At 50.6% G+C, this 53,609-nt stretch overlaps 1 protein-coding gene across 1 annotated transcript; it reads left to right on the top strand.

The window, feature by feature from the left end:
- Positions 1–11,433: 11,433 nt before the first annotated feature.
- On the top strand, positions 11,434–52,834 carry SH3RF2 (SH3 domain containing ring finger 2). The gene is made up of 8 exons (XM_049830043.1): positions 11,434–11,937; positions 29,419–29,688; positions 34,527–34,850; positions 43,188–43,282; positions 45,362–45,532; positions 48,054–48,280; positions 51,191–51,558; positions 52,541–52,834. Exons 1-8 carry the CDS (start codon positions 11,566–11,568, stop codon positions 52,832–52,834), a joined length of 2,121 nt encoding a protein of 706 aa, XP_049686000.1. The 5' UTR covers positions 11,434–11,565.
- The last annotated feature ends 775 nt before the right edge of the window (positions 52,835–53,609 follow it).

Here is a 53,609-nt window from a genome sequence, read left to right on the forward strand (position 1 = left end):
GAGCAGGCTCTGTGTGTGCTGAAGAGGCCAGAAAGTAAAAGCAGGAGCAAAAAGATTCTGCATGGAGCCACAAACAGAGCTGCTCCCTGCTAACCTAAGGGAAAACTCACCGGCATTTAGACACCTCTTGGATGCATGAAGAGAAAGAAGGGAAGGAGTCACTTACTAGTTGCAAGACTTAATGGTGGGGAAGATAGCAGCATTACCACAGTAAATGTGGTGGTGCGCATGAGGAACCATCAGGCACGCCACATTAACCATAATTGACTGTTAGCAAAAGAAGGAAACTTTCCTCTTTTTGCTGTTCTTCTGGGTTTCCCTACAGCAGGGGACAACCTGTCCCTCATGAGAGAGGAACATGGTCAGAGCACCTCCTGGCACAGGCAGGGTTTGCACCAGCCGTCTCTTCTGGGGCAAGTTACTGAACCCCTGAAGTACAGGAGTCTGCACCGCACGGGGCTCCTGGCTCGCCATGGCATGCGTACTGCCACGATACTGCATCACGCCCTTCACCAGCTAACCGGGTAGTCGGTAACATCCTGATGTTTTGGCCCTTGCCTCTTGATCTGAAGGGCTGTTGTAGCTGCTAGTTCCTTGCATGATTAGAAATATTCTAGTTTCCAGCCTAAATCTAGTCGCAGCCAACTGGTACTCATTTGTGCATGTGCCAATACTGTCCTTTAGTTTAATACCGCTTCTCTGCTGGTGGTTTTTACCTCCTCTTGTATTTATAGAGAACAATCATATCCCCTCTCAGCCTTTAGCCTGCTGAGTTTAGCAAGCCCATTAGCAAATGGGTCAGGCGCCGAGACAAGTCACTGTGAGAGCAGAAAACCAAACGTAAGGGGTGTCAGAGTCACAGCCCCAGCACAGGAACAGGGGGCTTGCCCAAACCAGAGCTGGTTTTTGGCTCAGTGGCAGTCGTTCACCTGTTTGCTCTTCAGTCTGATTTCCAGGCTCCCTTCTGCTGTGCTCCATTTTCCCCCAAGCCGCAGAATCGCCATCAGGAGGTTTCAGGTGCGTTTCTGTGCCCCGGGAAGAGGTCAGCCCTCCTACACCAGCAGCGGCTGGGGGGGGGGGGGGGGGGGTGGGTGTCCGTGCTGCCCCTGCCTCACAGGGACCCACTCCGCTTCCGCCGCCCCGGCAGAGGCTGGTGTGCTGCTCATCACACCCTCGCTGCCCACGGGGAGCCTCGTGCCGCTGCTGGCGGGAGGGTCGGTCACAGCACTATGCCCACAAACCGGGGACGATTCCCAACACGCTATGCGACCCTCAAAAAGAGCAGGGCCTGGGGCTCCCAGAAGGGCATTTGCCAGCAGTACGGTCACCACTCCCCCCTGGCCTGACAGCCCGCGCTTGGATTTCATCATTTGTTACAAAATGAGAATTTTCCATATAGTGTTGAACAGGCTGAGCGCAGCTTCCTGATAACAGCATCTGCTCTATAGGACTTGCTGCCTTTAACCTGCCAGCCACGAGGATTTGCCACCCAGCAGGCAGAATGGCTACAATAGCCAGTGGTCCCCAGGCAGCAGACTATATCAGTTCAGCGTGGCCACCTCTGCACTGGGCAGGCGACAGTGACGCAGTGCAAATACATTGCAGAAGAACTCAGGCAGAGATGTGGGGCATGGACATGAGGTCTGGAAGACTACAACCTTATGACTCTGCTTCCCCACAGTATCAGGAGATACTGGCATCTGCAGCTAGAAGTATACCTTCGTAAATAAAAGTATTCTGTAAATTACTGCTCTGTATTTCCCTATTCAGCAGCATCAAAAAAGTCTTAGCTGAGAGGTTTTTTTATAACGGGGGCCTTACAAACCAGCCTACCTGAGAAAAGACAGGCAAAGGAATGCTTCTAACAGCCTCCCATTTACCTCTGCAAGCACCTCATAACATTTGTAATCTTTTATCTGACATTAAACATTGCATCTTTTTTTTTTTAAATAAACGATTTAAAAAGTCTGAAGAATTTTCTAAATATGACTTGCCCCAGCCAGATCTGAGTGAACATGCAGGTCGCATGGTGCTCAGTAACGTTCATTATTTGGTTTAGGATTACCAGGGTGGAACTGACCTCAAGAGGTATCTAATCCAGCCTCCTGCTCAAAGCAGTCTGTTCAGTATGCTCTGTTCCTACAGATATGCATAGCAGTGAATTTGTTTAATATCATTAGCAGAAAACAGGCACAAGGGAGCAACACACATGAACTGAAATGGGTGGTACCAGCACTGAAATTAATTACCGTAACAACATGATTTCCAAATCACGGAAAACATTGCAAGATTTTCTCAGCCTTGGACGCAAGTGTAAGCTCTAGCGTTCAGATCAGGAGGCACCAAGCTTTCTCTCTATCTGGTGATGGTAAGCAGTCTGACCTGCACTGAGCATCACTGAAGTCCACAGCCATCTTCATCCTCTGACGGAGATTCACATAAAAATCCTTGAAGCACTGGGCAGGCAACTTGCTCCTGCTGTGAAATACAGAGGCAAGCACAGATCCTGCTGAAATTCCAAGGAGCTAAAGCAGCGGTTTCCCTCTTCAGCCAGAGCACACCCCTGGCTCCTGCAGCCAAGGGACCGGCACTGCTCCTGCGGAGGGCTGGGGGCTGCCGCCCCAGCACTCGCGCTCCCGCTCCCCTCTGGGCTGGGGTTGCTCAGTGCTAGTCTGCTCCCCCAAAGGTGTCCCTTCACTCGCTAATGAGCATATGCATCAATTGGCAATCAGATGCTGACCATTCACCACCAGCCCTCGGTGAACACCCCCTACCACGGGGTTTCTTAAGCATCTCTCGTCCTGCATCCAAACTTCTTACAAAGAGGGCTGAAATCTGTTGTCAGTACACCCCATATAGGCTAAGGGATTGGGACACAGTAGAAATAAAGCCATTGGTATCATGGTGAAAACCGGTAGACTTATGCATATAGCAAGCAGCTAAAGAAAGCCAGATTTCATATGAATTTATCTCGTGGTTGGACTGTTAACTGGTGTCTGTTAAGATGCAAACATCCTCCTTGTTTGGAGCACATTTAATATCTCCTGTGGGGACTCACGAGCATCTAATCAGATTTGAAATTAGGTGCGAAGTCATGTTGCATCATCTCCTTTCACGAAGGGGCTAACAGGGTTTCCTTCTCTTGTGCTCAGCCTCCTGTTTTCATAAAAGTCACAGGATATTTAAAATTCTGGATACTCTTACTCTCTGCTGAACTGGATTCACAAGTTACGAGGGCGCACAGAGACAGAGAACTACACATACACACATTCACATATGCTGCAAGTTCCTAAGACTCCATTTTTTCTAGGAAACCAAGCTAAGAAGGTCTCCTTCTGCTGGCCGCCGTCTCGCCTCATGCGCAAGGCAGGGCCCGCCGTGCATTCCTGGAGGCTGAAGTCAGTGGGAGTGGAGGACGCCCAGCACCTCCAGGAGCGGCAGGCAGGCTCCCTGATGAAAGCCAGCTTACTTAGCACCCACCTTAGCCCTAGAGACTCTTACCTGGGCAGGTAAGAGTCCTAAGTAAGCATAAAAATCTTGAAGTCACAAAGAAACAAAAACCAGGAAAAAGCGCTTCAAAGAGGGAAATTCCCAAGGGTTGAGTTTTACCTACGAGGCAAACCTCCCTCCGCTCCTCCTGAGAGCAACAGCGCAGCCTGAAACTGGAGTTCAGGAGAACACGTGTGTGCCGGGTAGAGAACAGAACAGCAACAACAGCCACGACATGAAGACGGCACTGCCCGGCGAGCACCTCCAGGAACACACAGTGGTTCCAGCTATAAACAGGAGCCATGGAAGGGCAACGGACAGTACTTGGATAAACATCACATCACATCAGAGGCAAGTGCATAAGGAACACTGATCTATACCATGGCTGAGCTACAGCTCCCAGATGCTTGCAGACATGCAAACCGGTCTGCCAGCGCGAAGTAACTCTGCCACGAGGACTCCGACTCTACTGTGCCCTTCCACTACGCTCTTCTTCACAGGACTCACAAGCAGCCTGTATCCCGCTCTCCAGACCTCCTTCCATGAGGAGCACTGCTCTGCAAGCAGGACCTGTTGGAGAACCAGCCCCCAAATCACTGTACAATCAAACAAAGAAGCAACAAATAGCTGAACCAATTGCTCCCTAAGAGTAAAGCAGAGATACATTTGCAGCAATCTGCTAAATACTTACCCCCTCCATGCTCACCCTCCTGTACCACAACCATCCCCTCCATACCTGGAGCTTTCTGAGCAGCAGTATTTAGAACCTAGTTGGCTTCACCAGCTGAGCTACGGGCCCTGCTCTGGGCTGCAGCACTTGCTGTCAGCCAGAAGCACCTGGGAACACTAAAAGGTGATGCATTGTTGCAAGTAATGTTGTTATTAGCATCTGTGTTTAATTAGGTAACTGAAGCCTGATATTTTCTGTGGTTAGACCTCTGTGAAGAACAGCTGAGAAGTGCTCAAAGCAATTTTCAAAGGCCTGTTAGGTGGTGCTCAGGCCTATTGCTACTTGGAAACCCTTATTTCTTCTTGTCTTAAAGAATGAAAATTGCATCCCTGCAGGTTCAGCCCTTATTGGGCAAATCCCAGTGAAGCAGGATTTAGTGCCTGGTGTTCTGTGGTTCTTCACTGCACTGTAGGGAAGAAAGGATGAACATGCCAGAAAACAGAGAGAGAGAAAGCCACAGCAGGACCATGGAGCAGAGGCTGGCAGCAGCAACCTCTTCAGCCCAGCCTGGCTTTGGTGCCGGGGCACTGTCTGCTGGAGGGGCCACGGTCTCATGGGCAGCTCCAGGTCCAAACTGGGGTTAGCTGAGCAGGGGCAGCCCCATGCCCTTCCCTCCCCAGGAGGAAAATCCAGCACCAGGCCATGCAGCAGCCTGATGCATGGCTCGTCTCCTCCTGTTGAAGCCCGTCACCCACGCAGACGGCATTCGGGGTGTCTGCCCTCAGGAGGGTTGGCAGCGTCACCCCGTCACCTGCCAGCAGCACCCACTCAGGACCCGATGCCCAAGCTCAGACCTCGCGGGTGCTAACTCAGAGGTGTCAAAGCCTGTCCTGGATCTGGCCCAAAATCTCGCAAGCCCAGTGTCAGCTTTAATCACCTCCACTCCCCTCTTGGGCTGCCACCGCAGCCCTCGGTGCAGAGATCAGGCAGCAGCAGGAGGAGGAGGAGGAGGAGGAGGAGGAGGAGGAGGTGGTCCGGGTGACCTCCCTGGGCGCAGGGAGGACGGTGTCTGCCCGCTCGCTGCTGCTTTGCCCGGGGCCACTGCCAGCTACTTCTAATGACACTTCAACAAACACATAACAATCTGTCTTAAGGAAAATCAGTGAATAAATTTCATTTAAAAATACTTCTCTATTTCTGGATAAGGCACCACTCTGCTCCAGCTACTTCAGAATCGGCTGAAGCCTTCACATTACCCAATAGCAAGACTGCACAAGGCTGTTACGGGCAAAATACAGCATTCAACTCTCCGTAAGATTAATAAACAGCTCTCTAAACCACTCTTCTTACATAAGTGTAGATGGCTTCTTAGTGTTTGGCTTTTATCTGCCAGCTGATGCATACCTCACGAAAGGCAAAAAGGTGAAAGAAAGACTTAACATCCAGCTGCCGGTGGCTTTGTCCCTGCTGTGTGCCCCTCCGGAGGCTGAGGAGCAGGGTGTTGGGAGCAGGGAGGTGGTGGCCGCTGGCTGCCTGCCCGACCGGGATGTAACGGAGGGGACCAGGCGTTGCTTTGAGAGATGGAAAATTTTAGGGAGGCTTTTGCTCTGCTGGCTGCAGGTCCCCGTGCTGTGCACATCCCTGCAGAGTCACGCTGGCCTAATTATGTCTTCAAGCAAATGCAATGTATTTACTAAATGTGCAGGCTTCTCTAAATTAGCATTAGCCCATGTGTACAAAACCCACCGCTGCAGCTGTGCGCAGCCGCTCACCGCGGCCGACGGCTCGCTGTCCGCAGGGGAGCTGAGTGGCAAAGTGAGTGACCCCGAGCGGGGGGGGCACCGCTCCCCGTCCTGGCCGTCGGGGTCCGGAGGCACAGGCAGGTCCTGCCATTCGTCCCCCTTCAGCGGCAACACTGGGCGTTGTGTTTGTGGGTGGGTAGGAGGACAAGCTGTTATCTTCAGATCTATAATTTGTAGCAGCTTGTAAGTGGCACCCCCTCTCCCTGCCCTCCAGGAGCTATAAACAGCCTGAAAGGTCCCTCTTCCCCAGAGGAGGAGGTGTGTGGCATCCACTCGCGAGATGCAGAGTAGCAGAGGCTTTTTATAACCCCCCGGGAAGCGCTGCCATGCCCATGCCCTCTCCCAGCACACGCGCTCCCCATCTGCAGCAGTGCTGTCACGTTCATTTAACCGCAGCCCGGTGCCCCTGCGGCACTCGCCGGGGGGCACAGGGTCCCCGACGCCCACAGGGTCGGCCACCCCGGCACTGGTTGTGTGGTGGGATGAAGGACAGGGCAAGGAGGACGGCTCCAGAGCACACCAGGTGAGGGGTAATGGAGAGAAGCTGCTCTCACTTGCTCACGCTATTCCCCGTTGTTATTTCAAGCGGAGAGCCCAGAGGGACCCAGAAACGAGAGCCGCCCCACCACCGCTGCCAAAGGGCACTTCTCGGGAGCCCATCGCCAGACCCACCTGGGACGTCGGTCCTGCCGGAGAGCCATCTCGCACAGCCTGTGTGCGGGCAGCCAGCCTGGAGGACACGGCGTCCTGGAGGGTGCGATACTCCCTAGAAAGAGCGGAGACACAGGTGCTGTAACATCTCCGTAGTTCAAGCCAGAAGACTGAAGGTCGCAGAGCTCCATGAGAGTCGTCCTTCTGGTGGGCCAAAGAAAACCTGTTTGGTGTGACAGAGCAGATGCTTAAAAATGATATTGGCTGCATGGACCAACTGTTTGTTTGCTTTGCAACAGCAGGGTTTTCACAAGCAGTTTTCCCATGTTTCATTGCCCCTCAATATAGAAACTGTACAGTATGTGTGAAATGAGTGGAGTTTTCCATTTCTCGTAACAATGCCTTAATCTTCTCGTAACTCTGCCCAGGCAGCCATAGGAAGAGCGAGGAAATTAGTTTTCATATTGTAAGGATCCATCCCAGTATGTCAGGCCATGACTGAGGCAGAGCTGATGGCAGAGGTTATTTGATGTAGGCTCCCTTCCCCACTCTGCCGCTGATTGCTTTTATGACCTTGAAGAGTCACCCCACCTCTGTTTTTCCCCCTCTTTAAATGGGAGTAATTATATCCAACTTCATGGAGCTCTTTGTGATCTAAAGGTATTAAATGCAAACCTTGTTTATAAGTTGGTGTCTCATAACCACCAGAACTGGCAATAGCCAACAATGTTAAAATATGTGAAATTCAAAGCTGGTAAAAAGCAATACTTTTTTCACCAGTGTCTTTACGCGTTGGAAACTCACAGCCCCAAGCTGGTGGTCAAAGCAGGAGGAGGAGCTGTGCACACTCAGGTAAACACAGAAATCTGTCCGATTTTCTCTCAGATAAACCAAGCACAGAGAAGTTTGGAGCGAGGCGGTGGAAGAGATGAGGCTCTCACAAGGCACTTGCCATGACAGCCTGGAGAAAACAAACCTCATGCTTCTCACCACAGCACACCTCGCCAAGCCTCAGGAGTCAGCAGCAAGAAACTTGGCCATAAAACCCCCGTGCTCTCAGGAGCGACAGGGTTCGTTTCCGATCATGTGTTGTGTGCTGATAACAGCAAGCCTTCTCCTCGGAGGAGTGCGTGGATGAGTTCCTGCAAGGCTGGGCACACTCAGCCTGTCCCCAGCGTTGACATTGTCCGGGTGGACAGAAGCGCTCGCTGGACAGCTTGGCTCCTACAGGACAATGGGGACAAAGTGTATTTGCCGTTTGGTTTGGGATCCATTTGAGCTCTTTTCTGAGTCAACTTTGAAGATGGGGGAAGCCAAAGGATGCAGCTCCCTGGGGAGACGCGTGTGTGCAGCCACTCTGTGCCAAAGCAAGGATGGGCACATCAGAGTAGAGTTACTATTTCTGCTCTAAATGTTGTTTCCTTGTTTCCAGCTTCATGATAAACCACTCTGAAAGACTCTAGCCATACATATTTCAGCAGTTTCTTCCCTTCGGAACAAGGCATCCCTCCACTGGTAAGCCGAAGAAGGCTCCTGCAGACAAGTGGGACCGGGGCGGCAGCCGGCGACGCGTGGCTGTGCCCGGGCAGGGGAGTTCTGCAGTGACAGTGCTGCCTGCTGCCTGAGGAGCAGAGTCCTCCAGACCCGGCACCCCACTGCATCCAGCCTGGAGTTAATTACAACATCGGCATCAAACAGAGACTTTTTAAATGAAAGGGAAGGACTAGCAGCTTTCTAGCTCTGCCTTTATTTTTTAACCCCAATTACGAGACGCATTGCAAGGGAGAGGCGGTGGCAGATAATAAAGTTCAATGGGATGGTCTGAGTGTTAAGTGGAGAACCAGGAAAGCCTCACATCCCAATCTGAAATTGGACATTGATATGCTGTGTGGCCTCATCTCCTGGTTTTCTCCATGTAAAGTGGGGGTGATGCTTAGCCCAAGGGGCGTTCCACAGATGAATTAGCATTTGGAAAGTGCTTTGAAGATTTAAGGTGTTATATAAATGCTAAGTGTTAGCATCATCAGCTTTTATATTGCAGCAGAACCCAGAGACTGCAATCAAGATCAGAGCTTTGCTGTACCAGGCAATTTAGAAACTCCTGGCTGGAAAAAGCCCCTGTCCCTACCTTGGCAATCCATAGCCTGCATGCCCCAGGCAGGCACCGGGTGGGCTGGGATCGCTGTCAGCTTTGAGGGGAAAGGTTGCCCAGAGCTTTAGCACCTGGTGGCATTCTCAGGAGATGAACAGCACGGCGTGCTTCCCATGGCCACACGTTTCACTGAAGAGGGGTAAGACCAAGCCCAGAGAGTAACCACTGCCTTGGACCAGCCACCTTGCAGGCACGGTGCTCTCTGGACCCCCCGGGTCCCCCCAGACCCCTCGAGTGTGCTCAGCACCACTGGATCCCCCAGCCTGGGCCCTTCCTTGGGTGCCCCACGAGGCAGCCGAGCTGTCGGGCTGCAGCCACCGATTTCCCTTGGGAATTCACCGGGAACTGTGCACTGCAAAATGCAGGCGCTTCTCCCCAGCAGAGTTGCAGTCCCGCCTGTTGTTTTGATAGCACAACTAAAGCCGACTGGCCCTTAAAGTTTAGGAAAAACTGAAGAAGTACTCACAAAACAGATTTGATCGAAGATTAGCATTAAGTGGTGTGCACAAAACCAGCTGGTCAGCTTCATTTCCACCACTTGCCCACTGCAAGATATTTCATAATTCTGTTCCCTTTCTAATCAGGTGAAAATACAATATGAGTGTTAATCACAGAGCACAAATTGGGAAGAATATGTAAAAAAGAAAAACAACCTTCAAAACCTTTGTTTTCAATATAGTTTATGTCACGCATTGCATTTAAAAATGCCAGTAGATTAGATGATGTTTGCAACATCATTCATTAAAAAGTGTGCACTCAGTCAGCCAAGCACAAATCAGCATACGACAGACTACAAAGAAATACCAAAGTAAAAGGAAACTTGAGATGAAACAGAGTGAGGTCATTGGGTTCTTGCATTATCCTGAAGATGTTTGTCAACATTTTAATTCAGCCAAATGGCCACCATTTAAAAAAAACAAACCAAAAGAACCCCAAAAAAAACCCCACCAACTTTGTTTTGACAAAATCATGATCTGCAGGGAAGAACTTTTGAAAAAACATGTTCACCATTTCCACTCCGTACTTCTGAACAAGACCTCCTGAGAAAAGGGAAGGGATGTATGTGCAGTCTGAGGCATTATCTGTGAGAGAACCAAGTACAAATAGTTCCTTCAGATTTACAGTCTTCTCCTCTAATATTTGTACTATTTGTAGGTTGTAAACACACGACTGAGATATGGTGGGGGTTGTAAGGAAAAATACCTCAGGTCTTCGCTACATCTACTGCTCTGGTTAGGCAACGCATCAGTATGTGCGAGCAAGGCAGACCTCGAGATAGGAATTCAGCTGATAAAGTGAATGCAAATTACAGATACCATGAAATGCGCCCTGGACTTCCAGCGCCACATCCAGTGCCTCGCTGGGGGAGAAGGTGTCCGTGTCAAACCCCATGCTGCTGTTGTTGGGCTTGGGTCGCGCTGCAGCACGTGGGCACGCTTCCTGCAGGGGAGCGGTGGCAGGAGCTGGACGTGCTCAGCACCCAGTTGGGGCCATCTCACCCCAGCACAGAACCCATTGCCCCACCAGCCCAGGAGCGGGAACAGCCAGGAGCTGCTGGAGCCCATGGTGATGGCACTGAAAGTCGCACCGGGACTCAGCCCTGGCCCTGGTAATGGACGCACACTTTTCAGTTTTTCCCTCTTCTCCCATGGAGCGGTTGCTGTTGAGGTGAGCATCCGTAGGAACAGCTGGAGCAGCTGGAGTGGTCGCTCCCTGTTTTGAGCGTCAGGTGCAGAAAGCCGAGGCCAGCCCAGGTCTGGCACACGCTGCCCGCCCCAGCAGCCGCCGCGCCAGCTCCCCGCGCGAAGGTTCCCCTTCGGCCCCTCCGGCACGCGGCGGACGCAGGGCGTCCCGTCTGCTCTGCGGGGCCGCGCGGCGGCCACAAGCCCGAACTTGAATCCCGACGTGGTGTGCGCTTCAGTCTCAACTGGCGTGCAGCGCCGGGGGAGCTGAACAGGTTGAGTGACTTCAGGCTGTGGGAGGAATAATCGTCTTGGGTTGCTTCAGAGAGCTGAGGCAGCCAAACCGGGCGAGGATGGCACTGCGGAGTGCCTCGCGTCTCTGCCAGGTACCTCCGGAGTGTTTGTGTTTGAAGGACTTCTTTTTATAGAACTGCTGTCAAAATGGGTAGAGAGCGAGCTTAATTGGGACCGATCTGAAAAACGAGGCGGCGTGTAGGTGTGCGAGGGATGTGTGCAGCGAGTGGCTGCTTTCAGCCGGAGCCGAGCGTAAACAGGTCCAGTCTCATGTTTATCGGGGACTCTTATCTCCTGAGCTGGTAAATTTTTTACTGTCATGTCAGTTATGATCCGCAGACCGGCGAGCATTAAAGACAACCTTGCGTACAGCGTGAGTAAGGCTGAGCGTGCCTGTCCTGCTGCAGCCAGCGCTGCCCCAGCTGGCGGCAGGCAGGGAGCCAGCTCGCCCCGTTCAAGCTACGGGATCTGTCTGCCCAGCGAGCAGGACCTGGGGCTCCTGCCTCTGGCGTCAGCCCCAACGCCGTCCCCTCACGCGTACTGAGTCACAAGTGACTCACTTCAAACTTGGACGTGAGCGCAAAGTATACATTTGCAAATTGGCTGGTGAGGCACTGCTTTGCAATGTAGGTGGGATGTATTACATACTCCAGCAGTCAAGTTCTGCTCTTTTTCCCTCCTCCCTCTCCCTCCGTGCAGGATAGCTGTCTGAGCCCAGGATTTTGGTGCCATTCTTGCGGGTGCAGGAAGGCATCTCAGCCTGCTCCGGTGGATGTGGCATGTGGATGGCTCCGGCCCCGCTCGTGACAGAGCTCTGCACTGAAGATGGATGATTTAGCTCTCCTTGACCTGTTGGAGTGTCCTGTGTGCTTTGAAAAGCTCGATGCCACAGCGAAGGTGCTACCTTGCCAGCACACTTTCTGCAAGCCCTGTCTGCAGAGGATCCTGAAATCCCAGAAGGAGCTCAGGTGCCCTGAGTGCAGGACCCTCGTCCTCTGCAGCATCGAGCAGCTGCCCTCCAACCTGCTCCTCATTCGCCTCCTGGATGGAGTCAGGTGTGGACAAAACGTTACCAGGTTTGGCTCGATCCAGAGGTCAGGGGTCCTGTCATCCCCTGCCTCCATCAGGAGAGTCCCCAGGGGGCTGCAACTTCATCAGCACCGGCTGGCGACAAATCCCCGGATCCACATGGAAGGGGTAAGGAGGGTCCTCATTCTTTACTCTGTCCGTCAGCGTAGAAAGCTTCCTGCTTGTGTGCAAAGAGCTATGAAACTTTCCTGTTAGAAGTATTGCAGAAATGTTTGAAGTAAGAGAGATCGTTTTGTTTGCAAATCTGGCTGCTATTTCCTTGTGATATTTGACTATTCCGAGTTCATCACAACAGTAGTTGCATTGACTCTCAGGCTGAGACAAAAACAGCTTGCCCTTCTCCTTACAAAAACTTCACAGGAGCTGTTTTCCCTAGGAGTTTTCAGGTGCTTCCTGACTTTTGGGGGGCATTTCAGGCGCTTTGACTTTCAGGCAATATACTGATTTTTGACTGATAGCAATTAAATCAGTAATTGCAAAGCTGTAACTGTTAGAGGTGGAGAAGGGTATTTCCTGTCGCTGCACCTCAGTTTCCCCGGCCACTGAAAAGGAAAGACAGCACTTAATGATGCTTATGTCCCTGCCAAAATACTTTGAGGTTCACTAATGAAAAATATTAAACTCGACTGACTTACTAACTTTATCTAGGGATGATTTACTAGGCTAATTTTAAAATTCTAAGTTGTTTCTGTCATTCTCTTTAATAGTACAAAAGCTTTTCTTAAATAATGAGGACATGATATTAGACCTGCTAAAGGAGCTGGGCTCAGATTGAATTTGGGGTAGAGACTGACTTGTGGCTTCACCTTTCCTGTGTTACATTCCTGGATTTCCACTTCTCCCACCTGCACTATTCTTCTGTACAATGTCTCTACAAACCTCTTCATGACATTCAACAGCTTGACTCAAACAGCTGTTAAATCTCAGGGCATTTTTGAGAATCGCAGAGCCATAAGCTTCCAGGCAGACATCAGACAGGGTTTCTCACCTGCGTGCTATAGAGGTACATACGTGCATATTGCTGTGGAGCTGTAGAGGACCCCCTATGTCCTGTGGGTACAAGCTGGTGTCCGTATCCCAGGGAATCTCTGTGGCGTCGGTAAGTCATCTTGGATGGATCACACACCAAAACCAGACATCTCTCAGGAGCTACTCTCTCAGAGTTTTCCCACTGGAAAGTGTGGCAGCATGGCCCTGAGACATATGAACTGGGTCCCTCTCCCGGGAGCCCTGCCTGGCCCGCAGCTTATCAGGCAGGCAGACGTGCACGGAGGCAGTGCCTGGGCCAGGTGGGCAATGCAAGAAAGCCAGCCTGGAATAGGCCATCTCCTTCTCCCACATGCATCTCTGCGGCCAGAAATTATGCTTTAGCTTAGATGGAACGTAGCTCAGTCCCCAAAAGTGCTGAGCGATGCTGTTCTGGCGGTGCTGGGAGAGTAAGGGCGGGTGGGCAACGCGGTCTCCCGTCTGCAGCACTCGTTAGGCGAGCGGTGGCCAGGTGGGAGAGCAGAGCGGGGTGGGGGCGAGCACAGTCCTCAGGCTGCGGACGGCTCCACCGCAGCGACCCGTGGGGCTCGGCAGCCTCCGCCGCGGGTCACCCTGCTCCATCTGCGGGGCTGCCAGCTCCTGCGAGCAGCGGAGCCACGGCCAGCGAGGCCCCTCACTCGGAACCAGCTCTCCAGGGGAGCTGCGGGGACTCACCGGTGCCATTCGTGTGAGGTACGAACCATCAGAGAGCGACGGTTTTCAGCCACTGTCACTATAGGCAGAATTTCAGCTGAAAATGAGAAGGTTCGTAGTTTCTCCAACTGGATTCCCATAGCCCCAGATAAAAAAGCACAAATACACTCGTCTGTTTTTCTTCTCTCTCACCCGTTTCACATTTCTTTTACTAGTTCTCAGGACAGGCAGAAACTTGTTGTTGATATTATATAGTAGCAACATCCACCAGTTTGCAGCTCCCCTAAGTGTTTTAAGACCAGACTCCTGGGAATTGGCAGACCTAGTCAGCACTGGATGAGAGGGCTGTGGCTGCGGACCGGCTCCCTGCAGTGCTGGGACGCAGCACTGAGATAGCCCTCTGACTTCCTATGCCTCTTGATGAAGGGATGTAAAAACACGTTACACTGAAATGCTCTTAGACTTAATTAGTTAATTAATTATAAAACACTTCGGAATCCTCGGCTGCAAGGTGAAGAATGAAGCATATTAGTCACGTTTTGGGTTTGGTGGTTTTAAATACATACAGATGGGACCACACGTTACTTCAGCTGCTCCAGTGGGACATTAACACATGCAGACTCTCCCCTGAACTGGCACCTGGTAATAGCAGCGCTTCACCTGGCAGTACCAAGGACTCATCTGGAAGTGCCTGTGCGGTGCAGAGAGACAAGGCAGTAATAAGGATGACTTGTCATCTCCTACACCATGGAGTGCTTGAGTTTCAGGGTATTCAGCCAAAGTAATCTGGGTGAGCAGAGGCCTCCAAACGATTTGAACCACAGAGCAGATGCTTTTTGTCAAGCATCACTGTGAGAACAGCGATTGTGCAATCCTGCTCCACCACTGTTAATCCCACCACAGTTGCTTTCCTGGGTACTCATAAATGCAGTTTTCATTTGCAACTGCAGTGGAAGGTCGTGTGCTTCCAAAGACTGCCCCAATCTGCATAGTCTGCTAATTACCGCTAATACTATACACCACTTCATGCTACAAAGCAAATGAAATTAATGTGCACATTGCTGCACTGCAGCCACATACGCCATCAAAAGCAGGATACAGGACATGTTTTGTTTTTATCAAAGAAGCTGTTCTATAAATAAACTTCCTTTACTCCATGGTGCTGAGAAAAATCACAAATTTGACCAAAGTTTCTCTTCTCAGCAGAGATGGTTTCTTTGCCAGCTTTTTGCTGTTCATCCTCATGAGCATCCATGAAGACAAAAAAGTAAAATAAATCCCCTCATCACCAAGCAAGCCAAGAACTTGTATCACTCCAAGAGGGAAGCGTGAGCAGGCCCCAGCAGAGCTGCTGAATTAGCAGTAATGCAATACTCAGTTTGCAGTCAGGAATTTCAGAGAGCCAGCCCTTAAAAAACAGGGAATATTCTAGTTACAGCCCATCCCAAACTCTTTCTTGCTCGCATTTAAATCACTTTGAATCCATTTCCTACATGCTAACACGCGGTAGGCACATTCTGGGTTTGAGCACACGGGCACGTACGTGCGTATCCGTACCCAGACTGTGCCTCTGGAGGGACCAGACGGGCCCTGAGCAGCCGCCGTGGGAGCAGCCACTCGGGCAGTGCTGCGCCGAGGCCACTGGCACTGCCCGGTAGCTGCTCCCAGGACGTCTGGCCAGGTTTTAAGATCTTTAACATCTATGCAGAGAGGACAAGACTTTGGATTTTCAGGATCTCCACATAATAAACTGTCTGGAATTTAAGAATAAAAGGATTTGCTAGGAGGTGAATGCGTAAATAATCTATGCTGAAGCCTTTGAACTCTTAGGAACCGCCCCTGGCATGTGCCAGATGTGGTTACGTCTTGTGCTGAAGCATCCTTCGTATCTGGCTTCAGCCCCAACGTAAGCTAAACACAGCTTTGCCGCTGGTGAGAGAACAGAAAGATCCTGTGTGCTGAGGTATACACAAAACTCCCGTACTTCTCTGATGAGTAGCAGACCTAAACTATACCCTACACAGGGTAAAAATCCATCCAGGCCACTAAACAGCTACTTGGATGATGAACTTTGTCATGCAACAAATACAGGGCAGTGAGCCAGAGGAGGAAAATTCTGAGTATGACAGCTTGCCTTTGGAAAACACAGACCACACAAATTTAACTGTGACTTTGGCTATTTTCTCTTTGCATGAACTGAGTGCTGTAACAGCCCCCTCCAGCATTTCATGGGAGATAGACAGATAACACCTCTATTGGGATAAAAATACACTGCACTCCAACGTCGCCACCTTCACACGGACGTCTATATATAGTACCTGTGTCTTGGTATTTTCTTCTCCTCCAGAAACATCTCCAACTCCTTTCTGAATTTGACAGACAGGACTTGGATTGCTGCATCTTTTTGAAACCTTATTCAAAGCAACCTTTATGTCTGCACCCAGCGGAGGCAAACACGTTTCCTGGCCCACTCACTGTGCAAACCACCCTCCCCACCCCTCCAAAAAAAACCCCAACAGTTCCTGTGCAGGCACAGTAATGACCTCATCATGCGTGTCATATCACCTTGGGCTGGACAAATGCTAAACAAACGTTACAAACCCGGGCAGTCTGCACAGGCACATTGGCTCTGCCTTAGGAGGTGGCAGCGGCTGCTTTTCCGCCGGAGAGGGGGAGCATCTTCTCACCCAGCAGCTGCTGTGGGTGGTGGCTGTTTGTGCCACAGGGTCCCTCGGCTGGAAATGGAGCCACTTTATTTGGCTAAAAATTCTGTGTGGCCTTATGGCCTTCTGGGAGAAAGGGCTTGCCCCAATTCTCCTCCCCAGCCACTTCCCATCAGGGTTTGTCTCATTCTAGAAAAACACTGGGTGTGACCCAAGGAACTGTTTCCGCAGAGCTGGCTTGCACTTTGTACAGGATACCATCGCATGCCTTTTTTCTCCTTTGCATATAGTTTTAGCACTTTTATCTACTGCAAAGAGAGAGTGAAGTCACCTCAATATAGATTGCCTGACAATACACACCCTGAAAGCTGTGTGTGCAACAACAACAGATTCAAGCGCACAGAAGTAGGAATTTTTGCAGTAGCTCTAAGCTCACCAGGAGACTGAGCCATTCATTCGTTTCTGTTGGAGAGGGGCATAAGTCAGAACCACAACCTCAGAGGCAGGGGCTGAGGGTTATGTCAGGTTCCCTACGGAAAGCTTAAAATGAAAATACCATTTTGATGGGGTGAAGGATGAAACACCCGGTTGGACTGTAAATGTGAGGTGGCACTGGTGTACTCAGGTCAGGACAGGATGGAGTGACGGGTGGCTTTGCAGAGGGCTGGGGCAGGTGCATGATTGACTTACGTTCAAGTCTGGTTTTGTTGCTGGCAGACTTTCCTCTCCACTTTCGACGGGTGAGCAAGGCTCCTTGCTAGGGAACCCTGCAAACGGCTCAAAGGGCATGGCAGTTCCTGGCTGACCTGTTACAGGAGCCTGGAAAACACACAGCGACACTTATCTTTCTTTTGCCGCAGAGGGGCCCCCAGCTGTCTGCCTGCAGGCTGCACCGATGCTGGCTCCTGTCACCTGCGACTCCCCCAGCCGTGCACCACTGCCCAGTGTGCCCCTGCAAACCACGCTGCTGAGCACCGGCAGCTCTGCTGTGGCTCGAGATGGGGCATGGGGCTGCTCCTGGGCGACACTGCAGGGCGGGGGAAAGCCAAAGGACCTCCACGGTCAACATCAGGAGCCAGTTTCCCTGGTTTTACAAAATTAGGTACCAAGCTACAAACACATAAAAGTGTTTTAATTTGTTACCAAGGCAATGAGTCAGGCTCAGATGGCAAGTCAGGAATAGAACAGCAGCGTTTCTCAGCGTGTGTGCTCACCTAAGTATCGTGGTCAGCGAGGAGGCTGAAAGTCTGAGAGTCCTCTTCTTCTCGCAGAGTTTCCCCACTGGTAGCTGGCCACCGTCCCCAGGTCCACTGAGGTGGTCATTGGCCTGAGTTTGTAATTTTCCCCTCCAGAGGGAAGGCAGAGGAGAAGGCACATTTGCGTGCAGCTCTGCTGACACGCCAGGGCTGGAGCTAAAAAGCAACCTGAGAGAGGTATGGCCAGACCTTGGTAGGGAGAAGACACATTCTCTGCTGCCATCTAAACCTTGTCATGCTCTCCTTTACTTCACCATAGGAAAATTGCGATGCTTGCGCTTAAATGCTGGACTTAGTTCTATTGTTATTAATTTTCAGGTGTTCAAATTTCATTTAGCATCAAGACCCCACTGTGCAAGGCACTAGGCACATGACTAAAGAACCATGACCTTTTTTTTTAAGCAAGCCCTTTTCCTAGGAGCTTGTAAGTAGATATTTGAGCTTGCCCTGATTTGGGGAACCTCCATTTTGTTTTGATGCTGGGAGGGGGAACACAGTTTAGGGTGCTGTTTTGAAAAGACAGACACGTGTCCTTTGGCAATCCGAACCCTTTAAGAGGGTTTCCTTTGGGCCACGAACAACTAACTGATGGGCCCAGAATTTCTCACTGGCTTTGCAGGGAGGAAAAAGCAAGCCTTGCCTGTCGGGAAACCATGTTGGCCTGTGTCTTGCCTAACTGGGCTACAGAGTTGGTCGGTTTCCCCTCGGAAATGGACATACAGAAAGGGGAGAGCGGCTCCTTTCTCCAGCCCTGGGTCTGGGCAAGATGAGGACGCCCAAGGCCAGCGTCCTCCCCGGTCTTGGCCTACAGCTGAGGCGAGGCCCAGCCGGTGGCCATCACTTCATGACAGTCATTAATTTACCATCGAAACGGCAGCTAAGCGGAGGCGGCAAGCTAATGGAGAGATGTACCTTCGCTAATTAAGCACTTCCCTGAAATAACATGAAAACTAAACCCTGGGCTGTTGGGCAATGGGAAGGCGCAGGGCCGTCCCTCGCCCCCCTCCCCGCCGCCAGCGCTCCCGGCCCCAGTGCCGGCGGGCAGTGGCGGGCACCGCTGCCCGGGCCTGGCAGCACTGGGTGGCGAGCGGCGTCGGCGCGCTCGCTTTCCCAGCGAAGGGAGGGCACTAAATCAGCAGGGAGAGGGCTCGGGAGCAGCAGGAGGAGGGAGCGGGACGCAGGTTTCCTCCCTGCACGGTAAACAGCCGCTTCTGAGAACCGCGGTGCTGAGGCAGAGCATCATGACCGGGCACGCTGAGGGCTGACACAGTTTGTTTTCCGTGCGGCTTAAAACCATGACACACAACTTAACCACTGCCCGAGATTGCTGACTGCAGCAGAGACAAAAACATCTGATAGCAGCAACCGTGAGGGGAAGAGGCGTGAAAAGGTTTCGTGCAGACACCGCAGCTCTGACACGCTGGTCCCCGGCGTCACCCTGCTGTCCCCTGCGCCAGCCGCTGCCAGCCGCCCCTCTTTCCTCTCCCAGAACAGCTTTTCAGACCCGTCCCTGCTCTGCCTGTGCCCACACAACTCCGTCTGCACCAAGGAGAGGGCGTCTACAAAGCAAAGCCATGCTGGGGTCCAGCTCCTGCTTTGCATGCGCCTTGGCACTCCTGCTGCCCATCTCGATCTCTCTTGTGGTTTCACACAGGAGAAGTAAAGCCTGATCCAGCACCGTCCTCCTCCAGAGCCATGGGGATGTTACCGGCACACAGCCAGGCGCTCCCCTCGGGGCTGGGCACCTGCGGCCGTGCCTCAGCCATCGCTGGTGCAGCATCCGCTCAGCCTCTCCCGGACAGAAGCTGCTCTGTATTTTCTTTAATCGTTTCCCCCATTTCTCCATTTCGCCTCTGCAGTACAAAGCCAGAATTTCAATAGGCAAAGTTCAGAAGTGACATAAGCCTCAATGCAGTGGCATAGCAAAGGGGTGTTAGTTAGCAGATGGTGTCAGTGCTCCAGTTCACAGCTGCCGTCTCTCCGCCAGCAGCCGCAGATGCGCAAACACAGCAGCACAGAAACCAGCCCCAGCAGTCTCAGCGACAGGCTCTAATACCTGCTTCTGCAGAGTCCTTTGGTTGCCTTTCATCTCTTCAGTCTGTAGATCACACCTACTTACACCTGCAACTTAAGACGATGTTCTCCATAGCCAGCTAAATCCGTACAATTTACATCTCCACTTTCCCCCTGCGGAGGCCTGCTGGCTCACGGTGCAGGGCGGCCGGCAGCTCTAGCCATGACCAGCTCTGGCCTTGTGTCCCAGTGAGCCCAAGAGGGAATCGGGCAGATCTGGTGAGCTCCAGTACCGATGGGAGCAGGAGGAGACTGACTTTGTTCTCCCTGGTGCACACAGTCTGCTTGTGCTTAGAAGATGGGAGCAATCCTCCTCAGGGGAGAAATAATGCAGAAACCACCCAACTGCCTGAATCCTCAGAATATAATTATATGAAGAGATTGAATTGACAAGTTCACTTTTGATGGTTTTGTTCTCTGTGAAAAGGCTGAAGTTATCTCCTCTGCCGAAAAGCAGAAAAACAGAATTGTAATGGCAATTAATTTACATTCAAATAGCTCTTTTCATCCAACTGGATCCTAAAGAGCGCTGTAACTGCGCTAGCTGAGCACACAAAGGAGATGATGTGGGGCTCATTCATCCCATCGAAATGCGGGCAGTCAGTGGCAGGATGCTGAAGGCGGCTTGCAGAAAGTTAGCAATCAAAAGGATGGCAGTTGTTATTGATTATCTCTCTTTATGAAAAGCCAGCACATCCTTTGGCGTCAGCACGTAGATAATAACCAGCTTTCCATTCACGGTGTGTAAATCACTGCTCATCAGGACCGTGGCCTCAGTTGCGCTCTCTGATCTGTCCTGGAGTCGCTGTCCGCCTCCCTGCAAGTCATTCACACTCACCCTGGTACTATCCCCACAGGTTAAGCAGGGGTAGTATTTCCACCACCACCCCACCCTTCGTCTACATGGTCTCTTTAGATTGCCCGTTCTCCAGGGCAGGAATCGCCGCTGCGTTTGTACAGTGCCCAGCATAGCAGCAGCCTCCAGTGACATGGACCATGCCTGAGAGAGGGGACTGCTGGCCGTCTCGCCCTTGCCACCCTCCCCACCTGCGCGGCGGGGTCGGGACACAAGCTTTCCATTTCCGACACACATCGAATATTCTGGATACTTCCATGTGTGCTGTGGAACAGCCTGTCCCTGTGCTGTGGGTGTCCCTGCACTGAAGATGCAGGCATCTCTGGGCAGAGATGGACAGGTCACCCTGGGCCACAGTCGAGAGCAAAGATACTCTAACATTTCTTCAGGCACCCTGGTACGCCTCTAGAGTGCTCACCTCTAGATCTTGGGCAATGAAATGTTCCCTCACCTATTGCATACCACCTCTTCACACTGTGCAGTTCTTCAAAGAAAAGTAGATAGGGTTGGTAGGAAGAGCTTCCTCCGTCCTCTGGTATTGACCCTTCCTTGCTCCACAGTGGCCGCGTTCTGGGTGGGAGCTTCTTTCGAGCACCTCGGTATAGTTTAATATTTAGGCTGTATTTGGACTGCTACTAGCCAGGTGTAGAGCTGGTGCAATGGAGTTTAGAGGCTTGCAGGATCCAATTCAACATGTTTCCCTGAAGAGCAAGTCCTGGCGAATCCTGGCTCCGGCACCCCTGACACGGCCCCATGCAGCACACCCGTGTGCCAGTCCCCTCCGACCGATGCCAGTCCTGCTCCAAACAGCTCCAAAATAAAAAGTAATCAAAAAATGCTTGCAAGCTGAACCCACAGTACCTAGTGGGAGAAAAACCAAACTGGAAGACATCCAGGGCTGCATTTCTCTTCTTCCTGGCACTATCCTAGAAACAAATTGTTCCTCCCAAGGAGGCTGTTATGCGTTACAGAAATCGTGTATCTATAGGAATATCGCTGCCTCTGCACAGCACGGGTATTTAGCTCTTCTGCACAAATAACACAGTGCCAGGGTGGGAGGGGAAGGCAGAGCTTGCGCAGAGCATGAGGCTGTGCCGCCTCCCACGAGGGCCCTGCGGACCGTGCACCAAGGATGACCATGTCTCCCCTCCGCGCCACCTCCATCCCCTCAGACTTTCCAGGTGACACAGCTGGGGCTGGCCTGGCTTGTCACAGCTCATTTGCAGTGCCCCGGGCCTGTTTCTGGTCAGCAGGCTTCCTCCAGGTTGGGACAGACCTGGCAGTGCCACCATCGCTCCAGCTCGGGGGGGCCGGGGCTCCCCAGACATCCCCCACCAGAGCCGGTTCTCCTGTGCAAGGTCCTAGGGAATGACTGCCTCCCTGCACGTGGGGAGACACCTGTGAAACCCAGAGCAGGATCAGACCCTCGGTATTTACTGCAAAGACATTCAGCCGGTGCAGGAGCAGACTGCATACTTGGGGTGGCTGATTGCCTTCGAGGGATGAGGTGCAGCAAAGAGCTACTCCGGGGCATTCCCTGCGCGGAGTTAGGAAAATCAGAGCTGGGAAACCACCTGGGTGCATGTCCAAACCCGTCTGAGGCCATTCCCAATCCATCTGCCAGCTGCCGCCTCAGCCCCACGGGTCTGCCTCCGCCGCCGGAGTCAGCAGGCGCCTGCTGAGATTTGGGGGGGCCAGAGCCAACGCTGCTGTCGGGCAGCAGTGCAGGACCAGGGGTGTCTGCAGCAGGCAGCGCTCCCGGGGCTCACTCCTGCCAAAGCAGCTCCTGCTGCCCTCCCTTTGGCACGCAGTAAATCAGAAGGAAGCTTCCCTGGACATCAGCAGCAATAAGCTGTTCCAAAGATTAATTTGTCACTCATCCCGTGTGTTCATCTACGCAGTTGTGGACGTTGGTGAAGTCAGATCATCTGGGAAACAGGAGGATCCCATCTGACGTCGTTAGCTGTGTCTCACTGCAGTCGTTTGTGGTGAGCCTTGCTTGGAAATGGGTGAAGGAGTAGATGAATTGCAGATGCAGGGACGTTTACAGCCTTGTCCTCATGCTCACCCCAGGGTATCGCAGGCAGCGGCTTGGTCTCCTCGTGCAGATATGGTGTCACCGCGGGGCCGTGCTGCTCCTCAGGGTGGTTTATAATGGAGGCACCTGGGACAAGGTTTATGGGTGTTCACAGCCTCCATCAGAAATCTCTCCTCTTCACTGCGCTCCCTGGCTTTGCTTTCTTCCTTTCTTGACAATTTTTAATGTCTCTCCCTCGTGACCCCCAACCCAGCCGGCCTCACACACTTCTTTTTCTTCTTTTTTTTTTTTTAATACCAGTGCTATGAGTGTGTGGTCTTACATTAATCCACTGCCAATAATGAGGAAGTTATAACTAGCTCATTTAAGATAATTATAGTGTGCATTTCTCCCAGCTATGAAGAGATGCTTTGAATTGCTTCCTCACACACACACGTACATATTTTTAATTTGCTTCTTTGTTTTGTATGGAGGGAGACTCAGAAGTATTGGATGGCTGCCCTAGCACAGCTGATGCCAAATGCCAAAAATAGTAAAAAAAAAAAAAAAAAAAAAATCTTTTCTCCCTTATCGGCCTCAAATCCACTAAGAATGGGGACAAGGCATCTGCCATGACCAGCCCTGCTGGCAGAGTAGCTGAGGAGAGGAAAGTATCTTGCCTAGAGACTGCACACCATACCGCACTGATGCGAGAGGGAGTTTCTAGTCCCACACACCGGAGTTTACCAGCTGCTTTTTCTCACCTGGGCTCTCCCAACAGCTCTGCAGGCAGTCCTGTGGCAAGGGGGGCACCTTGGGTCTCTAGCCACTCAAAAAGCCTGAAATACCTCCGGGGGGGCATGGTAATAGCAGGGTCATGTGTCACTCAGGCATGACAAGGAGAAGAAAATAAAGAGGGGGGGAAATCAGAAAAAATGAGGCAGGGTTGAAAAAAGTTACAACCACCCAGAAAACAGAGAGAGAAATGCTTCTCTGGGAGAGGCAAGGCTCTCTGCAGCAGTCAAAGGCACGGCAGGCAGAAAAAAAGTGTTTCCTCAGCACTGAAACTCCCATGGGTTTGGGTTCACGAGCACTGACTGCCCTTGGCCTGAAGATCATGGCAAAATATCCCATTGGTCTCTGTCTGCCTGATAGCCTAAGAAGTATCAGTGGGCAATTTGATGTACTATGGCGTTCCCTCCTTCTACTCAGCTTCCCACTGATTTTAGAGGCTTTCACATAGCAGAACATTGAAAGACTCTCATCTCTCTCTTGTATTTATTTAATTTAGCATTACTACTGTAGCTGCAGTATTGCATGGCATCAGGGGAAAAAAGCCTTTTCCGTTCACCAGTGATGTTTCTTCTTTGTACTTGCTGCCTCTCTGCTACTGGGCAGCAAATTTTCTACACAAATTTTCAACAACCTTTAGCTGAGTTTTTCACAGAGCTTCTCATCGTGTTTCCCCAACTGAATTTGAAGACAGATGCTGAACCCCGCAGCTAGGGACCGTGGCAATATTTGGCTGAACATTTTGCTGCCACTACCACCCCACTAAAATAAAATGCTGCCTTGGATTAACAAAAAGCAACTGGACATGCTAACAGGAGGAAAATCCATCAAAACAAACCAGGTCCCTTCTCGCCCCGTGCCCAGGACTGCATCCTCGCCTGGGAAAGCCTCTCCCTCTGCCCTTGGCCCAGAGCAAGCTACCTCCAGGCACACCTTGTCTCTATCGCCAGGTTTAATTAGCACCCCAGTTTCTGCCATTGCAATTAACCTACTTTAAATAAAGCAAAACAGATGCCTTGCAGAGGATCTTATACATCCAAGAGAGGAAAGAAACCAGCCAAAGCCTGAGAAAGAAATCAGATTTGAGATACACCCGCAGCTGCCTGTATTTTAGCACCAGGAGGAACGATAAGCGATGAGATCAGCTGCCCATAGAGGGTTTCTGCTGGCTTCCCCCAGCCTCAGCAGGGTGGTTTGCTGCGCAGTGGTTTAGCTGCTTTTCTTTGTCTTTCCTACATCTTATGAATACATTAAAAAACAGTGACCCTGATGTACATCTTTCTGAAAACTTCAGCTTGAAGATTTATTTTGTGAAAGGCCTTCAAAGCAGGAAAGCGGCCTGTACAGTAAAAACCACATTGGTTGCTCCGTGTGGGTAGATAAAGGCTTGGTTTATGTCCTAAATAAAGTAGGGAAATCAATAGGATATTTTTGGCGGAGTATCTGAAGAGACAAACAAAATTTTAAAACAAAGACAGACTTTGGAAAAAACTGAATTGAGCCTTAAAAAATTACTTGAATTGAATGATTTTTTTTTTTGATGAAGGTATTGAAAAACTTAATTTCAAGTTAATTTCAGTTGGCTGCAAAAGAAAATGCTTTGTATTGCTATGGCTTTTTTCAATCCTTCTCCTTTTGTTTAAATTACATAGATTTTTGCTGTTAACAGAGTATTAAAATATTAGAAAAAATATTTTGGCAGTTACAGAAACATATGATTTTGAAAACATCAGTCATCAAGTGCTGAAACAGTCCAGCGTGATTACAGTTTTTCCTTATTATACAACAGAAACAGGTATACAGTCCAACGTCTCTTCATACCACCCATCCCTTTGAAGCATTTAATTCTGAAGCGGTTTTAACTGAGGCTTGTGGAAAACAAGAACTGCTTTCCTTGCCCTGTCCCTCCGCAGGGCAGGCGGGAGGCGTGGGGGTCCTGTGCTCCATGCTGACCCCATAGCCTGCACCCAGGCTGGAAGCTCCCAGCTTCTCCCACTCCCCAGCCCGAGTACGGGGAGCCACAGAGCCGTTCCCTGAAGTACAGGGAACTTTAGCAGTGAATAAGTGGTACAGATCAAAGGACAACCAACATTATAATAAATCCTTGACAAAACATCCATGAAGGAATACACCAATGTTACCTTTTGAGTGTTCAAAATTGCTAGCAAGCCCCAAAAGACCAAAATTCTGAATAGTTTTAGGTGCTAAAGAAGCACGTAAGCATTAATATTAACTATTATTCATTCAGATCCACAAAACTTTTGCAACAAATTTCAACAAGTGAATACAAGTGCTCTGCTCTCTGAAGTGAGGGGTGAGATTATGTCAATGGTCACTGCAAGCTCCAGGAAACAGCAATGGGAAAGAAAACCAGGCTTAGAGGGAAACTTGAAAACAGAATGGGCTGTGAGATTTGAAAGGGCATGGAAGTGGGAGGAAAGCATTAAAGAGGAGGTGAAGAAATGAAGGCTGTGACCATGGTTAGAGGAAGAAACAGCCCATCCATCCGAGCACGGAGGGGTGAGTTTCAGCCAGCCCTAATGGCACAAACACACCTATCCTACCTAGTTTTCAGTTATTTATTCTGGCCTGCCCTCCTGTCTCATCCTTTTTCTTCCTGAGGAAAGAGTATTTCAGACTCTCAGCACCCCATTGCTTGTTCACTTTTCCCAGTTAGTAATAGGAGCACATTTCATTTCAGAGTTTCTCTTATTTTTAATATATTTCCATAACTCGTTCTTGATGCCTTTTATGTTTTGCTTTATTTTGCTGGGCAACCATTCTCTCATCATCCCTGTACGTTTGTGCACCTCCTTTACAAGCAGTTTTCGCAGCTTGCACGAGTCCTGTTTGTTTTCTGGTTGCTCCTGAGGCAATCAAAGGTGTCTTTCTGTGCTCCTTGTCCTCATTTAACACCAGAGTCTGTCACCGAGTCCTTCGGAAGAACTAGCCCTCCCAGAATCCTCTGTTCCCACAGTCTGTTTTTCTGCATGAGGAAGTGCATACGTCCAGGCATGCGTTTGCAGTGCAAGTTTCTGTGGTCCTGGCACTGACACGGTCCCTAGTTCCCACACGAGCTCAAAAGACTGAGGGAGAGCAAAGCTGGCCTGAGTCTCACTTTCATAATTTTCTTTTTTTTCCAGCAATGTACTTTCAGTGTTACTAAGCCAAGTGCATGTGTTTGCTCTTAGCACAAATTAACAGACAAAATGAGTTAATTAGAAGTAAACATTAAACTAATTGCTTCCTGTTTCATATGCTTTGAAGTAAACACAGTACATAAAATTTTTCTTTTCTTGGTCATTTTTCCTACCAAGCATCAGTGTTTGGCAGTGCTGGAAGATGTTTTCTTCCCAAAACCTAACGCATATTGATGGAAAATTTGATGTATTCCACACTTCAGGAAACTAAGGTTGAGTTTCTCTCTTCCACCTTCCTGACCTGCCAAAAATGGCTGATGGGGGGTGAACTCTGCAGAAATCCTGCCTGAGTCCTGGGCACTGACACAGGTGGATTTGGGGAAATGGGTTTATCTCCTTCCACAGAGAAAGGCAGGAAAGGCCTGAATGGCTCACTGGTACAAAAGTACCATCTCCCAAGAGGTTGGCAGGGGTTTGGTGACAATGACTTAGAAAAACTGCAATGCAGGATCCTACGCACAAGGCCACAGCACTTGGCAGCCGACAGACAAAAATCCACATTTTGTCCACGGGAGATGCAGAGCCAGCAGCCCTAAATCCCATTGCCCCACCAGCACGCTTCCCTTTGCACCTCCACAGCTGAGCTCTCTTGGGATGGGACCCTGCTCCCCATGGTGGTCCCCACATCTTGGCCGGCAGACCAGAGCTGAAGACATGCTGGGTTTGAAGCACTCAGCCACGGATGGAGTTCCTCTGCCATCTGCAAAGGTTTTTTCTTGCAGTTCCCACACATGACATGACAAATCCTAAAAAGCGTAGAAGGACAATCTAGATCTGCAAAGACTGGCACTGAAGCAGCTGAAAAGCCTCTTGCCCCTGGCTATCCCAAACTTTAAACTGATCAAGGCTCTAGAGCTGGGGACAATCCTGGCTTCCCCTTTTCTCAAGACGTATCTCATGCAGCTGTGCTACCAGCTAGGAGGCTGGAAACAGAGCTCAGCATTTGGTTTGTCCCCTTAAAATTTAGGGCTGCATTGTGTCTGGGAGACATCACTGTGGGTGAGGACAGGCAGCCCTATGTCAGAGCACAGGCTCCCACACCGCACAGGCACAGAGCTGTGGCTGCCTCCATTGGAGGTGCCCAGGAGTCACTCGTTGGGGTTTTTATCTCATCTGCCAAAACAGGAGGGGCAGGCAGGACCCTTAAACTACTTTCCCATCCCAAATTCAAAGACTCCCCTCTTGGTCCAAGGAATCCTTTGAAGGAGACACTGCCACGCCTTGGAAAGCAGACAGAAACCAGAAAATGGATCTGTTCCTTATTCCCAGATTCCTACCAATTGCAGTGAAGCTCCTACAGCCAGAAATAGCAGAACAGTTAATCAAAAGGGATTAAAGAAAATGAACCACAATGCAAGATATTATTGAAGCTGAGAATCTGGTATGATTCAAGGAAAGCGCAATATCTGCAGCTCTAGCAGTTCAGGTAATAGTTTAGAATATATATGGCTGTCTTACTTCATGCCAAAAACAATCACTGTTTGCCTCAAGCAAAGAAGAAATCTCTCCCAGAGGCGCGCTGTCGCAGCAGAGCTGAGCACTTTGTGTTGGTCGCTGTTTCCAGCTGGATGTGAGACTGGGTGGACCACTCATTCCATATGGGATAGAAATGCTGTGTACTGGCAAGAGCCAGGGCTAGAAGGACATCATTAAGTGATCAAGGCTTTGCAAACACACATGAGGATATTTGTTCTTACAAGTTTTATTTCTAACTTGTCTGCAGAGATAATGGGAAGAGGAGTCTGCTGGCAGCCTGTCCTGTGAAGGTAGCACACCTTCTCACAGCATTCAAACACCCAGAATAGAATAGAATAGAACAGAATAGTTCAGTTGGAAGGCACCTACAATGATCATCTGGTTCAACTGCTTGACCACTTCAGGGCCGACCAGAAGCTAAAGGCGCAGCATTCATTTCCAGCTGAAGGGCCAGCAGAAGGACAGAGCTTAACACTCAGTGTTTTGCGTTTCATATACAACTGTGATGTTGCAAATGGCAATAAACATAAACAAACATAGGCTGCTTATTTGTTCTAGGATGCTCTTGTGTGGGATGCTGTTCTCTAGTCCAACAAATGTGCTGAAGGTATCTCCATCTTGTCTTTAACACAAGTAGGTAAAGATCAAGCCTTTCAGTATTGTTGATTTCCAATGTACAGGACCCCTCAAATGCACACCTAGAACAGCTACACAGCGCAGAAAACGTCAGCGTATCTGCACTCCTCCCAAGAAAAACACTCCTCAGCCTGCCCTCAAGTTGTACTGCCTGGGTTCACAGCGCCGAGGCCAGGGACAGCTCTGGGTTTATTCAGCCATCTAAATGATCTGTTGCATTGTGTATTAAATTGAGTTTTCTAGTATAGATAAGGGTCAGTAAGGTGGTTATTTTAAGTGAACTTTGTAGTTTCATTTTGATGAGAGTCAGGATGGTAAAGTTCCCTCATCTCCTCTGGTTTTGGTATATCTTGTCTTTCTCGTATTATACTGCAACAACAATAACATTAAGCCTCTCTTCCTGTAACCCAGATTAAAGACTGAAATAAAATCATGGTCACACAGTGTTAAAGCAGGGAGATAACCACAGGAGAGCAGTAACCTGCACTCACCTTGCTCTCGTTGCATTCTCCTAGACATGCGCAGTTGGCCACTGCAGGTGACAGCCACCAGGTCAGCTGGACAACGGCTGTGACCTCTGGTCATTCTGAAATAGAAATACCTGGGTTTATTAAAATAGACATTGTATTAGAGGAGACCTTATAGCAGGCAGTAAGATCCCACGGGAAGACTAGTTTAAGGCATTAATTGTTTCTTAATATTCTTAAACAAGTTCAGCCTGCTTTTCATCTTGATACAAATTTAGCATAAGTATTTTGGAGCTTGTCTTCATTAGAAAAAGACATCAAGAAAGGATGTGGGTAGTTAATTCCAATAAATGCATGCTTAAGCCTTAGACCTCTAAGTTTTTCCCAGTAATTATGAATGCTTTTGGGGAATTCTGTCTATGTTAAGCATCGCTGTCATGGGCGAACTGCAAGGGCTGTTTCTCATCCCACAGGTCCCACGAGCCAAGGCCCTGTACACCTACCGAGGGCACAACCCTGGGGAGCTGAGGTTCAATAAGGGGGACATCATCGTGCTGCTCCGCCAGCTGGATGAGAACTGGTATCTGGGGGAGGTCAACGGGATCAGCGGTGTTTTCCCAGCCAGCTCCGTGCAAGTCATCAAGCACCTGCCCCTGCCACCGCCCCTCGGCCGAGCACTCTACAGCTTTGACCTGAGGAGCAGGGAGAAGACTGAAAACAAGGACTGCCTGGCGTTTCATAAGGTAACACCACCCCGCAGCAGCAGGGGCTGGGCGGCACGGGCTGGGCTGTTTTCTTCTTTAGACTGTATGGTGTTCTGCTACTCCCTGACTCCATAGGAGCTCCCTTTTGGAAATCAGTAAGGTTCCCGAGCCCCTTCCGTCACTGCTGCCAGCAGTTAGACCCCCGCGACTGCCCCGCGGGCACACAGGGGCATGTGCAGGACGAGGGGCATCCAGAGAGGGATGCGAGTGCCCGCCACGAGCGGCGACCACAGTCCCTCGGCTCAGCTTCTCACCCATGCTGCTGTCGTGGATGAGGAGCAGCTGATGGTGGTAGTCTGCTCTCAGGGCCGAAACACTCCAAGGAGATCTCTAAAAGACACCTACTGACATAGTAAAGAAAATTGCTTCCAGGTCTGGGGATAGGTCGTTTATGCAGCTTGAACATACCCCAGCCTTACTGGAGCCATGCATTGGCAGAGCAATACCTGAACTTTTACTGTATTTGCCTTTATTCCCCAAAGGCTACAGAGTTTGCATTTACTCTGTTAGAGGACACAGTCTTCTGAGTAACTGCACCTCCCAGCAAAGTCAACTGTCCCTGTAGTGTCAAAATGAGGTGAGGCATGGCAGAGCAGAACAGAAAGCGCTGCCCGGAGGCATCAGTGTCCTCGCAGAGAAGTCATCTCTTTCTCCGTCCAGCTGGCAGCACAGCTGCGATGCTCTCCTCGCTCTCACGGATGGGAAGAGGAGGCAGGAGAGGGAGGCTGTGGTCCAGGGCCAAGTGTCCTCAAGGAGTCAGAGCTGGATGTGGAGTGGCTAGCAGGATGCAAGAGAAATCAAAAGGCCAAGAGCCAGCTATGGTTTCTGACTAAGGGGAGGAACTAAAAGAGAAAAATCAGTTCGGAGCAGCATCACACATCACCAGCAGCTCTATAAAATATGGGCCCTCAGCTTGCTAGCGCAGATGCAGAGAAGCCAGGCAGCCAGAAATCCTCCCTTTGTCATTAGGATTCACTTACTAGCAGGAGGCGTATTCCTCAGTTTTCTGCCATCTGCGTTCGTTTGTTTTTTCTCTTTCACTCTATTTGCCTTTGTTTCACAGCTTACTCATTCTGTTTATTTGTGTTAGGAGGCTGCGCTCATCTCCGCTCCCACAGCAAAGTTCACACGCGGGGAGTTAGTGCACGTCTAAAACAAGCAGATGCTTCTGCAAAGAGGCAAGAGCATCCTCCTGTCCCCCAGCTTTGTGACAGCGGTCGGTTGTTACCGTACAACATGACAAAGATCGGATCAGTCACTTCAGTAACTCCCTTCTGCAGTAACCTCGAGGCAGTGCTGGTGCCAGTGCCGTGTCCTCCTCCAGCTGGGCATAGCATGGGGTGACTGGACAGCCAAGGCGGGCAACTGGAGAGTGCCATCTCTCTGCAAGCCACCGTAAAGAGATGATTTATTCCCCCAGGAGCACTAGCAGGCAGGGGAACCTCAACACAGGGAGGCTGGAGCCTCGGGTGGATGACACAGGAGTTGCATTTGCCCAGCACAGCCTGGCTTTAGACCAAAGCTCTGCTGCAGGCAGCTTGATCTAGTTTTTTTTCAAAAATACGAGCTGGCTGTAAAAACCAAACCAAACCAAACCAAACCAAACCAAAACAAACAAAACAAACAAAAAACCCCATAGCTGCCCACTCTCACAGGAGTGCTGCACGCTGCAGCTGTCTTCGCAAGCAGCTTCTCTTCTCACTGGCTTTCCCATCTGGATGGGATACCCCCTTTTTACTTCACATTTGGCTTTGCCCCACCTCCACGTGCCCTTGCCCTCCCTTGGGACAAGGTGACGGTAATTTGGCAACAAGCCCACCTGGAAATTTGTGCAGAGAATCAAGTGCAATACCACATAGCAATCTCTTCTGATTGTTCAAGGCAGTAGCCAGCAGATAACTTTCAGACGCACAAATGAAAGCTGAGTCACTTACTGCAGGATTAATACAAAATTTCCACCAGTTCAGGTGGAAACTTTGTGCACACATTCTACACAGGTGTACAAGTTTTGGCCAGTGGGAACCAGCTTTCTCTGACCCCTTCAACCTCAGAGTATTAAAATTTTAGCCCCAAACTTTCCTCATTGGTTAAGAAGAGAGAAAAGCATAAATTTGTTTCTGTAAAATTCTCCTTACTTCCCACACACACGTGGCAGATATCCCTAAAAAGACGAAATCAAAACATCTTAAGTTAACAAGATTTAATTCTGCTGGGTTGCTCAGAAATGTAGGTCTTTCCAAAGAGATGTAGCTATCAGTCAATACAAACTAGCTTTTTTCCTCCAGAGTATTTCAAATACCTGCACTCAAGCAATGTCAGGTTATTTCAGCTCCTGAAATAGCGATCTGAGCTTCTCAGCAGTGTGACGCCAATTGCCTCAACATTTACATAGGGGTTTTTCACTCGGTTCATAGCTAAAATACCATTTTCATTATTAGTTGTGTGCGTGGCAATTATAGAGGCATTTCCACGCAATGGAAACCATTCAGCAAGTCAAAGGCTTTTCATGTCCTCGCTGTCAGACTCATGTCCACGGTCCCGATTCAGCCACATTCGCACCTTTAAATTAAAAACAAGCTTGAGCATTGCGCTGAGTAAGGCCAGACAAGCTGGCGTTTCAGAATACATACATACCAGAAGCTGTCCCAGAGGACTTGGCGGGGACGCACCACCATAGCTGTTGAACGAGGCTCCTCTCCGCAACGGCAGGGCGAGCCCATCCTCACCCCTACGACCCACCTCTCCCCCAAAAGAGGGCTGGTGACACCGCGCTCCTGCCCTTCAGGCTGACGGCATCACCGTCCTCGGCAGGGCTGATGAGAACAGAGGGAAAGTTAGGCGACAAAGCAGGGACCTTCCCCACCTTGCGTGCGGCGGGGGGTCCAGCCCGTTCTCCGCCGTGCCCACCCAACGCCCTGCCGGGCAGCGGCAGAGCGGCCAGAGCCCTCCTCCTGGCCCGGCACGGCTCACCGCTGCCTCTCAGCCCTGCAGACAGCGAGCAAACAGCTCTCCCTCTCCCTTGCCGGACTGAAGCCTCCACAATGAGGAAACAAAATTGGGGGCAAAAATGCAAAATTCAGGCAAAATATCAAAACTGCACTTTTAACGGGTTCTGTTGTAATCAGCTCTCATGTAGCTCTCTTTGCTGAGGGATCTGCCCCGTGAGGCCCCCCAGGTGCTTTCCTGGGGCTGCAGGGGTGCTGGCTGGTCACGATGGCCCCCAGCCACCCCCAGCCTCCGCCAGCGCCAGCTCAGCGCATCGCAGGCAGCATTCCCGGCGCTCCGGCTCCGGAGCCCTTTAAGCCACCCGCTCCCTGACAGTATTTTGTTACCACTGGTCTAGACAGTAATTGTATTCCTGCAGTTTAGCTTGAGATGCAGGGTGTAAATGGCACCAACAAGAATTCCTAGAAATAAAATTAATACTTGTAATCATCATAATTACAGCAAGCACTTCTTTGTGGCTGTTTTATAAAAGGACACTAGTAAAATACCTTATTTGAAGCTCTAATATATTTTGTAAAATGTTTTTTCATTTAATGAAATCATTTTAGCTTCAGTAATTACTTATTTAAGTCTGACGTTAACAGAAATAAGTTAGGGCCACATAAAGCCACCAAGGAAATAGAAATTAATTATGGAGAAGGCAAAGGTAGGTCTGTTTTGGGAGATGCAAGGCTTTTCTTGGCTTTGACACTTAGGTTGGTGCCCCATTTTATCGCATCTCTTAGTGTTTAGAGAAGGCAGAAAAATGTTTACAGTTTAGGATAAAGTTTAATTACATATAGAAATGACAATATTGCCATCTTATGTGTACATATGCACACACTATGTTTTTTAAACCTTGCTTTAAGAGTGAGGAAGAGGGAAATGTGAAAACAATCCCTGCTTTAAAATGATAATACTTGAGAGACACCTGTACCTCTCCTGCATTAGAGTCATCCTTGTTCATCCCAGGAGTCAAGCACATTGCCTCACATGAGTGGGTGAGAATCTCAAAGTTTTGCAATTTGTTAATGTCAGCAGCAAATCATGATTAATTCCTCTGGCAATCATCACGGTAAAAAACATTGTCACCACATGCCCTTTGCTATTAATACTGTGGGATCAGCAGTTTCCAAGAAATACTGTTTGCCCATATGCAAACTTAGGGCCTGACTCTTCCCTCATTAAACCCAATGGTTAACAAGTCAGGTTCTTTTCAATGGAAGCAGGTTCAAGCCACGAATGTTTAGGCCTACAGAGATGTAATTGGGTGGATCTAATTCTGCTGGGAAAGCCACCATCAGTGAGGGCTTCTCCGAGCTCCTGCCTTAAAGTCGGCTGCAGGGCTTTGACGTCCTGCTGCGAGACGCACCCAAGCGTGCCAGCACGAAGTGGAAAAGGAAGATGTGCCCAAACGTCCCTTCTAATTTAGAATTAAATTTATTATAGCGCTGCCAGAGAGTCAGGCAGCTCTCCTTACACCTCTGCAAGCCAAAGGCTTTGACAAGAGACAAAGCTTTCTGTAAAGTATTGGGGAGGAGCACTCAGCCTCAGTAACGTGTTGTCTAAGCAACAAGTTTTTCAAACCAATTTTAATTTTGCTGTCAGCTTTGCATCAGTAATTTTGCATCCGGGATTTGTCACTGAAAACATATCAGGGAAATGACTGAGCCACAAGTTTTTAAAGATCACCTGTAACGTCATCTGAAATCTGCCCACAGTTCTGCTGCCAGATAAGAAAAGAGAGGAAAAAGGCAAAACTGAGCAGTCGCCGGGCTGTGCCAGGCGTAACTTCTGAAATGTGCCATCACATCTCCCTTTGTCTCTTCCAGCCAAACACCACTGCAAGGCAACTCCTGCAGACCAGCAAAAGCCACTGGTCCCCTCAGTTTAAGTGCGCATCCCTACGAACAGCATCTCCCAAAGCAAAAGGTGCAGATTCGCCAGCTTTCCCCAAGGTGCCTGACTCCAGGCGGAAGAGCCTGCGGCAGTTCTCCATCACCACCGCCCTGAACACCCTCAATCGGATGGTCCACGCGCCCGCCGAGCGGCAAGCGCTGGAGATCAGCTCCCCCGTGCTCATCAGCTCCAGCAACCCCACCGTGGCCACCCAGAGCAGCGAGAAAGCGGAGTTTCCCTATGCCACCCCTCTCCAGGTAAGGAAGCAGCGGCGTGGATGCTGCAGGGGCAGCGTAAGTCCAAAATGCAAATCCTGGGTAGAAACACTCAATGCGCAGGCAGCAATTTGAAAAGCTAAAGCACAAACGTGCAAAGACAAAGCACCCATGCTAGTAGTGTCAGTAAGATACGTCATCCACATCAGGCTGCTGGGATTTTCTTCCACTTCTTTTGAATTGGAAACATCTATCTTCAGAGTTCAGGGGCCCAAGGGAATTCATAAAAGGAGAAATTAAGTTATCAGAGTAACTAAACATGGATAAAGCACATCCCCATTCTGATTTCTGCCCTACTGCAGTAAGGTCCAGGTGTAGCGTGGGAGCAAACAGAGTGCTTTACTTGCAAAATAAAATATTTTTCATTTTAGAAAGTAGTAAGGAACATGAATTCCCAAGGGAGCTAACTGAGCCTCAGCTCATTCACAGACATGTGTGTGTGCCTGGATTCACACTGCAAGCAAACATCTGGTTTGCCATGCAACAATGTAGATCAAAAATAGGCAGTTCTCAGCATTTGCAAAATTAAAGCTAAAACCAGCCATTGGCCATGCTCACCCACATTATTTTGACAATGAACCTTTCTGAACAACTCCCACAGAATTCAGTTGCACTGGCATGGCAGGACCTGCAGAATTGGGCCCTGAATTATGAGCAAATTAAAGCTCAGTGACATTAATGAGGAAGCCACACTGCACTGAGCAGGTCTGTACTGCCAGTGATTGCTTTAATGGCCTTTTCATCTAACCCCCATGCTTATAAAGAAAGTAGAAACCTGTGCTTTTTATTAATTGGTGTTTCGATTTTTTTGGTAAGTCTTAAGCATACAAGGAGTCCTCAGCATCTCCAATGTTTATCCTCAATGATAAGCATTGGGCTTAATCGAAAAACTTGATGCAGCCCAAAATTTCAGCACAGGAGATCACATGTTTGGGTACCTCTAAACACAACCTTTGCTCTGCCTGCTGGGGCACACACAGGTGTCGTGGAAGCACGGAGCTCCATCACCGTACCCTAAGCCACAAAGTTTTCTCCAAAGGCAAACGACTTACAGAACAGGCTTCCTCACAAAACACCAATTCAGCCATGTTATAACATCTACAGAAATAATGAAGAAGCCTCCTGCTGCTTCTAATCAGGGCTGTCAGCCCTTCTGAAAAGCAATCGGGGTCTTTGCCCTACCCTAAATCAGTCCTCTGCCTGCATCTGTCCACGTCCAGATGAACGGTTTCCAGCAGGGGAGGGCAATTACCAGCAGTCCTTGCCGGTCTGCAATATAAACCTGGGAATGTACTGAGAGAAGCTGAATTTGGGGCTGAGATAATAAATGTAGACTGACCTTTTGGACCATATCTGCTCTTTATTTTAGGAGGCAAAAGAGTCTCATTCCTTCTTCACACTCTGACTAAAAATCTCAATACAGAATCTTCACAGATCATCTGAAATGGGAGAAAAAAGGTTTTGTTTAGATTTATATGACATCTTTCATATTCAAGGTTGCTCTAACATTTTATAAAGCAATAAGCCAGCCCCTGGTAGTTCAGTGTCTGTGCAATAAAACCCAGCAGGCATTTTGTACTTAGCAATAGCCTGCAAAGAGCCTTGGATGTTAGATCCTGTTTTATGTGAGAGGAAATGAAGCCTTACAATAGAACTATAATTCAATTGAAATGGTATCATGTCTCGCGAACCCAATATAATTTTACCAAAAACGTCTCAGTGTGAACTATTGTCAACAGCAGAAGCAATAGAGTGAATGCGTGTTACCTTGGGAGGGTTGGAATTTCCTTTCTTCTAAACAACAGTTTTGCTCCCGGAGGTTTGCAGGAGGATCTGTGTTGTTCACAGGCCACACAGGTTGCAGCTTTTCCTTTTTCCATCTCTGGGTTTGGGTTGCAGTGACTGACCTGCAAAGTTGAGATTTTCTTTTCCAAGCCCAGATAGGTACTGCCAGGCTGGACCATGTTGGCCGTACCTCACTGAGGTCACTTGTCCTTTTTCCTAGTATTAATCATATGGAAAAGCTGCAGCAGTGAATTTGTTGATAAGGCAGCCCTCATGATCAGAACAAAGTTGCAGGATTGAGGCATAATGGGAGACGAGAGCTGATGCTGTTCCCAAGGGTTGGTCCACCCTGCTCAGCAGCTTCTGGTGGAATTTCAGCTTCGCTAGTAAGTGCCGAGACTTTCGAAAAACAGCAGTGCATCTCCAAAAGCGTGGTTGTTCCATGGCAATTAGTTTTATGTACACAACATTATCTGGAAGGAAAAGATCTGTGTTTCTTGGGTTTAAACTACTCCAGATAAAACAGAAGTTTGGAAGTAATGAACAGCTGCATGCCTACTGCCAGCCCCGAAAACTCAGCCCCAGAGTATGAGTATCAAGCTATAGGGTCTTCCGTTATTAGCAATATAGTAAAGAGTGGGCTGAATCACATCTTTAATCGCTTCCCTGCGTTTTCGTGCTCCCTAGTAAGTCTGCAGAGGTTGAGTAGCCTGGATCTTTGTGGGTGGTCACAAATATGGTGCAGCAGATGGAGCTGAGTCTACAGCTCAGCTCAGCCGTTCCAATTCCGGGCTGAAATCCTCACCGGGGCTCACCAGGTGCGGAGCCTGCGCTCGCACACGGCTGCGCTGCGTAAGGAGCAGCGACGGCTGCTCTCGAACCGCCCGGGAGCCAGCCCCAAACGGCACAGCCTCTCTGGAGGAGTTTCTGAGACCTGGTGGGCAAAGACAATTTTTGCGAACGAAGTAGGCGAGGACTTAACTGGTTAAGTGGGAATTGTCCCAGGAGACCAAGCCCAGGGTTGCATAACCTTAGCTGGTAGGCAAGGGTAAGGTATATGGGGTGGGCTGGGCAAGGGGGAGGGAGGTGGAAGGTGCCCCCCTGCCCAGCCCCTGGCTGATGCCCTCCTCTGCCAAGCAGAGGGATGGCACGGGAAGGGAGCAGGCCTCCGCTTAACATGGCGAGCGGCAGGCGAAGCCACGGCTGTGCGGGGTGAATCACTTGCAGGAGGAACGTGCACCGCAGCATCCACCCTCCCTGGGAGGCAGGGAAAGTCCACCTCCCCATCCAGGGCTCCACGCGAAGCCCAGAGAAGTCCCGAGAGCAGCCACGGCCCCTGGGCTCCACACCCGAACATTGGAGCTCTTCTCCCTCCGTGAAAGGCACTGCCCCATCAGCAGCACCCCAGCCCTCCGCTCGCCTCCGCACGCTGGGCGCGCACTCGCTCACCGGCAGCGCGCCCTCAGCGGAGCGCTCGGAGGTGCTTTTGTCCTTGCAGACAACGACCCAGTTTCGTTCCCTGCCTGAGATAAGGATGTAAGGCCCCGTGAGACCTGCTGGAAGGAAAGGAGCTGTGCTGCAACCGGGTTTGACGCTAGCAAGGCTTTGGATCGCAGGAGGGGGATCCTAGCGTCAGCCATCCCTCGGGGATGGAGCAGCAGAGCAACCGGAGTGATCAGACTGGAAACCAAGTCATCCTGTTAACACCCCAGCCTTTAAATCCATCTCCTCTGCAAGGACAGGCTTCCAGACAGATATCGAATATACATTTGGATCTGGTAATTTAAAAAAAAAAATAATCCACACATTTTGAATGGATGTGCTCGTTGCTTTCTTTCAGCTGGGGGCCAAAAGAAGTGGGAATGTTCCAGTGACACTTGCCCTAAGCTATGAGAACGCATATGTTTGAGGGAGACAAAGGAGATCATTAGTACCCCCCTGAAGCGCCCTGTGCGTGACATGTCCCCCCGCAGCATCATGTCTCCAGCGATGCTGGTGCTTGGTGGGGGGCGAGGGAGCAGGAGGGGCTGCACCGTGGGTCAACACAGCAACAAAGCACAGCTGAAGAGGCTGTGCTGGGTGTTTGTAGGGCTTTCCGAAACACGGCGTGCCTGCCTGCCTGGCGTTTCCACCAACAAGGAACAAGTCGGACTCATTTCGGCCCATAAAAGGGAATAACCGGCAGCGGCCGGCATTGCCGCCAGCCCTCCTCCTGCTCTTCCTTCCCCTCCGTGGTGCCAAGCCGGGCTCCAGTGGGAGCCAGAACCAGTTTGCAGGGCTTGTGGCTCACCGTGTCTGTGCATGTGCCTGTTGTGCAAGCGGGCCGGCTGCCGGGGCGAGAGGAGCGCGGCATCGCAGAGCTGCGCCCGCCCTCCCCGCCTCCAGCAGAAAGCACCAGCAGCTGCAGGAACCTCTTCCCAGTCCCAGCTGAGCTGATTCCTCTGGGCCTGGTGGTACCGGGGTCAGGAAACATCTGGCTAAGAGCTGCTGTGACCCTTTGCTGCTCATTGAAGTGAGCTGATAAACCTGACATCTGCAGTCTAGGACACTTGGCTTTTCTGTGTCATAAATGATCTGAAACCTGCAGGACCCAACTTTCAGTAGCACCAAGAGCACCAACTGCCCCGGAGCAGAATGGGGACAATCGCCCTCCCCACAGGGCACGTCACGAACACTCTCGATGGGGAATTGCCTGTGTCAGCAGGGCACCGTAGAGGAGCCAAGCTAGAAATCACATCAGCGACAAAGTAGATAGGGAGGTGGAGTAAGAGAGGGATTTCAGGAGAGCCAGGAAATGAAACTCTTTGTACTTATAAGGGCTTCCAAGCACTCACAGGAGATCAGCAAAAGTGAATGCTGAAATCAGTTATACACGGCTGGAAACTATTTCATTCAATCTTTTTTCCTCTCTGTTGAAAATACAAAACCAGCTTTGATGCAGGCTCTGAAAGGATCGCTGCTTCCATGCAGAGGGGGGAACAGAGGGAGATGAAAAACCTTAAGCTTTCCACCCAGAAATGCACTTTTCAATACAGTTCCGTCAGGAAAACCAGCAAAAGGTTGTCATTTTGCTCCAATGCAGGAAGAAGAAACTCCAAATCCCCAAATTTCAAAGGTTTTGATTATGAAAATTATTAAAACAGAATTATAATTTCCAATCAACTTGGAAATATGAAAGCCTGGTCTGACCCTTCCTGGACTAGAAAACGAGGAATGCAAAGATAGTTTGAAGCTGACCTGCCACTCCAGGTCCAGAGACAGAAGCTCGAGTTGCTGGGGTTTTTTAAGTAACTTAATTCACTGGAGAGCTGGTGAGTAACTTTTTTTTTCCCCCTAGATCCTTGCTAAGCCAGTGCCCCAGCACCATGTTACAGCCATGACCACTAGAAATTAGATTTGAAAGGCATAAGAGATTAAAGCCCTGACAACTTGCACCATTAAAGTTCCTGTGGTCTTTGCTGGAGAGCATGACTGCCAGCCACATCCCAGCCTGGTGACTTTCCGCTGGCCTGAGATTCCCCAGGGACGCTGCTGCAGCTGCCCTGCCTTGCTGGGAACTTTGTTTTCACCTCCCGACAGCAGCCACGCTCCTGCAATGGCACAACGCGGCTAATGCCTTTCAGTGTGCGCAGCGCTGAATTTCAAATGGGGATGAACCGCTTGCTCACAGCAGTCCACCCCGGGATACGTTTTTGTGCTTTAGAAGGGATAGATCAGCAGAAGAGAGCATCCCGAGGATGCCAGATTGAACGCTGCCATCCTTTCCTCCAAACCCGCGGGCCAGACCTGTACAAACGGGCCAGCACACTGCTGCGTGCGCTCCTCATCACCTCCCGGCCCCCAGGTTTGCTGTGCTACCAGCGCAGGCGACAAGCAGAAAAGCAAAGGGGTCTGGACTCAGCAGCACCGCTTGTTCTCACCATTTTCAGAAACCAACGCTGCCGGTGAACGGTGGCAGATGTGTACCCCCCCGAGGACACCGTCCCAGCCCCCAGAGCCGCGCGGTGCCAGCGTGGCAGCGCTGCTCCCTCCATCCCCTGCAATAGACCTTGGCCCGCCCGCCTGTGAAGTGGAGATAAGAAACCCTCCCTGCCTCCGCAGGGCTGGAGGAACGTTGCTAATCTAATGCTTGCAAAGCCCTTGGAGAGCCTCCAAAGCAAGGCGATACAGAAGCGCAGGGTATTACTGCCGTGGCTCCAGCCCCCCGCCAGGAGGGACCACCTCTGGAGGAGAGCGATGCTGTTGTCCTTGTTCCAGCTAATCCTCTGCCTCGCTGCTGGGCATGTAAACAAGGCGGCCAGCGAGGACTGATCAAAAAAGTTCAGCTTAAATTGTTTTGCTTTTGCCATTTGAAAGATAGCTGGGCTTTCATGCGAAAGGGGAGGGTCTACCTTCCCTAGAAAATTCTCAGTTTTCATTGAAAGACTTTGCACCTGGACTGCTACATAAGCTTGCAACCAGCAAGGAAAATATCTCCTTTAAAACATGCTGTCATACAGCTCCCAGCAGGATCTAGCCCGGTGCCTTCCTCTTCTGGTATGGCAGGAATTCCCTGATCAGATAACCCCCCCCACATCGCAAGTCTCCTGACCGAGGGGGAAGACACCAATACGTGGTCCAGGAGACATGGCCCCAACAGAGGGGAAAAGAGCGGAGGAGGTACTTAGACCTACACCTCCACCAAGCACTTCAGTAGCATTTCTTAGTGGAATTACTTTGTATAGTTGGCCAATATACTTTAGGAGGTTTTATCTGCATGTTCTTCAGATGTTTTGGGGAAAGGCTTAATATTTCCCATATCTAATAGCTCTAGTACCAATTTTTCACCCCTCATTCAATCAGGCAGCTATGCAATGCTAACCCAATTCACACCGGCAACCAAGTGAAACATCTCCACATCTTGCTCTTGGTATTTGGAAGCTCCTTCCAGTCTGCAGAGTACGCTGGAGATGGAGGTGCAGAGTTTTTCAGCTTCAGAGAGGTCATCCCATTTACCTCTCCATCTGCAGGGCACGCGAGCAGGACTGGTCTTACTTGAGAAGCTGGCATTTGTAGCAATTTCTTCTATTCTTGCCACTGGATGGCCTTCGCCCTTTGAACAAATGTCCCATCTCCTCACAGCCCCCTCGTGGAGGTGAAGCCTCTGCAGAGATCAGTGCCACACGAGGGAGGGCAGCTGCCCGCGGTGGGACCACGCCGGAGCCCAGCAAGCACAAAGGACACGTAACTAAAACCAAACTCAGAAGACGACCAGAGACACCCCGCAGGCAGGTTCTGGGGTTGGGGGGTAACAGCCAGATGCTCAGTGGGACACTGGGCAGAGGACACCCAACACCTCGCCTCGGAAACCCCCTAAGCGGCTGGATGTCACCCGACCTGCGAGACGTGGAGGGACAGGGGAACGGGAACAGCTCCGTGCGCTGCCCGTGTCCTCACCGGCACAACAGACAGGTCCAAGGAGTCATCACCTCGCCTTCAGCACCTGCAGCTCACCCACTGCAGCAGCAGGTCTGGCACAGCATGTTCAAGGCACACAATTACGTCGACAGCAGAAACAGGGCTGAGGTTCCTCCCTGGAACATGAAAGACGCTCATGAGAGGACAGAGGGGGCATTAGGGTGGCTGGTACCTCTCCGTCGATGCAAAATGACGGTGGGGAAAGGGGCCACCCCAAACCAAACGCAAACCCGAGCAAGGTGCCTCTGCCTGTGCTCTCGCGCTGCCCGCGGCGCGGCAGGCAGCGACTCCCCTCACCCGGCACGGTCTGCGCTGCGTGTACGCACGGGTCTGTGGAGCTCCCTGGGACGCCACAGATGTGGTAAATAGCTTTAATAATGGTTATTAAAAGATCACTGGGGCAAGGACTGTATTATTTAGGGTTTAGACAATGCCAGTACTCCCAGCTGGAGCTAAATAAATAACAAGTGAAACAGCCATGAGTACACCAGTCCTCACCTGGCAGACGCGATGGTCTCCTCCTGGTTAGCAAAGTCTGGGCTTGAAATGCTGTTTTCTCAAACTCCTTTTCCTTCCTGAAGCAAGCACCAGACACAGCAAATGAATCAAAGGTACGCACCCTGTTCAGAGCCAAGCAAAAAGAGGTGAGAAAACACCGAGCACAAGGAGAGAGGCGATGGAGCATCTCCCCACTCGAGTGGATCTCATATATATATTAGCAACAATTAGGTTAGTTTACTTTTATCCCATTTCATTGTTGTTCTGACAGCATCCTCACACACCAGGTTACCCATCACAACAAGCTCCTTATTTACAGGACAGGATAAGCACCATCAATCCAACCAAGCCATACCCTAGAGAGCATCTTGGTGCTGAAGTGGAAGGACCATGAATCTTCCTCTTAATGCCTGGTCATCTTTTTTTTTGTCAAATTCTCCAAACTCTTCTTCCTCCTGAAGTGTCTTTAGGGTTTTTTTTTAAGGGTGGGTGAAGCCTGTCAAATGTTTTTAGCTGCTCTTCCAGTAAATAAAATAAGTCTATGTTCAGATTAATTTATTGTTTTCTTTCTTCCTGTAGGTCAGTGCATCTTATTATCCTGCGCCAGGATCACTGGGGCACTCGGCAGCCATTGTCACTCTTCCCCATCTGCAGCACCACATATCAGCTTATATGTACGTAAGGAAACTAACATACATAGGGGGGGTCATGTAATTTTCTGTACCTTCACCTGATGCTTCTCCAGCCAACGGTTCTTGCGAGCTGGGAGGTAAAGGCAGACCAGAGTGCAGCTCCCATGAGCTCAGATCCAAGTGCAGATCCACACAGGAATGTATTTGGCTGGTCTAAGCAAGGAGTCACAGAGACTTAGTATCACAGCTGAATTATTATCTTCCCAGCAGGTGAACCATCTTTGCACCTTAATACCTTACTTCAGTATTTACAGATACATAGTTCTGCCTATTTGTCAACAGTACATTTTAAATTTTTTAAATATAAAGCAACTAATTACTCCTTAAGTGCCTCTAGTTATTTATTTTAAAACAGCAAAGGTCACTGGCGTTTTGAATAATCCAATCTTTTAAAACTTTCCCAGAGTTAAAATTTGCAGATAATATATTGTGATGATTTGTTTTCCTCTAGATAAGATTCATCAGCCTGGCACTGTAGTAAGCTACCTAATAACAACAAAATAGCAGCAAGCTGTCTACATGGTAATTAGCACCTCCACAGTATCGAGCCAGACCTGTGGAAACACTAGTACACATGAGCAATATCTGTAAATCTGTACTACGCTCATGATGTTTGCTACTTTCATGCATTAGCATAGGTCATCCAAGACTATTGCACACACTTAATCCTAAGCGCAAGAAAACTCCCAAGACCTCATTGCAGAATGAGGATAATATTAAAGTGTTCAGTCAGCTGCCCATTTTGCACAGCTCCTTTTTCAACCCTACAATATCAAACCAGTATCTGCATTTCCTGCCCTTCAAGATGAATCCTGTATAAACCACTGCAGAATTAGAACACCCTTACATTGAACCTCGCCTAGTCTGTGCAAGTAACAGAAGTCATTTTATAAAAAGACAGGCCTTCCAAGTCAAACTTTCAAGTGATTGTTCTGAACAACAAGGGGAGAAAAACCTTTTTAAAAAGTTATGGGATAGTCCTTGACTATGTACACAACTAGTCGGTTGTTTCTATTTTTTAAAATAATATCTGGTCTGTAACTCATTAATATTTGGGAGCAGATCACATTCCCCTTGGAAAAAAACAACAACAATGCAATTAAATGTGTTACACTAGAGACAAATTAAAGTTCTTTAAGGAACGAATGGGGAAAGTTTTAAAAAATATGCCATTTTCTTTTCCTCCTGTTTTGTTGTGTGGTCACCTGTGGTTCACTATAGAGAACAAAGCTTCGTCACCTAGTCATAGCCCCAGAATCACGGGAGAGAGGTCTAGAGGGGATCTCAAATTAATTTCTAGTCCGGTTTCCTCACTAGCCCAGAGCAGAGCCTGTACCTCCTCCTTTGTCCACTTTATTCTCGGAGGCCCCGGTGGCAGCGACTGAAGTCCCCGTGTTAGCTCCTGCAGGGGTCCAGTCACGGGAGAACGAGGGAAGGGAGGAAGATGGGGTTAACGCGTGTTGCTGTATGAGCGGTGCTCCTCCCCTCGCCTCTGAACACCTCCAGATGATGCTCAAGGCAAGCAGATGCAAGGCCTCTGGCTCACCACATACTTCAAAGGCAGAATGTATTCTTGATGCTATCGCTCGGACAGAGCATCGTACCTGCACTCTTTCAAGCTGCTTTGCCTTAGGACAGGCACACATTAGCCCTTAATCAGTGATTTCACTGGAGCGCTGGCTGTGTGAGGCGGAGAAGAGCAGCTCTCTCCTCCCTAACGCTTGTCGCCCTTGGCTGGCTTAGCTGGCACTTCTGGGACAGAACCCACTGACAGGATCTGCTTTGTTCTCTGTTCCTGTCGGCTCTTCTTTTATTCATATCCCCTTTGGCCTGAAGTTACAGGCCATTTCTTCCCTGCGAGTTCTCTCCACCATAACGGCAGCACCCAAATATTTGATGTGAGTGCTGCTTGAAGAGGCTTCAGGCAAACGGCTGCCGCTCACCCAAAGCCAGCAGCATCAGTTGCTCAGCACGAAGCCAGGAGCTTCAGCATGCGCTCCAGCCACCCTGCACGGGGGCAGTTACTGCCTTCCCTCCTCCTCACCTCCCCTTCCTCCCCAGGTGTGTGGCTCTCAATTCCTACATGGCTCACGGACCAGATGAGCTGGAGCTGCAGAAGGGAGAAGGGGTCCGCGTCTTTGGGAAAGACCACGACGGCTGGCTGCGGGGCATGTCCCTCGTCACGGGGAGAGTGGGCATCTTCCCCAGCAACTACGTCGCTCCTCTCTTCAGGTCTGGTTTTTCTTACACGAAACAAAAACATACAGAGAGGGGAGCGGGTAACATGTAGGATTTGGGGTCTTCTCGTTCCCACAGAAAAATCACTGCAAGGGATTCCTGCAGTACTAACAAAGGCCAGGGATTCCTTGCCTGGGCAGGATGACACCTGGCAGGTCTCACTCCTTTTATTCCTCCGTGTACCGACTCAGCTGCACGCACCACGTGGCAATCGCATCTCCCTCCAACAGCCAGGTGCCATAGCAGGGAGAAGTCAGGGAGCGGAGGGGGCTGGCAACATTCTCCTCGAAGGGGGCACACAGTCTGGATGAGCAAACAGCGCGACATCAGCCTTCGTCCGCTTGTTTTAAACCTGGGACATTCACAGAGACAGCAGCAGCTTCTCCCATGACTGTTTCAGTCCAGGAGCTTTGGCAGAGACCTGTAGGTGACACAACCGTCACATTTTGATGAGTGAGTCTGGGAGCCATGATGAACGGCAGCATGTCTGTGCTCGGACTCGCCTTTATTCCTTTTGGATGACTCCCATCTTTTTTTTTTTTTTTTTCCTGCCAGAAGGGAAACCACAAGCTGAAGGCTCTTTTAGAGTCAAAATACTGTCTTTAGAGCAGGCATTTAAGCACTGGACACCATTGATCTAGCTAAACAAGCATGCATTAAAAAAGAGCAATAATTAAAATATACAATTTAGGAGAGGAGAAAAAAAATATTGCCTGTGCCCTTAGTTGCCCTGAAATACACTCAAGTTAGGCAGAGAAACAAAGAACAGCTTAGAAATGTAGTGCTCTGCTTCTGCAAATAAAAAGTGGGGATAAGTCAGGACACCTCTCCCAGGACTGTGATTTTGTTATTTGGAGAAGGGTTTCCACATCTGGAAACTCATTGCAATGGTCCAGCCCCATCTGCGGGAGCAGGGATGGGGAAGGATGGGAGCAGGGAGCTCTGCTCGGAGGGGCAGCTGCGGTCCATGCTTGCCCGCCTGTCCGTGCCTCCGCGCAGGGTTAAAGGACTGCACCGAGGGACCATCGGGGGCATCTCAGGCTCTGCCTCCCTGAAAACCTTCTAGCGACACATCAAAAATTCACCTTACACTCCCAGGTCCTCCCACCACCATTTGGTTTCTCTCTGCCTTGTTTCTTTCCCTGCTTATATTTTATTCTGCCAGATTGCTCAGTTCAGGCCAGAGGTCCCAGTGCTGCCCCCCTGCACTCTCCCCGCATTCAGGAGCGCTGGTGATTAGTCTTTGTCTCTCCAGCTCATTTCTTCACCATATAGCCTCTGATAACACCGCGGCCCCACCTCACCGATAAACAACAAACAAATAATCGAGAGCACAGCCCAGACACCCTAAATAGCCTCATAAAGCGCTTCAACCATAAGCACTGGTTTTGGAGCTGCTATTCTATCCTTCTTAGGAAATTTCTTCATAATAAATTGATGCCCAAGTTATTTGATGAATCACTGCTCAGTTATTAAACCATAAATCATTCCTCCACCCCTCCAAAAAGGTAAAGAAGAGTCAGAGGAATGATTTTTTTCTTCCTCTGAGGAGTTAGCAAAGGGACTTCATCATGGCCCACTCTCTCAATATTCAGCCAACATGCTGGTGGGGAATGTTGACAGGTGTTTTGGCAATTCGGTGGCTTCAGGTGAAAGTACGAAAATGACCTCTCTAGGGGAGGGAAGGGAGGAAGATAATCCAAGGTAGCTGCTGTGCACGGGAAAGCTGCCCAAAGAGCAGGGGGAAGCTAGAGCCAGGCGACAGGAGCACAAACGCTGCCTCTGCCCGGTCCTCCCGGACCTGCCCTGCCCCCGCGCTGAGAGGTGCCTCTTCCAGCTCCGGCGACGGTGCCACCCAGCACGCTCCCATGCAGGGAAGGGGTAGGCTATGCAAGCTTGCTTTTGCCTCCAAACAAAACCAGTCCCGTTGCGTTGCGTGGGATTCTCGGGTCACCCAGACACAAGGAGGAAGAGGAGCCATTCGGACCACGAATGGGACGTGCTGCCCCGTGGCACCGCAGGCGTTGTAAAGCTTCAGCAGATGCAGGAGCGTGGTGGTCCCTGCCTGTGCCCGACCACCGTGGATAACAGCCACCAGCAGCTGCACTTGGAGAACAGTGTTGGAGGAGCCAGAGCAGCCCCTGCTTCGTTCAGCACACAGGCAGCAGGACAAACCCCAGCTCTACATGATGGAGGGAGCATGCCTGGGCAAATTACAGAGGGAGGGCTGGTGGCTGGGGGTCCCTTTTGCAATGCCATGGGGTTACTGTAATGAATCCTAACCCTATTTGGGAACAGTTTCTTATAAATCAGGTGCAGGAAGATGAAAGCCCTTGTTACAATGGAATCGGAAACCTGAACTAACTGTATCATCCATAGCATTTCCCACCAAAGCCCTGACTTGGGAGCAGTACAGGCCCATTAAAACCATTGAGTTCCCTTTTGGGCAAACTCCTGCTTTCCTTACAAAACCATAAGTCTAGTCTCAGCTTACTTTCTTTTCCATTTCAAACAGGAAATCTAATCTTTCTGACTCAAAGATGCCTTCCCTGTACGCCTCATGGACACTATCGACCTCCTCACTCTCCTCCCAAGGGAGCATCTCAGAAAATGGCCCGAGACAAAGCAGACCCTTTAAACCGGCGCTGCTGCCCGTGCCCATCACCTCACCCGGGAGGAACGCGGCCGCAGCAGCCTCGGGACAGGCATCACTGCGGCGTGGACGTGGCAGCACGAGGAAGAGTAAGTGCTTGTGGGGGGGGTGTGTCCCTGGGAGGGAGAAGGCAGATGCATCCCCCCCAAACCATACTGGCTGCCTGCAATTAGCACCGGAGCCGTAAAAAAGAAGTGAACATTGCCCGGAGAACGGCAGCATTCCCGAGTGGTCCCCACCAGGGCTGGGCTCCTGCGGCAGGCTGAGCACTACGCGATGAGCACTACGCGAGCAGAGACCGTCCATTCCCCGGGGCACTCACAGCATCTCCTCTCGCCCACGGGAGAGCTGGGGCGGGGGGGCAGGCGGCCCTGGCTGACATGCCAGGTTTGCAGACACGGAGTGACCGTGCTGTCACCCACCTGCACCCCCCTTTGTGAAACAGGCTCCTGGGAAGGGTCTTTCCAAGGGGTCTGACTCCTGGCAGCTGGGCTGCAGTGCCAAGGACAGGCAGTGTTATCCTGCCGCTGGGCAAGCGGCCGCACATGAAGGAAAATGCGATTTACTAGGTTGAGCATAGCAAAAGTCCGCCCAGACCTCTGTGGATTAACCCTCCAGGCTGGCAGGGGAGGGGGCTGAAATGCCACGGGGGCGTTAAACCCCTGCAAAGGCAGAAACGAAGCGCTGGGGCAATGCCAGCCGGCTCACTGGTACCAACCGGCACCACACCGCGCTGGAGCATGGCACGGCTGATGACCGTGTCCTCAACAGGCACAGGAATGTGGCTCAGAATGCACTGGTTAACCAAAAACATTTAAACAGTAGAGTAAGGCAGGCCATTAGAAGTAAAAGTGTCCTTATGTAGGAAACAAAGAGAATGAAATACAAACTCCAGCAAGGTAAACATGAACTGTACCAAGACAGCATTATGAGTCTCTGAAAGGGACTTCTGCAGCGATCTTGGAAAATGTGAATCGGCAAATCCAACCTTTGAAATCTACACCAGCCAGCAAAAGGGCACCAAAACAGTAGCTGAAATGTCAATACACAGATATGGGGAGAAATAAGCCCTAATTGTACACACACAACCTTGGGCCCTAAATTAGCTTTTGTCACTCTGAAAAGAGGTTTTGGAATTGTCACAGACAGCTCCGAGCACTCCAACTCCATGCTCAGAAGCAATTTTTAAAAAGGTTCATTTAGAGTATTATTAGGAATTATTAGGAAAGGAACTCAGAACAAGAGAGTAAAACTCAGCTGTGCCACTGGGGAGTTCTGGTTAACTCATATCCTGAACACATATTTCTGGTAACTCAAAAAGAATATAGTAAAATCCGGAAAAGTATGCAGGAGGATGATCAAAAGAATAGAGTAACTTCTATTTCAGGAGAAAAAAATACTCAGCTTGGAAATATCTGAGATGCATAAAATCAGGAATAGCCTGAAGGTGAGAAAGGATACTTCACAAAGTAAAAAAGAAGCAGGAGTTACCCAGTGAAATCATGAAGTCAAAAGCCTTGATATAGCAGAGAGCTAGAGGGGAAAAAACCTCCATTTCAGCTCTATTTTTCTTCTCCCCCTCCACAAAGATCCAAAACGTGCTTCTCATTCACACATGCCCGGGGCTGTAGGAAATACCCCTCCCAAGGACAGAGGGCAGGGAGAGGGAGCCTTAGTGAACACATCCCGCAAGGCTGGCAGAGGAGCCCGGGGTCCCACACCACTGGCTTTCCCCAGCTGTGATTATTTTAGTAATTCTTGGGGTTTTGACTCGGCACAGAAAAACCCTTTGTGAAGGTTTATGCAGAGCTTAGTTGGTTATATTCTTTCCAACGAGGCTGGCAACGTTTATCTTCAGCCCATACATGCTGTTTTGGAATACATTTCCAAGTGTATTTGGGCAACTAAGTGGTGTTCTCCTAGCACTTGCAGGCGGAGCTGCTGCTGGAGGCAGGCAATGCCCCTGGCAGGGGGGAGGCATGTTTGCAAGGGCCATTGTCAGTGGTTTTAGACTTGAAATTGGATTTATCCTAAGAGTTGTTTTACTGTAAAGGACACATTCCCCTGTGGTGGCTCTGTTAAAAAAAAAAAAAAGAAAAGAAAAATCAATCTTGCAAACAGCGAGAAACTGCAGAAGAAATAAAGCGTGTGAATTCCCGCGCCACAGATGGGAAAGCAGCTACGGGATGGAGCAGCCAAACAGCAACAACAAAGAGCACGGGACGGCGAGGGCTATGGCCGTGCTCCGGCACAGGGCTCCTCCTGGCAAAGAAACCGTGGGGAGGGCGCAGGGAGCTCCCCGGGCCCCGTGAGGACCCCATCGCCAGAGGTGTTCCCTAGGGGCTCCCAGGGGAGGTTTTCTGCTCAGGGGGGTGATTTCTGCTCCCCTGCAGCACATGGTGGTGGCAGACGTGTCACCCAACACGGTTACCCCCCTCACCCCTTCCCGGTGGGGCTGCGTCTGGTCCTACCCACTCATCACAGTGCTTCCCCCGGGCAGCCAGCCGAGCAGCGGTGCCACGACTCCTCAGCTTTGGGACCTGGGCAGGAAAATCCCAACCGCGTCACGCTGAGGCTGTGCAACCTGATGTTTGGGGTTAACGCGTTTCAGTGTTTGCACCAAGAGTATTTACAGTCTAGGAGACAGCAGGGCAAGCTTTCAAAAACCAGATCGGTCCTATCCAAAACAGAAGAATTTCTGTGGCATGAGTTGTTGTGCAAATACAGGAGGATTGAGGGTTTCAGCTTGTTGGCCTTGCCAGCGGAGCAGCTGCCCGCAGAGGAGAGGCTATGAAGGCAGAGAGTGTTACTGCACACCAGTGCTCGTGCACGGGGGTAGGTGCGTGGCAATCCCTGGGAGCTACGACCCCACAGCATCCCTGTGAACGGGGCTGTTAGTGCAGGACTGTAACCGCCGCTCACTTCTGCCTCTTTGCTTCATCTCTACCATTTTGTATTCCTGCTGACTGACTTCTTTTCAAATGGTTCTTGCTCCCCAGATGGATCTCTGCAGAGGCCGGGACAGGCAGGGACCCCCGTGCACGTTGCCGGCTCCCTCAGGCGTCCTCCCACGGCTGCGGTGAGACCTCAGCAGCTTCAGCTTTATCAGCATGCCAGCCCCCAGCCACACAGCATCCCTTCTGGAGCTGGCATGGCCGAGGCAGGAACGAGGCCAAACTTCTCCCACGACGCTTCACCGGCGCTTGTGGTCAGAGGAGGGGAAAGCAGAACTCCCTCTGTGTGCAGCTCGGTGATCCTGGATGCCAAAGACCCTCCGGCAAAGAGTGAGGCAGCTCCAAAGCCGCCTGCATCAGCCCCACCATCCATCCTGGTGAAACCAGACACCTCCCGCAACAGCGCCGAAAAGGTACGGCCAGCGGTTACCTGCTGCTTCCGAGGGTCCCCCAGTCCTCTTGGGACTAGCATTCACTGTCAACCCAATGTTGGCCGGGGCCAAATCCCTTGAGGGCTTCACTCCATTCTCACCAGGTTTTCTTCTGACAGAAATCACTGGGATTAGTACCTGCGTTAAGAAATCAGCTATTTGTGTTGCCAATACTGCTGTTCAGATTAAGCCCTTTAGAAAGGCAAGACGCTGCAGGGTCTCTTTCCATGTAAACCAATGTTCAGTCTCTGTCAGATCTTGAGACTTTTCTGATGTCTTTAACCAGGCAAGAATCCCACCAAAGTCCCTGAGATTTTGGGACCAAATGAGCAAACGCCACAGACCTGGGTGTTAGACCTTACGTCAGGCTGCTCTCTACAGAGCTCCCCGCCGTGTTGCTTTGGGTGAGCCATTTGGAAAGGAAATTTCTTTCCCCTCTGGCAGCCAGAGGGAAATTTCATAAAGATAAAAGTGTTCTGCAAATTGCCCTAGTTGACAGCTTTCCCTTCCTGTGGCACCCAAAGAATAAATTGCTCCACAAGCCCCTGAAAGCCCAACCGACCTCAGAGCTCCCACTAAGATCATCTTCCACTGGAGAGAAACTGGAGGCTCTCCGTGAGGGGCAGGGCAGGACAGGCACCCTCCCTCCTCGTGTCCTCCTGCCACCTGCTCTTCCCCTCCACTCTCTCCCGCTAACTCGGGCGATGGCTCTCCAGACCGACTCTCCCAGGTCTCTGTGACAGCCGACGGCACTGCCGCACCGCGCTGTGCCGTTCCCTGGTGCTCTCTCCCACCCGCTCTCAGCTGCACACCACACCGGACTCTCCGCAGGCATCCTCTGCCCCCCGGGAAAGAGCCAGCCGCCCCCTCAGCTCACCCCTCCCCGGTTCTCCAGGGCAGATCACAGCGAGGAGGGCGGGTGGCCGCTTTTCCCACCGTGACTCTGGTCCCCTTCTCGTTGCAGCAAGTGAAGACGGTGAGGTTCCAGAACCACAGCCCCCCGCCGCCCAAGCGGCACAGCCTGCAGCCCTCCCCGAGCCTGCCACGCAGCAGGACGGAGCCGGCGGCCGCGGCAGAGGCTCTCCTGCCAGAAGCCAGCCTGCCAGGCCCCGAGCTGGCGGTGCTGTACTCACCCAGGACCAGCTCCAGCCCCCTGCACCAGCGACGGGCACTGCACCCGAAGGCGCTGTCGCTGGACCTCTCCGGGCAGCTGACCTTCCCTGTCAAGAAGAACTACAGCAGCGTTTCTGCAAACTGACAGGGTAACTCCTCCACTTGCTTTCCTTCACGCGCCTGCTCCTCTCCTCCCTCCCGCGAGGGGCGAGCACCCCGGACCCCACCACACCAGCCTGCCACATCTACCGCCCCCGCTCCTGTGGCGAGGGGCAGCTATTCCCCATGTCCCCACACCTCCCTGCTGCCGGCACCCTCAGGACCTGCAAGTCTGAAGCTTGCAGAGAACTGGGGTTGCTCCTGAGGGAGCGGGACGGGACGGGACAGGACAGCATCTCTCCCTGCACGGTGGAGTCCTGTCCTGGCCCCCGCCGTGCCAAGCACAGCTGGAGCAGCCCCGCTGCCGTAGGGCTGCTGCGAGCACCGGGAGATGTGAAGCGGGTTTGTGGCATCCGCAAAACTGATGTTCTTTGGCATCGTGTAAGGCTGCCTGTAAGGTACGGGAGGAGGAGCAGGAGGGGGAAGAAAGCGTGCAGGTATCAGAAATAGTTAAGCTTGTTTTGATCTCACTGCTGCAGGAGAGCCCACAGAGATCAAAACATTGGTTCATTACCTTCCTGCTTCTGCAGGATAAAGAAACCATAAATCAGAATCAGTCAGTTCCTAGCTGACGGTTCGTGTTGCCTTTTGAGAAGGGTTCACTCAGATTTTTTTGTTAGGTTAGTTGCTTTCTTGCTTTTCTGTTTGGTTTTAGTCCAGGAGTTTTAACACAGAATACAGTTTAAAAGGTGATTTGGAGAGGAAAGAGACAATGGAAAGGGACACGCCATTACCGCAGTCACTTAGAGTCTGCAGACAGG

The sequence above is a fragment of the Accipiter gentilis genome, chromosome 26 (assembly GCF_929443795.1).
Source record: "Accipiter gentilis chromosome 26, bAccGen1.1, whole genome shotgun sequence".
In the NCBI taxonomy this organism is placed as follows: domain Eukaryota; kingdom Metazoa; phylum Chordata; class Aves; order Accipitriformes; family Accipitridae; genus Astur; species Astur gentilis.

What these genes read in the sequence shown, in the direction of transcription:
- SH3RF2 (XM_049830043.1), top strand. Translation starts at nt 11,566, where the DNA reads ATGGATGATTTAGCTCTCCTTGACCTGTTGGAGTGTCCTGTGTGCTTT. An exon ending in CCTATGCCACCCCTCTCCAG is followed by an intron (nt 34,851 to 43,187) that starts GTAAGGAAGCAG and finishes TTCTTCCTGTAG; the next exon opens with GTCAGTGCATCTTATTATCC. An exon ending in CCCGCAACAGCGCCGAAAAG is followed by an intron (nt 51,559 to 52,540) that starts GTACGGCCAGCG and finishes TTCTCGTTGCAG; the next exon opens with CAAGTGAAGACGGTGAGGTT.